General features: G+C 42.9%; 2 protein-coding genes across 3 annotated transcripts; one reads left to right on the top strand and one right to left on the bottom strand.

Annotated features, from left to right (window-relative positions):
* The first annotated feature begins 9,763 nt into the window (after positions 1–9,763).
* Positions 9,764–27,049, top strand: PDE1B (phosphodiesterase 1B). Of its 2 annotated transcripts, none has more exons than XM_015819416.1 (13): positions 9,764–9,879; positions 11,705–11,887; positions 12,555–12,621; positions 13,619–13,735; positions 16,048–16,188; positions 18,002–18,102; positions 18,409–18,534; positions 21,002–21,103; positions 22,360–22,480; positions 23,059–23,140; positions 23,373–23,490; positions 25,494–25,630; positions 26,952–27,049. In XM_015819416.1, exons 1-13 carry the CDS (start codon positions 9,776–9,778, stop codon positions 27,047–27,049), a joined length of 1,497 nt encoding a protein of 498 aa, XP_015674902.1. In that variant the 5' UTR covers positions 9,764–9,775. The 2 variants fall into 2 exon arrangements, with proteins under 2 accessions (XP_015674902.1, XP_029140600.1); XM_029284767.1 differs by having other exon boundaries at positions 25,488–25,630.
* A 12,679-nt stretch (positions 27,050–39,728) lies between these two features.
* On the bottom strand, positions 39,729–52,887 carry LOC107290530 (protein phosphatase 1 regulatory subunit 1A). The gene is made up of 5 exons (XM_015819415.1): positions 52,851–52,887; positions 51,917–51,980; positions 49,835–50,041; positions 43,284–43,410; positions 39,729–39,748 (listed from the first exon to the last, which is right to left on the bottom strand). Exons 2-5 carry the CDS (start codon positions 51,966–51,968, stop codon positions 39,745–39,747), a joined length of 390 nt encoding a protein of 129 aa, XP_015674901.1. The 5' UTR covers positions 51,969–51,980; positions 52,851–52,887; the 3' UTR covers positions 39,729–39,744.
* Between the last annotated feature and the right edge of the window lie 11,799 nt (positions 52,888–64,686).

The raw sequence follows: 64,686 nt of genomic DNA, 5'->3' as shown, positions 1-64,686 counted from the left end.
AATGAATGAATGAATGAATGAATGAATGAATGAATGTAGATTTAGATGAAAAAATTGTTGGATTGCAATACCCAGCTTGTTCATAATGGGCCATCCAATGAGAATTACAGTTTAACAACTACTACTGTGAAAGAGCCAAAGCTCCCTCCACCCTGGTTGTACATATTATTTGTATGCTACTATTTATATATTTGCCTTTATTGTATTTGGTAAATAACTCAGAAAACATGATCTCTAAACTAAGCATTTTATTGCTGGTCTTCATGCTGAAAAACACGTTTACGTAAAAGAAATGAATGGATGCTTCTATTGTCTTGCAAGATAATAGTTGGTCATTAACTCGGGGAAAATGTTCTTTTAAAAATAAACATCTCATGAATTGTCACCCTTCCTTCTTTTCATGGCTCAATAATGATTGTTCTTGTCCAAATTTGGCTAAATCAGTCCAACACAGATTGTGCTACAGTGATAGAGGTTGTGGTCTGAAGCAGGCCCTTCTTTGCAAATTTCGTAGCTATGGCAGCTTTCTTTTCAAAGCATAGTGTTTGTACATGTCAACTTAGGAAGTGGTGGCTTTGTCTGCAAAAAAAAAAAAAGCTTTCTTACAGACACCGACTTTTTACAGAAGACTATATCAGGATGTTATTTCAGTTGTCATTCTCTGAAAATGATAGGTGAGAACACTGACAATGGGTTGACCTGCTCTGCTAGCTCTAAGGACAGCAAGGTCCATTGAAAGTGGGGATGGAAATGCAGTGCAGGGCATATGATGCCCACTTATCTCCTTCAAGGTCTTGATGCCTTCAACATGGTGCCTTTCACTGCCTAAGCCAGGGGTGTCCAACTCATGGTCAATAGGCCACATGCAGCGCTTGACAGCTACTGTAATATTTTTAAAAATATTAAAAAATAAAGGAAGTTTGTTATTTAAATAAGTACTGGTATATATGTTTTATCTGTGGCCCAAGACAGTTCCTCCTCACTCAATGCGGCCCAGGCAAGCCAAAGGATTAGACAGCCATGGCCTAAGCCTTGGGCTTTTTCCCCTGACACAATCACATTGGTCCACATTGTCAGCAGAAATGTTGAACTTAGTTGCAGAATCTCAAATAATTGATTGTGTCTCTCATGTGGTTGCCAACCTAGACTTAGAAAAATATGGACAATCCCCTTTGAAATGAATTATTAGGAAAAAACTGATCATCTATTATCCAGTGCTATATATTTCATTCTGTGTGAGTAGTTTGCATGATAAATCAAGTTTGGGGATCTGGTTGCAATGAAGCATTTGGCTTACTTCCAGGCAAATAGGTGCAGGGCACATGGTAATACTTCTCCTTAGTAGTCATCCTTTCCCAAACGAGGCAGAAGATTGGTTGCATGGAAACATGTCTCTGGGAGATGAAGGGTATCTATGTGATTGCTCTTAATTGCCCAAGATGCAGAATCTTCAGTTTGCATCTAAAATCGGGGTCATTGACCTTATCTGTTTGCATCAGCTGTACAAAATCTATGCCCATATCAAATGTTTTTCAGCCAGACACTACTAGCATGAATTGGGAAGAAGGGATTTGTTAACTGCACAGAACAAAAACAAAAGCACTAAAGTCAACATTTGAACAGTTAAAGATTAAATTCATATGAAACTACCACTTTAAACCCTTTAAACCCTGATGCACACTTTAAACACTTTTAAACACTTTAAACTCTTTATACAGAGAGATAGAATCAAGATCACATGAAATGTTAGTACCACTTTACAATGCCTTGGTTAAGACCACCCTTGGAATATTTCACCCAGTTTTGGTTCCCATAATATAAAAAAGATGTTGAGATGCTAGATTCTTCTAATGTGAATAGATTAATAGGCACCACTTCAGTGGAAAGGCAATTGTGCTCCGTGCGCCTTTGGCATGTAGCCATGCTGGCCACATCACCATGGAAAATGTCTTTGGACAACAATAGCTCCCTCAGCCAAAAAACAGAGATGAACACCATGCTCTAGACTTGGATATGACCGGACAGGGAAATCTTTACCTTTATCTTTTATTTCTTGGCAAAGGGTCGAGAAGGTGCAGCCTCCAAGGCTACATGTGATCTGGCAAAGGGTTGGGTGCAGTTTGTCAAGCTTTCCTTTTTGTTTTTTGGTGCAATTGAAGCCCAACATCTATATATTAAGCCTTGCAGAAGCTTAAGATATTCACTGCATCTGTAAAATCCCATGCCCCTTGAAAAATGAATTTCCCTTCATTTTTCAATATTTTAGAGAGTGCAGTAGGAAGGAGGAGTGCTGTGTACATTGTCTTGATCTCCTGAATGAAAGGCTGGATATAAATCTAACAAATACATAATACAATAGACATTTTAAGCTTCTGTAATGCTTAAGCCTCTCATTTCTCCCCTTATATTCCCCCAAGCCCCCTTTGTCTCTACTGAATAGAATTCTTTATTGGCCAAGTGTGGTTGGACACACAAGGAATTTGTCTCCGGTGCATAAGCTCTTAGTGTTCACACAAGTAATAGTGATAATCATGATCATAAACAACATGAAAATACATTCATTATAAATCGTAAAATACAACACTTCATCATAAATCAAAAATACACTGCTTGGGAAGATGTTATTTTGGGAGCACCATTTAATGATCAAATGTATATCTTCACCCCATGGGTGCTGCTGTTGCTTAGAAGCTGGCCAGAAAGATGTACTGTTCTTAAACAATCAGCTTATCACCATCAGGGGAGGTTTTTCTGGTATTATTTGAAGGGAGAAAAACAAACACCATGTACAACATTATCTGATGATCTAGAAAGTTGAAAAGCAGCCATGCAGCCTTTATAGAACGTTAAAAAGTTTAACCATTTGCAGCACAATACAGAATATTTACCTTTAAATAAGTCTGCAACCAAAACAAAAATGTGTGTGTTTTGGCATAAATTTGTCCAGCTGGGTTGCATATCATTTTGCCTCCAAACAAAGTAATTGATTTGATTTAATTTGTTACCTACTTGTGTTGTTAAATGTAAAGGTCCTCCCATTTTTTTTTCCTACAACAGAAATAGCAACCAAGCAAGTTTGGACTAAGACAATATGACTGGCTCAAAGTTATCTCAATAAGCTTCCATGGCTGAGGATGGGCTTAAACTGGGTCTCTCCGGTGCCAGTCCAGTGCCTTAACCCTTCCTGAAACTGATGCATATATTTGAATACCCTTATCTGTGATGCAATATAGTAGGCTGAACACCCAGGATGGAGAGTGTACATTCCAGAGGAATAAGAGGCAGATCAACCCAAATATTTTGTGTGAGAGAAAGAGGTTGGAGACACTGCCTCTTTAATATCCCAAAGGTGCTTTTTCAAGAGGCAACTGGACTTTCTTGTTTTTCTTTGAAGACTTTTCGCTTCTCATCCAAGAAGCTTTTTCAGATCTGGGTGGATGGTGGAGAATGGACGGATTTAAATTCCTTGCAGACAGTTGGTCATTTTCATTCTTTTAGAGAGTCATTGAGGCCACTTGGAGGTTTGTCTGTGTCCTCGTGGTCACCTGAGTAGTGCAAATGGGTGTGGAGCCTTCTTGAAACTGCTGAAAGGACTGTGTTGCAGAGCTGTGCTTTCTGCAGGATGTTTTCTGCCCTGTGTGCCTTCACTGTTGAATATAGGCACAGGCTATTGTAGATGAGTTTGTGTAGTCTGCATCTCAAACTGAAGCACAAATGGTTCCTGTAGGCTGCAATTGTTTGGGAAATCTGTTCATAGTCCCACATCATTCGAAGGATGTTCATCCCAAAGTGCATAGTTAAATGTCCTTTGGGACAACTATGACCAGGATGACTGAGAATCTCCACAGACAACCTTAATAGTTAATAGTTCTCAGAGTCTATGGTAGCTGCAGATAGGAGACTGCTTCATTTTGGCAAGATTCTGTCTATAGGCACGGAACAATAAAGAACTCAAATGGGAAGAATCACCACATGTCTTCCTTGGGTTTTGGGCCTAACATTATCAGTGTTTACAGATGACAGGCTGATTAGGTATTCCTCAGAGTAGTATTCTCAACACCATGTGAAAGACACCTGTTTGGGAAAGGTGTCTTAATAGATGATGACATTTTTTTCTTGTTTCCCATTATCAGCACACAGCCCCTGCTACTTTTACATCTACTGATTTAATTCCTTTGGCATTTGAAGCTCAGTAGATGTTGAATAATTTGGTGACATGAGTGCTGTCTTTATGTTGTTATTTCATAGTAATTGAATTTTCAAAGACAGCACACTATACCACGCATATTTAAAGTAGGTTTGCACAATATACTCTTTCCATCAAACTTAATGCCATCCCACCTGGTGCCCCTGAGGTTTATAAGATGATAAGATAAGATAGATAAGATAAGATAAGATAAGATAAGATAAGGTAAGGTAAGGTAAGGTAAGGTAAGGTAAGGTAAGGTAAGGTAAGGTAAGGTAAGATAAGACCGCCTCCTACCAAACACCTCCCTTCGGCCAGTCCGCTCCCACAGAGAGGGCCTCCTTAGAGTGCCGTCGGCCAGACAATGCTGGCTGGCGACCCCCAGGGGGAGAGCCTTCTCTGTGGCAGCTCCTGCCCTCTGGAATGACCTACCCCCCGACCTACGTACAGTTGCGGACCTGCGCCTTTTTCGCTGAGCCCTGAAGGCCCATCTATTCCGTGCGGCCGGCCTGGCGTAGCTTGATTATGTTTCAGTGGGGGGTTTTTTACAGGTGTGTTTTTAGAACAGGCCCGTTATTTAATTCGATTTTAAAACAAACTATTTATTACCGTGGTTTTTAGTATCGCCTGTTCACCGCCCTGAGTCCCGCAAGGGAGATAGGGCGGTATATAAATGTAATAAATAAATAAATAAAAGATAAGATAAGATAAGATAAGATAAGATAAGATGAGATAAGATGAGATAAGATAACCTTTATTGTCATTTTTTATTGTGGGCACAGCAGCACACATCAAAAATGAAATTTAGTTGCCCACTCTCAAAGTGAAACACATACATGACACACACCAAACATACTATGAACAACATATGTATAGACCCACATCCCTACATAAACGTAGCAAATAAATATTAAATATTGTCCATCTTGAATATATAATGGAAGGAGGAAGCTTGAGAGTTCGCAAGATTAATGCTGTATGGAACGAAACTATGGCTGAATCTGGATGTTCTGCTACAGATACCACGAAGCTTCCTCCCAGAAGGTAGCAAGGAAAACAGGTCGTGAAGAGGCTGTGTAGTGTCAGTACTGTCAGTGCTGTTGTGTCAGCACAGCCTTTCTTTGTTATACACATGTCTTTTTTGCAGGTTCCTGCATGAGCCTGAGAAAAGATGCTCCTGCTTTTGTGTGTGCTGCTGTGTGTCAGTTACTTAAAGAGGCACTTAAGTGATTCATAGCGCAAAGGTAACTTCAGGTTCCCTGAAGGAAGGCCAGCTGCTTTCACGAAGAGCTCATATGAGGTCAGGAACATTTCTTCCAAATCATTTTTAAGGTCTGCCCGATCCTACTTTAGATCAACAAAATCTCTCTCAAGCCGAGCTTTACTCCTATGGACTATATGAAGACACCTTTGTGATTTTCTTGACAGCTGCATGCAAGTGACTAGCCACGGCCACCCTTCTAGGGTGTTTTTTTCAACTTCCCCTACAGGTCTAGGTTTTTCTGATAACCCCCCCCCCATCCCAATACTAACCAGATCTTAATCCAGATCCTGCTTAGTTTTTTTTTTTTACAGTCAAGGAAGGCTGGGTAAGTGCTGCCACCTTCTGTGACTTCCTTTACATAGCATTAAAAAAAAGCATGAAAGTCTCACTCACCCACACTGAAATCTAGAGGGAGAAAAACATGAAAATTCCTACTGCAGTCCTCAGCCCACTCAAAAAACATTAAGCTTAATCTCCCAGGCTCTCAAAGTTTGTCTCCTGTTGATTGGGTCATCCTTCATCGGCTTTGAGGGCCCTAGAGAGCATTTTTTCCCCGTATTCCCTGCCCCAACATCCCCTCCCCCCCATTCAGTCTATTACCAGCTAAACCTTACTTCTCTATCTGCTATTCTCCGCCTTTTTGTAATCCAGTCACAGCAAAGCTCCTGCGTGGATGCATTTTGCTTTCATTCTCCCTTCTGCTCTATGGTGCCACCCTTTCTCCAGCAAAGGGGTCCTCCGAAATGAGAGATTTTTTTCAAGTACGGGGAGATCCCATTGTCTATCTACAGTGGTGGCGAACCTATGGCACGGGTGCCAGAGGCGGCACTCGGAGCCCTCTCTGTTGGCACATGTGCCGTTGCCCCAGCCTTGCCTCCCCCGCGACCCCCTCCTCTCCAGCAGCCCCCCTGAAGGAGACTCGCCCTCGAGCGTGGCCCACACGGAGCAGCGCAGCCAAGGACATGGCAGCCAGGCAGTGTAGACAAGACTCTGCCCTCACACCCCATCATGCAGTTGATGCTGCAGGGCGCAGGCAGAGGGTGTGGCCACCATAGCGCTGCTGGGCTGCCTGGGCGATCTGCCGCGGGCCCTGGAGGTGGTGAGTGGTCCTGTGGGCAGGTGGGGCGGGGGATGGGGGAGGCAGAGCGGGGGCGGGCAGCGGGAGTGGAGTGGGAGTGGGGCCAGTTTTTGGGCACTCGGTCTCTAAAAGGTTCGCCATCACTGGCCTATCATTAGCTTCCCTTGTTGGTACATCATCAGACTGATTTAGGCAAGGAAAATTAGACAGAAGTCTTATTCCCCGCTGATGGTAGAAGGAAAGGTTGGGGAAGAGTTACGATTTCTCATTCAGCAGTTGCGGCCATGAAAAAATTCTTGGAGGGCCAGGCAGTGGATTATGAAACACACTGAGCTGTCACTGAAAATGGCAACCCAGTCACAAGATTTATCTTTCCTGTAACATGTAGCCCAGCTGATGCGATTGTTTTGTCATCATCCTGTTGTGCTTCCATTTCTCCAGCGTAGAAGAACATAGGCTTCCATATAAGAAATGCCCTGAATTGTTCTGTGTTTTTCAGCAGCAGCCCCTAAGCTGACTCTCCAGTAGTGTTGGGCCATGCTGGCTGGGGATCCTGGGAATTGTAATACTCATGCATCTGAAGGGTGCTGGATAAGGGAAGTTCTAAGTTCAAAAAGAGGACTCATCACAAAGCTCCTTGTTTTACAGCTTTCCTTGTGTTGTTGTTGACATGTTTTTTTGTCCCCAAGAAATGTGTGTGCACTTTCCATTTCCTTCAAAAGACACTCATGCGTTAATGATGTGCTCCTCTGGTTTCACTGAAAGACTAAGTGGTGTTTGTTGTTTTCCTGTCAGTGTCTTTCATGCATTACAATAGGACTGATTAATTGGAAGTGAAACATTACAGACGAAGCGCCTGGCTGAGCTTGATGGCCTGTTATTAACTAGCAGCACACGAAGAACTGGCCAGAACTGCATGACCTAACCTATCTTTTGCTTTGGCTAGGCTGTTGATATTAGCCCACTCTCTGCAGATCAGGTAGGGTCATTGTGTCACAAGAGAAATACAGTTGGTGAAACAAGTCACAGGAGGGGCATTCAGATGAGAATGGAACCCACTTTTGTTGTTCCCTTCTGAACAAAAGGGAAAAAGTTGAAAATTGGAAGAAATAAATTACGAGAAGAAAGGTGAATGAGAGTTTCTCCAGATGTATGAGTAAAGCAGATCCCAAAGTTGTCTATAGGAGCGAAAGAGCACTTGCAGATTAATCCTGTCCCATTTTTTTATAAGGGGTCTTGTTGACAGATAGAGTTGGCCCTTGGCAGGCCTTCTGCCTGCCTCACTTAGAAGCCATTTTCAAGACAAGCTGCAGGCTTATTAGAACTGGTTGAATAAGATAAATTCCCTCCTGTTATATAAATATACAGAACTGTCCATGTCAAAATGAAGAATTTGGGAAGAGTTTTGAAAGGCCATCTTGCCCAATCCCTGAAGATTAGTGCAGAATAGGGCTGTGCTTTGGGATCTAAAGGTGAGAGGATGATCCTGGGGAAAGATGTATTTAGTTTCAAAGAGTTGTGGACAAGGGCTAAAAGCGCTTACTCGTGTGTTCTGAAGTGCCTTTTATCTTTTGCACAGCACTTATACAGATCTTAAAAATTCCTTGTTTGCTGATATACAACCAGCCAGACTCTATTTAAAGACCTCCAGGAAAAGAGAGCATACCCCCTCCCAAGACAGTCTGTTTCATTGTCAAAGGGCTTTCCACAGTTTTTCTTTTCCTAGAGCTGAATTCTGCTCTCTGTCTTAACTTTCAGTTGAAATCACCTCTAATCTTTGCTTCCAGCTTTGCTGTATAGTGCAGCAGAAGACCGGCCTGTTCCATCTTCTGTATGGATTGTTCAGATCTTTTGCAATGTCTGCCAATGCCTTTGTGGGTCTGTTACATACATCCCTTGTGGGATGAAATCCATACGAGGAGGTGGGTGGGTGGGAGTTAGCATCCTTTTTACCATTTTCAATTGATTGATCTCAAACTCCCAGCATTGGATGAAAAAGACCCAACGGTCTTCTTGGTTGATGGCAGCTAGGGAGGAGAAAAGAAGACTTGTTTGTAGGCAAGCAACCTGGGAGCCATGGTGGCACAGTGGTTACAAGGCAGTATTGCAGGCTAACTCTGCTCACACTGCCAGGAGTTCGATTCCTTCAATCCTCATCTGCTCAAGGTTGACTCAGCCTTCCATCCTTCTGAGGTCAGTAAAATGAGGATCCAGATTGTTGGGGCAATAGTCTGACTCTGTAAACCGCTCAGAGAGGGCTGTAAAGCAGTGTGAAGGGGTATATACGTCTAAGTGCTATTGCTATTGCTCTTTGTTTTGTATCTATAATGCTAGGCTCAGGATCAAGAAGGGAATTACCTATATGTTTATTTATCTATATAAATAAAAATGTAAATGTTCGTTTGTTCAAAATCTTAAATCGCCGAAAGTTCTTCACCGATTGCTTTGAAATTTTGACACAACGTTGCATTCAAATATGCACGTGTTTTTATATACCTACTATTATATAGATATCACACCTGTGACAGGTAAAAACATTTAACCTGTCTGAGCCACAGCAACGCGTGGCTGGGTACAGCTATTTTGTTATATTTTCTTCCTGTTATCCCTTGAAGGAACTCTGCATGGGATTCTAAATCCCTTTTCCTGCCCCTTTATTATCACATCAACCCTGTGAGTAGGATAGGTTGAAAGGGAGATGAGAGTGACTGGCCAATGATCACCCAATAAGTTTCATGGCTGGACAGAGATGTGGACCTGGATTACTTTTGCCTTATTTCCATCTTCTAATGGAGTTTAACATATCCTCTTACAGTGAATGCTATTACCCTGTGTCCAGTGGTATATTAACCCCCCTCCAAATGTAGTGCTTTTCTATCAGAAACTGCCCTTCCCTCCATTCCCCTTGAGTGTGTTAGAAGGCAAAGCATTTTCCAAGAGAACACTGCATTTATTTATTTATTTATTTTAAGAGCCATTTTTGATGTAGTTGATCAAGCAGTTGATGGTTGAGGAAGTTGCAAGTTCTAGAAAGATGACCAGCCCTGTCCACTTTCCTTGATATTATCTTCTCACAGCAGTGGCAAACAACTGGAATATGATTTCTTTCTGGTTGGCTCTTTCTTGAGGAGGTGGGATTGTGATGTGGGATGCTCTATAGCAGGTGAGCCAAGGAAAGAAGTTTTCCCCAGTCTACTTTACTCCCTTCCTCTCATTTTTTCCCCCCTTGATTTGCAGGTTGCGGTATATGGTGAAACAGCTGGAGACAGGAGAGGTTAATATTGAGGAGCTGAAGAAGAACTTGGAATATACAGCTTCTTTGCTTGAAGCAGTTTACATTGATGAGACCAGGTGAGGGTGAAGGGTTGGGAAAGCCCTGTTGGGTGTCCATCTGGTCCAGTACTATTTCCCTCCCTCCCTCCCCAAAGTCAAAATGAGTGCCCCTGGATAGGCTGCCCATCCCCAAGTTAAGCAGACTCCAGACTCACATCCCATTGCTGAAAATTCTTCTGGAAGTCAGTCCATACACCTGGAGAGCACCCAGGTTGACGAAAGCTGGGATAAACTGAATTATGGGGAAGTCGTAAAGCAACCGACACCGTCAGGCAGAAATTTGACAGTGGTGGTTAGCATCCTGGCTTGGATGCTGGCAGAAGCTCTGCTGAGTTTTACCAGCTCTGAAAGCCTTTAATGGGTGGATCTTCCTCTGGTTTCCAATTCATATTGGCACTAAGAAGGGATGTGGTTCCCCCTAGTGGCAGACTGTCATATGAAGAACTCACCAACCTTGGATGCACTGAATCCAGAGAGTCAGTCAAATACTGTACACGCTGTTATCTAAATCACAAACTCATTCTTCAGTTTTCTATTAAGTTGTAGGAAATACTTTCTCAGAGACACTAAGAGAAACCCAAGTAAGAGCACATTAGAAGACACCTCATCTCTATCTAAAGTCCAGAGAAGCACTGATGACATTTCCCTATTGTTGAGTTGTCCTTCATCCATATTTAAGTTGCCAGAACAATACTATCTGTGAAATTTGTTGTGCCCATGATTGATCCAGTGGTGGGATTCAGCCGGTTCTCACCAGTTCAGCAGAACCGGTAGCTAATTTTTTGTTGCCCAGCCCCAGAATGGACTTCCGGAAGCGACATCGACACAGAGAACCTGTTGTTCACATATTTGAATCCCACCACTGGGCCAATCCCTATTGGACCTTTACTCTAGGTGTTTTTAGTTTCTATCAGTCATCTGACTTCCTTCCAAAGTAATGCTTGAAAACCTAACAGCTTTACTCACCTTGAAGCTGTTCTCGTACCTTCAGAATAATGGGAAAGATACTACTTTAGTAGTGAGGCACCTAAAATCCTCCCTTCAGAGATTAGAATGGCCCCAACCCTATTAGCCTTTTGTAAGACCTTAAAAACCTGGCTATGTTCCTGAGCTTGGGTTGTTGAATGCACCAAGCCTCCCCCTCCCACTTTTCCTGGCTTTATTGGTAACGGGCCAAATACCTTGCTCTTGTGTATTTTGAATTGGCTGTTTAATGTTTTCTACTGGTTTTATTGTTTTAAAATGTTTTTCACATTTTTTAATTGTAAGATACATTCTGAATTGTAAGCTGCCCAGAGTCATTTCCTGAGATGGATAGCTTTAGAAATTGATTGATGATGATTGAATGAATGAATGAACAAATGAATGAATGAACGAATGAACGAACGAACGAACGAACGAACGAGATAGTATGACTTAAGACCATCTTACTCATGGGCTAGTACAGGGGTCTTCAAACGTGGCCCTTTTATGTCTTGTGGACTTCAACTCCCAGAATTCCTCAGCCAGGCATGCTGGCTGAGGAATTCTGGGAGTTGAAGTCCACAAGTCATAAAAGGGCCACGTTTGAAGACCCCTGGGCTAGTATAAGCAATGTTATGTAGACTTGAGTTAAAACATCCCTTCATTTTATTTTTCAAAATTTCTTTTAACATTTAAAAGACGATCCATCATTGTTGAAAACCAGGCTAAGTGCCAGTGTTACTGTTGTTCTCTGGGCTTCTTTTTAATTTTGGGGAGGGGGCAATGTAATTGCAGCTTTTGTCTCCTATTGTGACGCACGTTGCCTCTAACTGCTTATCATCTGTCCTTCCTCTCCCCACTGGCACCATTCCTGTTTCAGGAAGATTCTGGACACAGAAGATGAACTCCAAGAGATCAAATCTGACGCTGTGCCCTCTGAAGTGCGAGACTGGCTGGCCTCCACTTTTACCCAGCAGACCCGGTCCAAGGGGCGCCGTTCGGAGGAGAAACCCAAGTTTCGCAGCATTGTGCATGCTGTTCAAGCTGGCATCTTTGTGGAAAGGTTTGGTTCGTCTTGCCTCTTCCCGGACTGCCTGGAATTAGAATGGAATAGGGGATGAGAGATGAGGGACAATGCTTGTGTGGTTGAATAAGAAATGATTCACATGAGATGACAGAGGAAAGAGAATACTTTGTCCTAAGATAGCTTTTCCCAGCTGAGAACCCCCATCTCTGATTTCTTGTTCTGCAGCTTACCAACCCTCCCCCCCACATTTGCATGGTTAGGCATGCTGGTTAGGGGTGAAAGATGGGAGGGCATCAAAGGGGGTCAAATGGACAACTCGGGTCTGACTTAGTTCTGGGGCATCTGTGCAGGGGACTGTCTCTTAGTTCTAGTTTAGGAAAGGGAACTGGGATAATGAAAAGGAGCGAATGGAAAGGAGGAAGTAGATAAAAATGCATATTGATAGTGATGAAAATTGAAACTGAAAATTATTATATATCCTCCTGTGCCTGGGGAATCTGTACATGGGTCTGGAACACTACTGGGCTATTGATTCTTAGTATCTCTGGAGAAGAGGTTCAAATTCGACGTGCCTGAAATTTATTTGCCCTGCCTGGAGAAAGCCGAATGCTCCTTGCATGCTTGATGGGATTTGGAAGCTGTTTCTAATTGCAAGTAAGCCAGATCTCCCAGGGACCGTCTGACTGTGTCTTCCACTGCACAGGATGTTCCGTCGAACGTACACAGCTGTGGGACCCAATTATTCCCAATCGGTCATCAACTGTCTGAAGGTAACAACTCTTTTGGGAGGGAGGATCCTGTTAACAGTGCTATGCTATCTGTGTAAGTGTCTGCTGGATGTAATGAGGCTTACACTCTGGTAATAATTCCTAATTTTTGCATCCCGTGGTTTCTCCTGCTGGAGAGGAGGCTTCTGTCATTCACCCCACCCCAATTCCCAAGGCTATTTTTGCCCATCACCTCAAGCCATCCATTGGGTCAATATTTATGAGTCACACACTTTTCTAGCTATTCCCTACTATCCGCTCTATAAAAAAGGATACTGGAGGCAAAGTTTCCCCAAAAGTCTTAGTTTTCACCAGTAATCAATAATCCGCACTGTAGGGGTTAATTAATCACTTCAAGAAGGAAGAGGCTTAGAGGAATGCTCTTTGATATGTATTATAAACCACCTGGAGTAATTTGGAATAGGATTTTGTGTGTGTGTGTGTGGTAGAATGTAGTCAGGATTCCCTGGAGGGAAGAGCTGCATTCCAGAGGATCCAAAGACTAGTTTATATAGTTTGTTTGGGAGGAAGAGGGTCAAGAGAGTTCTCCCCTAGAAGTTCTTAGAAATACCTTTAATGATTCAAGTAGTTGCTTTAGTTTGGCAAGATTTCTGCCTATAGGCAAAGAATAGTAAATTGCTTAGAAGTAACTCTTGTGTGTCTCTCTTGGTTTGTGGAGCCTGACAGTAGGTAAACGATAGATGAACACGTGTATTATGTGTGTACAATGTGCGTGTAGAGGTGAATGGATGGATGGACAGATAGACAGGCCTATTTATTAGAGGAATGATTAATACCTAGAAATGGATTTCTTGGTTCACATTAAGTTCCATCTAATAGCCCTCCCTTTTTTTTAAAAAAAACATCCTTTTCTTTTGGATCCTTGCCCCATTTTTCCTCCTGTCCTACACCAGAGGTAAGTCCTTTCCTTAGTAGGTATGGCAGATTTGACCCTCCTCTCTTGCTCCGTCTTTCACTCTGCCTCTGTTTCTCTTCCTAGAGTCTTGACCTCTGGTTTTTCGATGTCTTTGCACTGAACAAGGTGAGCGAAGACCATGCCTTGCGCACAATTGTCTTTGAACTGCTCACCCGCCACAATCTCAACAGCCGCTTCAAGGTAAGAAACGAAGGGGTCCAGGCACATCCAGGTAACCCTTCTGTGCCTGCAGATTAAATCATCTTTCCAAATTGTGAGAAGTTAGGGCAGCACTATAATGCTGCTTTTAAAGTAGAAGAGGGAGTGTATTTGTGTGTGTGTGTGTGTGTTTGTGAGGATCCTATTTTTATAGGAGTGATTAGTTGGGGAGGAGTTCTGCAGGCTAAGGGCTGAAGCCTGAGTGGTCTGTAATCACGTGAAGTATTAATACCACTTTACAATGCCTTAGTAAGGCCACACTTGGAATCCGGCATCCAGTTTTGGTCACCACGATGTAAAAAAGATGTTGAGACTCTAGAAAGAGTACAGAGAAGAGCAACAAAGATGATTAGGGGACTGGAGGCTAAAGCATATAAGGAACGGTTGCTGGAATTGGGTATGTCTAGTTTAATGAAGAGAAGGACAAGGGGGGACATGACAGCAGTGTTCCAATATCTCAGGGGCTGCCACAAAGAAGAGGGAGTCAAGCTATTCTCCAAAGCGCCTGAAGGCAGGACAAGAAGCAATGGATGGAAACTAATCAAGGAGAGAAGCAACCTAGAACTAAGGAGAAATTTCCTGACAGTGAGAACAATTAACCAGTGGAACTCCTTACCTCCAGAAGCTGTGAATGCTCCAACACTGGAGGTTTTTAAGAAGAGACTGGACAGCGATTTGTCTGAAATGGTATAGGGTTTCCTGCCTGAGCAGGGGGTTGGACTAGATGACCTCCAAGGTCCCTTCCAACTTTTTATTATTATTATTATTATTATTATTATTATTATTATTATTATTATTATTATTATTATTATTATTATTATTATTATTATTATTATTATTATTATTATTATCAGATCCAGAGTCAGAATTGGGTGGGGTCATTTCTCATCTTTCCCCTCTTTTCCCCCCAATCAAAGGATTGCCAGGGAAGGAGCTGAGCACTTTGGGTAAATGTTTTGAAAGCAGACTGAGGACTAGATAATGCCCATCCTTTTTTTTACTTTGCCAAATTTCCAAGAGTCAAAAAGGTAAAGACTCTCTTGAATCAAATATGGACCTTGCTGCTCTCCACAGAAGTGGTTTGTAAGAAGCAGATCTGATTCCATATAGCTTTTTTTTCTTTTTTCTTTTTGATAGCAGCCAAAGTTGGCTGGATGCTGCAACTTGGTAGGACATCAGCAAAATAGTTGTAGTAATTTCTTGCATTAAAACAGGTTTAATATGTTGCTTAAATTACCAGGGCTTTTTTTTTGAAGGCTACAATAATGGAAACCTGGTTGAAACTCCTGCAGTTTATATCTGAACGTTCATCATTCATCATGGGCATAGCCAGTGGCATGAAGTTATGGGAATGATAGTCCAAAACCTCAGCAGGAGACCAGCTGCTTCTCCTGAATCAAATAGTTCAACATTTTCCAGATGAGATGTTGCTTTGATGATAGAGGGTTCTGAATATTCATGATAAAGCTACAGTCATCTAGCTCTACCTTTAAAACTTCCATTTTTAACAAATGCTAAGCCATAATCTGACTTGCCAGTATGTACCACCTAAGTCACTCTGGCTTTTTCAACAAACCATTATGAGAACAAACTGTGGCTTATTGTGATTTCAATCATCAGTTGCTGGCTGGAGAATTCTGGGAGTCGAAGTCCACACATCGTAAAGTTGCCAAGCTGGAAAAACACAGCAGTAGATCATATATACTAAAAGGGGAATCCTACTCTGCATAAAAGCCAAGGTCTATAAGGGTTTTGTGCTCAGTCTCCAGCATCTCCAAATTGGACAGGGAAAAAACTTCTGTCTGAAATACTGGAGAGCCACCACTACTTAGGCAGATTACATTTCAGACCTTGTTGGATTGAAACCCCCAACCATCTCAAGTCAGACTTTCCATGCTGGCTGAGGAGTTATAATCCATCAAAACTGGAAGACATGCTTGGAAAGACTAATACAGGTAGCACCAAACTAGATAGCAATAGCACTTAGACTTATATACCGCTTCGTAGTGCTTTACAGCCCTCTCTAAGCAGATTACAGAGTCAGCCTATTGCCCCCCAACAATCTGGGACCTCATTTTACCGACCTCGGAAGAATGGAAGGCTGAGTCAACTTTAAGCCGTTCAGAATCGAACTGCTGACAGTCAGCAGAATTAGCCTGCAATACTGGATTCTAACCACTGTGTGCCACCATGGCTTTTCAGATGGATCAACTATCAGACTCAATAGAAGACATCTAAGCTTGCAGCTATTTTCAGATCTTGCCTAGGGTCACCTTGTCTTTGTTGTTTTGCAGATCCCCACGGTGTACCTCATGACTTTCCTGGATGCACTGGAGGCTGGTTATGGGAAATATAAGAACCCTTATCACAATCAGATTCATGCTGCTGATGTTACCCAGACTGTACATTGCTTCCTGCTTCGCACTGGCATGGTGGTAAGGCTATCCTGTGGACTGGGTGAATGTCCCATTTGTTCACCCTCAAGCATGTTAATATTGCATGCTTAGAAAATTAATTCTGCTTTTTGAGTCTGAAGAAACTTTCGAATCTTGGGTTTTAGTGCCTAACTTTCTGTTGGGATGACCTAAATTACTGTACCTGGGATAAATCTCAGGAATGAGACCTACAAGCTGTTTTGCTCCCAAATTATTCTTTATCAAAACTCACTGAAACGCTATACACATACAGAAAGCAACAGTGCCCTCTAGAGGTCTTCCCAGTTTAGCACCAAGCCGGGAAATGGAAAAACTGATCGCAGTCAGCAAATGTCTGCTGAGTGAGTTGTGTCCTCTCCCCCCGCCCCGTCTTTAAAAAAATAAGGTGATAAACAAAAAATTCTACAGGTTCTATTACAAGATGAATACACAGTTTTAATTAAAATATAAAATCATATCAAGTAAAAAACCCCAAACAAACCCTAAAATAAATCAGTGATCCGACCTGCTAAAATGCATTCTAGCAAATAAAATATCTTGAAAACCAATTCTCTCTCTGAAAAGGGGAGTTCCCATAGCAGGAGGCAACAAGTTCCGCCTAGGACAAGGCAGAAGGAAGGACTTTTCCCAATATTTTTTTAAACCAGGACCGACTTATTTGGGAAAGCACAGCCTTTAAGTTAGGCTGCTTCTCTTTGGGCTTTGAAGAACGTAGCCAGCAGCTGTCTCTTCATGGGAATGATGCCTGCTGAAAATGTTGGTCATATTCCCAGCACACCTGGAACTCATTAGCTTTGAGAGGTTGCTGGAATTGGGTATGTCTTGTTTAATGAAGAGAAGGACTAAGGGTGACATGATAGCAGTCTTCCAATATCTGAAGAGCTGCCATAAAGATGAGGGGATCAACCTGTTCTCCAAAATGCCCGAAGGCAGGAACAAGAAACAATGGATAGAAACTAATTGAGGAGAGAAGCAGCCTAGAACTAAGGAGAAATTTCCTGACAGTGAGAACAATTAATCAGTGGAACGACTAGCCTCCAGAAGTTGTGGGAGTTCCATCATTGAAGATTTTAAAGAAGAGATTGGATAGCCATTTGTCTGGAATTGTATAGAGTTTCCTGCTAGAGCAGGGATTGGAATAGAACAGGGCTCCCCAACTGCTGGTCCGTGGACCAGTACTGGGTTGTGGCATGCCAGCAACTGGTCCGCACAAACAAGCAAAGCCCCATCCGCGGGATGCAGGCAGCACACAAAACCACGCACTCTTCGGTCCGCGGAAAAACCTCTCTCCACAGAACCGGTCCCTGGTGCTCAAAAGGTTGGGGACCTCTGGAATAGAAGACCTTCAAGACTCTTCCAACAATTTTCTTTGGAATGACACAAAACCATATTTGTGGTAGGAATCCTAAGATGAGAAATGGTATATGTCCTGTGTGGGAGCAAATTTATATTTTATATCTGTATATCTTATTTTATATTGCACATACCCAGCCATACATATCTACCAAAGAACAGTAAGATAGGTATCTGTCTGTGCCTTGTTGCTGCTTTTCTTCTTGCCATGGGAAGTGCAATTGTTATAGTGTCTGTTTCCAAGAAAGTAGGCTTTAAGTCAGAATTTATGCCACAGATAGGACAACAACTGATCTAGAAAGGTTACGGAATCAGCGAGTTTTGGTCATAGGGATGACTCCCCCCCCATTGTAGAACATGTCCTCCATTTATGATGGCAAACGTCTGGAGTTATTTCCAGACCTCACCCTTTCATTCCCAAAGATGCTGATAATCTCCCTTGCTTCTTCTTTCTCCACAGCACTGCCTGACAGAGATTGAGGCCCTAGCCATTATCTTTGCAGCTGCAATCCATGACTATGAACACACGGGTACCACCAACAGCTTTCACATCCAGACCAAGTAAGTAAAAACGTCGTTATGTGGATGTTCCATTGCTAACCTTACAGTGTCACTTTAGAGGAAAGAAGAATTCTGAAAGACCTGTAGAATGCACAATAACAAATAGTAAGTGAACTGTATTGGTTACTTGAGGCCTCCGTGGCCTCTTTTTGTCACACAATTAAAGATAAGCCACTGTAGGCCATTGTATTAGGTATGTTTGGAGTTAACCAAAATGTTGAAATGTTCACCAGTTCCTCAAAAAAGCAAGATCATTCATCCCTGCCCTTGACATTGTGTTTGCTTTATGGTTTTCTTCTTTTTCAGGTCAGATACAGCCATTTTGTACAATGACCGGTCAGTTCTAGAGAACCACCACATCAGCGCCGTCTTCCGCATGATGCAGGAAGATGAGATGAACATACTTGTTAACCTGGCCAAGGATGAATTTGTGTGAGCCCTCATCCTCTCTTTCTCTACTGAACCATGTTCTCAGGAAAAAAACAGGGCATGCTTTCACTGAGAAATGCTCCAAAGGGGTCCAGGCATTGTGGGGTGGAGTAGGGCAGAAATCAGCAAATTGATAGTCAACTGTGGTTAACTGGAACACCATGGCCTCTTCCTGCAAAATGCTGTGCATTTATACATTGTTGTGAGAAAAGAGCAACAATTAAGTTGAGCTTCCTCCTCTAGTAAGTTGGCCTTGGGTTTATAATCTCGCTAACTGCTCAATTCCTCTTATGTGGGACTCCTTCTAAATATTTTTAATTAGTTCCATCTGATATTCATTTATTTTTGGATATCTCCACTTTGGGATGTCATGTCTTTCCTTAGGATGATTGATGGAATATTCTAGAGACCCCTGCATCTCAAAATCAGTGGGTTTGTACATAGAAGAGTTTGCTTAGATCAGTGGTTCTCAACCTGTGGGTCGGGACCCCATTTGGGGTCGATCGACCATTTCATGGGGGTCGCCAAGCAAGGTTGTCCACCATTTTTTTTGTCCGCCATTTTTTTTGTCCGCCATTTTTTTCCCCCTTTTCCGGCGGGTGCCTTACCTCCCTTGGGCTGGGCCAGCTGGTGGTCGGCCTGTTCCGTCTCTGCCGCTTGCCAGCTACGCCTCGGCCGGCGCAGGGGGCGGAACCACGCATGCATGGCGCTCCCTGGCAGGGAAAGTCCTCGACTTACGACCGGTTGGGTAGTCCTCAACTTGCGACCGGTTTAGTCCTTGACTTACGACCGGTTTAGTCCTCGACTTACGACCGGTTGGGGTCACGGCATTAAAAAGGTTGAGAACCACTGGCTTAGATGGTAGCAGAAATAATTTTATATTTTTTAGGCATTATGATTCTAGACATTTTGAAGCTGAAAGGACTCAAACATACAAAACCTTTCCAGGCAGTGCATTTGTTGTGTTTAGAAGTTTTCAGTTGTTGCTCAGACACTTTATGGTATGAGGATAAGAACTCTGATCACCTATCCTTGGTTTTTGGAACTAGCCTTCCAGACCTATAGCAAAAGGTAGCAAATTGTCCTCTTGCGTGATGCAAGGAACTCCCTAACAGGGTTGTGTATGTGCGTTTGTATGTACATAGCTGCTCAGAGAGTCTTGCAATGACTAATAAGCAGTGATGGCAAAGGTTCTGGGTTCTATCAGCATCTGTCCCAAAGTTGTTTGCAAGGCTTGTTCTGTGGATCTCCTACATACCTCTTTTCATTCTTGAGAGGTTGAACAAGAGCCTCATTATCATGCCAGCACCTTCCACTTGGCTTGATTGACAGCTTCAGCCTGCACCATATATTTCTGCCTGACACCCAGGTTTGAAACTATTTCCAAATTCAAGACAATTTACATACCAGATGTTCTCATCTTGGGCCCACATTTGTTGTTACAATATTCCCTCAGCCTAGCTGAAAGGGCCCATGGGGCTTTGTAAATAATTATTATGATAAATAGTCTAATTTTCTTGCCATCAGCTCCCCTTTCTCTTATCACTTTTGAGAATCCACTTCTTTGTGGCTTGAGCAATAAATCTTTAGATTTGTTGCAATCTGTGGTGGGAGGAGAAGGAGAGGGGAGGGGAGGCAGGAAACAGAGCACAAATATCCTCTCTCAGGTACATTTGGTACACTCATTGTGATGAACTTTACATAGGAATTTGTACAGATCTTTGAATTAGAATTTTCTGGGATCCATGTATTTGTGTGTGTGTGTGTGTGTGTGTGTGTGTGTGTGTGAGAGAGAGAGAGAGAGAGAGAGAGAGAGAGAGAGAGAGAGAGAGAGATTCTGGAGGCTTGGTGAAATTAAGCTTTGAAATTCTATTGCATTATTTTTAAGCTCAGCTGCTCAACCACAAAGATGATTATTTATTAAATCCATTCACAGGCAGGAAACAAAATGAAATAAAAGTTGGCAGACTCCTTCTGTTAAATGTATTACAACTGCAAAGGACTTGCTGGGAAGATAGGATTTCCAAAGACTTCCTGCAGCAAAGCAGTCAGCATGAAGATATATTATCTTTGGGAATAGACTGAATAGAAGGAAGGCATCTGTGTAGTCTCTAATGGTATTTGAGTCTTTCCAGCCACCCCCCTGCCCCCCCAGGGAAAAAAAAAGGTTAAAGACATGACTGTCATTATCAAAGACGATATCAAAAGCTAAACATGCCAACAATGTTATTTTGATGTTTGAGCATTTTTGATATTTGTGTCCTCTTGGGGCAGAAGTTTTCTTCTGGGATTGCAGAATATCAACTCAAATGTGATCACTCATGGTAACAGAATGGACAGATCCCCCCCCCCCCCCGTTTGTCACTAAAAATGGGGATTCCTCCTAGTGCATTTGTGTTGGAGGTTGAAACACATAAGGAAGAACGTTGTTTGATGGTTGGCTGTGTTTCTTTGATTTCATGGGGTGCAGGGAGCTCCGGTCCCTCGTGATTGAAATGGTTCTGGCGACAGACATGTCCTGTCACTTCCAGCAAGTGAAGTCCATGAAAACGTCCCTGCAGCAGCTGGAACGGTAAATGGCAAAAGGAGGGCTGTGTGCGTGTATGTGTGTGCATGTGCATGTGTTTAAAAAATTGCTGTGATAACCCCTGGATATGTAATAGAAAAAAAATGGATTTGAAAGCATAAAAAGCATGGAAGGTTTGCAGATACATATTAAATCTGCAGTACATTAGAAAACTCTTTATCTAGCCTGAGGCAGTTTTTTTTTAGTGATGATGATGCTGACAACTAAGTCAGTTCAGAGTGAGGGTGGACAATGCTTCCTTTACAGATATTTTGAGATGATAGCTAGATAGCTAGATAGATAGATAGATAGATAGATAGAGAGAGAGAGAGAGAGAGAGAGAGAGAGAGAGAGAGAGAGGGAGGGAGGGAGAGGGAGAGAGAGAGGGAGAGGGAGATACATACATACATAGTTAGGTAGATAGATACAGTAGATAGATAGATAGATAGATAGATAGATAGATAGATAGATAGATAGATAGATAGATAGATAGATAGATAGATAGATAGATAGATAGATAGATAGATAGATAGATAGATAGATAGATAGATAGATAGATATAGGCAGGCAGGCAGGCAGGCAGACAGACAGACAGACATAGAACTGTAGATGAAACAATGAGGGGAAGGGAAACAGGACTTTCTGAGCCACATCTGGAAGCACTATCAATCAATCAGAATAGAGCTGGAAGGGACCTTGGAGGCCTTCTAGTCCAACCCTGTGCTCAAGCAGGAGACCCTATACCATTTCAGGTAGGTGGCTATCCAGTCTTTTCTTAAAAACCTCCAGTGAAGAAGCACCTACAACTTCTGAACTAGTCGGAATAATAGTCAACAGTTCTTTGAGGTTGCCCAGGTTCCTTCCTGGCTGCTTCTGGCATGCACAGAGGGCATGGGGAAAAAGTCAAGGTCTTCACATATATGGGTGGAGCATAAAGTAAGAAGTGGCAGAAGTTCCTCCTGTTGCCTAAGGAGCATACCTGTTTTATTTTTTAAAAAAAATCAGCTATAAAACAGCAGTGGAAAAACAGGTCTCTGGAATAAGGATGTGCAGAGTAAGTGGTAATTCTGCTCCTTGATGGGTTGGGTGTTGATACTTGCTAAATCAGGCTTCTACACAACAGCAAAGGTGAGAGCCTGGAGCATGGCATAGCAAATGGGAGGCTGCCTGTCCCAATTGGGACACTGTGCCTTTGTGGGTCCGTTATGCCAGGGGCAAGATCTGACCCCATTCTTGCTATTCTTGTGCTGCTGCTTCCCCAGGATTGACAAATCAAAAGCCCTCTCCTTGTTGCTGCATGCAGCTGATATCAGCCACCCCACCAAACAGTGGCCGGTGCACTGCCGATGGACCAAAGCTCTCATGGAAGAGTTCTTCCGCCAGGTATGCCTGGGGTTCTGCCTCAGAGGGGTTATAATGTTGGGGCTCGGAGGCCGAATAGGACTGCTGAAATCATGCTCACCTTTCTTAGTAGTCACAAACACTTGCTTATTCAAACAAAGCCACAGTTTTCAGGTTTCACCAAGTCTCTAGAGCAGACATGTCAAACTCGGGATGTCATGTGATGTCGCGCAACGTATCAGGACGGTTTTGCCATTGCTGGCAATGGGGTGGGTGTGGCTTCTGGATGACGCATCCGGCCTGCGGTCTAGCAGTTTGACACCCCTGCTCTAGAGCATTTTCAGGGAAAGATTATATTCCATGCATGAACTGAGTTTGCACTGCATGTTACACCTGGTCAGCCAATTAGCCCATTTTCTGGGTTTATATCATACACTGAATTGTGAAGCATTCCACAGGCTGGGGTTGCATGACTTCTGTGCCACAGATCAAATTAAAACTAGCCCAGTTTAACACCTATCATGAATATAACCGATTGGTTTACTTATGCTGTGTCATTAAATGTCTGACTCAACCATTGCACTACAAGACTTGGTTCTTATCTACCTTGTTTTTTATAGGGAGACAAGGAAGCTGAGCTGGGATTGCCTTTCTCCCCATTATGTGATCGCACATCCACACTGGTGGCCCAGTCACAGATTGGTGAGTGGTAAAAAAATCCCAGACTGTAAGCCACAGCGGAGCTCTCCTTGACTGCCTCTTCCTTCCCTCCCTTGATGTAGTAGAGATGTTAATGTATCTTCCATACATTATTTTATTTATTTTGTCCTGCCACAGGGATAGTGAACTGTCCTCATTGCACTCTGTGGATAACCTTTCAGAGGAAAACAGAAAAGTCCACGGCCCTGTCCCTAACACGCTTTTCCTTCCACAGGTTTCATTGACTTTATTGTGGAACCCACTTTCCAAGTTCTGACAGATGTCGCGGAGAAAATGGTCATCCCATTAGTGGAAGAAGGTTCCAAGAATAAATCGTCCAGCCAGCAGAGCAGGTAGGCATTTACTGGTGGGGATGGAGAATTGTGGAAGAGAGGGAGGTGCAGCCGTGGGGGTGGAATGGAACCTCTTTGGCATTCTTTATTGCAGTGTTTCTCAGTCTCAGCTACTTCAAGATGGGTGGACTTCAACTCCCAGAATTCCTCAGCCAGCCATAGGAGTTGAAGTCCACACATCTTGAAGTGGCTCAGACATGAATTCTTCTCAGGGTTTTGTCCTACTTGCCCAATATTCCAACTCTTTGGTCTGACCTCCCTAATGTAGATCAGCAGGTGGAAGATTGCTTTTCAATGACCAAAGGTTTCCGGGATAAAGCGATGATTTGGCCTTCCATCTTGTTCACAATTCTGGGGGGGAAAATGTTACTGTCTCCTAAGAGAAACTGTTTTCTCTGAGTCCCTGATGGCATTCTGACTGGTCTAGCCTTTGAACATGATAATTGTTTTTATTATACTGTCTGGTATATTCTGATGTTTGCAGTTGGGCAGCATCAAATAAGATTCCTCTGTCTCAGCCTAGCTGTCTGGGGCAGTATTTTCTTTCACCTCTTCCAGTGGGAAGGATACCTTCACCCTCCAGTTGGGAGCTGATCCTGCCTGCAGACAAGTCATGCACGATCTTTTGCAAGCCCCTTCTTTCGGTGTCTGAAAAGAAGCAGAAAATAATAACAATAACCTTGGAAAGGATTCAATGGGTGGATAAAAATGCCAAATCCAGTCTAGACATCTGGCTGACTGTGTGATAAACCATAATAATAATAAACCATAATACGTCAATTGCATAATAATTCAACTGCAAAAGGCAGTTGTAATTGGAACAGCTCACATTCTGCAATGGCACCTTTGATTTTAGAAAACAACAACAGCCTATTCCAGGTCCTTGGGAAGGATTTGATAGTTGGATAAAAATGCCAAATGGAGTCTGAACATCTGGCTGACTATGATCAGCTATAGTAATAATACAGTTTGATGGTATGTAGTCATACATTCCTTCCCTCTTTCCTTCCTCTCTAAATGGATTGGAGAAGGCATGGATCCTTTGCAGCCACCCAGTTCCCTATCTATCTGGGGCTCTAGGACAACTCACTGCAGGACAATCCAAGCGGGATAACTCAATGCAATAAAGGTTATCCGCCACTGTTTTTTCTGCATGACTTCCATTTTTGCCAGTGGAAATAAGGTCGAAGAAACAGTGGTGTATAACTCTTATTGCATTGAGTTATCCCGTGTGGAATTGTCCAACAGCAAATTGTCCTGTGGCGAGTTGGCTGAGGTGAGCTGGCCATGGCGAGATGGCTGCAGAGAGTTGTCCCATTTTGCCTATTTGGAACTGGTTCAGCTACAGTGGCCAGACTTTGCTTCTGTGTATTTTTCTATTGCCAGGCTATGCCACATCAGGTGGAGGAAAGAAGCCACGGAACGCTTAAGCATATTTACCCCTATATTCTCGACTGGATATAAGGAAGTGGCTTTAAGGTGGACTGTCTGTCTAGCTTGGAATTTTTTACTGAGTGACAGAAGCTCCCCGAAGCCTGACATCTGAGATTTCTACATCTCTTTATAAGCAGCTCCTCTCCTAACTGGGAAGAGCAAGGTGTGATATTTGGCATGCACTACTGATGGTGGACCGCTGCAAAAAAATTCTCTCCCTGCAGGGGAAGGCAAAGCCTGCCCTATAATAATGATCTTGATTGCCCCAGATTTGACAGATGAAACTTGATGAGATGGGAATTGAAGGAGATGACGGATGGGATTTTGCTTGTTTGTACGGACTGGTTGCTGGCATGTCGCAGCCCAAGAGTGGTCCATGGACTGGGGATTGGGGACCCCTGTGCTAGAGAGCTGTAAGACAGAGCTATAGTGATGACAAGATGTGAAGTGGAAGAACTCGAGAGAAGCCAGCACAGGGAAGAGAGGAGAGGAAATGTCCACAATCTCTCCTTGCAATGACCACTCTGGGGATGTGCAACATGTTCTTGACTGTATCCCACTGCCCACAGTTCCACCTGGCGTCAGACTTCTGTAGATGAGCACGCTGAGCTGGGGGACATCAACGCTGACATCAACAGCTTCCGTTCCACCTGGAGCAAGTACATCCAAGAGAACAAGCAGAAGTGGAAGGAACGAGCTGCCAGTGGTATGGGAACACTGATGGAGTGAGGGAGCTTTGGAGAAATTCTCCCATTCAGGTCCCCTTAAAGGCTTTCTGTCCCTTCCTTAAGCTGTTAAGAAAAAAAAAAGAAAGAAAAGGATCATTTTTAGATGTTGACATGGTGATCAGCCCTGGTTTCTGATTTCTTGATGTCTATACACATCCCATAGGTCAGTGGTGGTAAACCTATGGCACGGGTGCCAGAGGCGGCACTCGGAGCCCTCTCTGTGGGCACACGTGCCATTGCCCCAGCCTCCCCCCGCGACCCCCTCCTCTCCAGCAGCCCCCCTGAAGGAGAGTCGCTCCTGAGCGTGGCCCATTCAGAGCAGTGCAGCCAAGGACATGGCAGCCAGGCAGCGTAGACAAGACTCTGCCCTCACACACCATTGTGCACAGCTGATTCTGCAGGGCGTGGGCAGAGGGCGTGACCGCCATAGCGCTGCTGGGCTGCCTGGGCGATCTGCAGCAGGCCCTGGAGGCAGTGAGTGGCCCTGCGGGCAGGCGGGGGGGTGATGGGCGGAGTGGGGACGGGGGCAGGGGGTGGAGCCAGGACGGGGCCAGTGTTTTGGCACTTGGTCTCTAAAAGGTTTGCCATCACTGCCATAGGTATAGGCTGCCTGTTCCTTCACATTTTCCCCCCAATTAAACTTAAAAATTTTCTCAGAGCATGGGACTTCAAAGTTCCATTTCAGAAGAGAGAGACCTCCAAGTTCTTCTTCCTGCCATACTCTTCAGTTTACTAAATCAGAAGGCTGGGCAGCTCAGGGCATAAAGCTTCCTGCCATCCCATTGGGGTGTGTGTGTTTGTGTGGCAGCCCTCAAATCCCCTCAAATCCCTGAAAAATCATTGGCACAGTTTCTCTCTGGTCTGAAGCAGAAAATACAGGACGTTGTTTTAAAATAAATAACAGTAATCCTAATCTAAAGGCTGGTCCATTTGGTACCATCATTGGCCCACTATAACCTCAAGTCTTCTCCCTCATTTTACCCAAGTGTTGTATATATGATTGCCAAATGGTTGCCTTTTCCTCTTTTTTCCTTGGGAATCTTTTCTGTGGCTGGCTTTCTTATAAGTTCCTACAGTCTCCCTTTGCCAGCCTCTTCACTGCCACCTGATCTTCCAAGGATTTCTCGGACCCAGGGCCTGGCTAGATCCCTCTAGATCCACGGATAGATAGATCTAAAGCTGGATCTGGGAATAGATGGATCTAGATCTTTGTGCATATAGATCTAGATCTATGAGTACATAGATCTAGTTCTCTCTACCTGTGATGCTATGCTTCTGATTGATCCCCTCTCGGTCTAGGAATCACCAACCAGACATCTATTGATGAGCTCTCACCTTGCGAGGAGAAGGCCAGCACACCTGAAAATCGGCACAATCAGAATGGCAATGTGGAATAGCGCTGCGTATGGGAGGAGCAAGGTAAGGGCTTCCCAGCTCTTGCTGGGAAGAGAGTGCTGATAATTTCAGCTGAAAAGCAGGGAATCGGGAAGATCCTATATTGAGTCTCTGACTATTATTCCCATTCAGATTTCCTTCTCCATAAGAGGCTTAATTATTATTATTATTATTTTACGGAGAAGGGTTATTTTGTATGTGGTGTATGTGTGATACAGGAGTCTTCATTATTTATTGATTTATTTAAAACACTTATATAGCTGTCCATTTTATACCAAACTCTGGGTAGCTGCCAATCAAAATTAAAACAATATTAACTTTCAGGCCCAAAGAACCAAGAATGACACAGGAAGTTACTTCTGAGTAGCTCCTTTATTGTTGTTCACCTACAAACAGAATCTTGCCAGACTAAAGCAGTAACTATAGATATACTTTCTGATTTGCTATGGGTCCAACCTTGCTCTTTTCTGCCCACTAAGCATTCTAAGTTCTGCTGTCATGGAAAGAGCCCCTCTCTCCTGTGACTCCAGACAACATTCCACCACAATAACATAACATAGCACAGCACAGCACAACACAACACAACACAACATAACACACAATACTTAACATTTCTTCCACCCAACCTTATCTAAGGCATTTACATAGCAGGCAGTTAATAGCAGGTAGCAAACCAGAAACTTGGCAGATAAAGTTTCATGCCACTGGGAAGACCATTCTCACTCCATCTCTGGTTGATGTCATTCTGCTTTTTCTTTGGGGCCACTCCCCCTCCCCTTAGCTAACTTTCAGTTCCACTGATGAACGTAGCATGGTTGCAAGTATCCCGGGATAGTGGGAGTTCACCAAAACTGGATTATCTGTGGGCAGAATACCCAATGCCAGTCAATGGCCCAGGGAAAGGTCTGAGGCTGCAACAAATCCTCAAATGCCTCAAAAATGAGACAAGAATATAAAGTTGCGTCTGTGTGCTGATCACATTATGAAAGCTATACGGTGTATGGAATCTAACTTGGAAACCTACGGTTATGACGATGACTAAGGTCTACAGTGACATAGTCTGGCCCCTGTTGTGGTTGTGGAGGATGAGAGGAACCTTCTATTTTGGGTTCATTGATCAAAAGACTCCCTTGCCTAATCTTCTCTTCCCTCAGCTTGTTCAGAAGGCTGCTCTAGAAAGGCACAGACATGAGACACAGATCTAAGGCTGCTTCTCACTTTGTTCCCCATATGTTATGTCGAATTGAGCATAGCAGGTGTTGTTCTTTACATAGCCCCTCTGCAGTCTGCTATGTAGATAAAAACTGGCCTGAGGTGACAAAAGCATCACCTCAAATGCCAAAAGGGAGAATTAAAATTGGCTTAACTTGCTGGATTTCTGATTTCCGGTCTTTGCTGTCAAGGCCTTCTGGGAGATGTAGTCCCAATACATCTGAAGGATACCTGGTTGAGGAAGCTGTTCTAAAGCAGGGGTCTTCAAACTTGGCCCTTTTATAACTTGTGGACTGGCTGAGGAATTCTGGGAGTTGACGTCCACAAGTAATAAAAGGGCCAAGTTTGAAGACCCGTGCTCTAAAGCAATCTGTAGCAACTAAATCCTGTGGCTATTCATTCCAAGTGAGAAGAGCAAATCATCTGCAATGACTTATCTTCTGGCAAGGATCCAGTTATTATTATTATTTTTTCTCCAAGTCCACCTTTAATTTTGTTTTTATTTTAACTGGCAGGTTTTCAACACAGTTTACTCCAAAGTCTTCGATACCATCGACTCAGCACCATCCGCACAGGGAGGGAGCCCCTCCCCAGCTCGAGAAGGGTGTGACATGAATGCGACCATCAATACTACTAGTAATAATATTAATACTGATAAATGCAAGTGTTACCGAGTCAACGATGTCGACATCACACAGTACACACTGCCTGCCCCATCCCTGAGTTGCAGAGAATGAAAGACTGAGACCCTCCCCCCCCGTATAGCTTCCTCCGATCCCTGAGTGCAAGTGGGCAAAAGGCCATGGTAACACTGCGACTGGTCACCCAATTCCCTTTCATGCCCAACAGCCCAGGTAAGGCTTTTCACTGCCAAACCAGCCAAACGACTGCCAAGGCAACTCTCACCACTTTCTGCCCCCCTTTTAAACAAAGAATGGCGGTGATTGTACTGTAGGTGAAGAGTATGAGGAGGGGTTTGTTTGTTTTTTTAACTGAGCATGGCAGGCATGTATGTGTCTGAGGGTGGGGACTCTCATCCCTGCATGATGGCCTCTGAAGTAGGCTTCAAGTGGCTGGATCCCAGCAATCCTTCACCCCTAATGAAATTCACCCCCATAGGGCAACATCCTGCTGTCTCTGTCATCCAGCCTCTTGCATGGGTAAAGGTCATCCTTGTCCTCTGTCTCCCGGTTTTGAAGACATCCAATTTTCAACTGCTGTGGCATTAACTCAGAGCGACTCAGATCTCAAATACATTACCTCTCCCTGCTTTCAGGCAAACAGCTTATACTGTGACCAAAGGCTGTAACCTCACCTGCTGTCCCCATCATCATTAAATGTTGCCCTGTCCCAGCCAGTCACTCCAGCATTTCAGAGAGATAAGCAAGTGAAGGTAATCTTCTCTTTTGAAGCAGAAGCTCTTCAGTCCTGATCTTGAAAATTCAGTTGTGTTTTCTTTACCTATTCATAGACTCAGTCCCTGCTATTATGAATTTGCAGTATGGAGGCCAGGACACTTTGGACCAGCAAGAGATTTCACAACTGCTAGGAACATCTGAGGAGCAGAAAGTTCACAGTGTCTCAGTTCAGCCTTCCCCAACCTGGTGCTCTCCGTTTGTGTTGCTCTACAACTTTGACCATCTTTATTGGGCACGGCCATCTAGAATTGACAGGGATGGCAAGGGATGGAGAGGTGGGTGGGAGACAGAGGAGGCTGGCTGGGCATTGAAGTGAATTGTAGTCCAACTCATTTAGAAAGCACTCATTTGGGGACCACTGTCCTTTGAGCCATCACTCTGATCTGTGGGCATCAGGATTTCAGCATCTGTTTTTTCATTGAGATTGTGGGCTTAGATGCTCTTTTGATAGAAAGCCTGTCTTTCTTGTGTCTATGGAGATTCTCAACCATCCAGGTCATGGTTGTCCCAAAGGTGCTTTTTCAAAAGGCAACTGTATTTTCTTGCGTTTTTTCCTTAAAAACATTTCGCTTCTCATCCAAGAAGTTTCTTCAGTTCTGGCTGAATGGTGGGGAGCGGAAGGATTTATATTCCTTAGTGGTCATCTGGTTGCTAGCAATCTGAAGGTCTTTTGTGTGGTGTCCTGAAAACATGGATGTTACTCTGCCTAGTTGACATCAGGATGAAAAAGAGAGACCTCCTGCAGTCAAAGGGAGTTCTGAGAAGGGCATCCCACCAGCAGAAGAGAACAAAAGACCAGGGTTTATTTAACCTGAATCAGGAGTACAGAGTAACATTAGGGTTCTGCTAAGTAATAACATCATACTTGTCACCAAGGGCATATGGTCTTTGTCTCAAGCTGCAGATCATTCCATATACCTGAAATGTGAAGATATGTCTTCCAGATCTAATGACTGGTTGCTACTTAAGTCCTGACACCTCTTTCACATTTAGCAGCAAATTATAACAGAAGCATGGTTCTGACTTGTTGAGGATCCTTATTAGATGGATGTGGCTCTAGGACTGTGGAGCATTGTCAGACTCATAGCAGAAACATCTTTGGAGTTCTTCTACAAGATTGAGATATCTTTATTACATTACTATTGAACAGCGAGGTTGGCTAATTCCCATTTTGGGCACACTCTCTTTCACTTACACTGACGTTTGCTAAATTACAGTAGTCTGAACTGCCAATAATGCTACACAACTACAAGCATACACAGCAGGAAATGCTACAGTCAGGATAAGGGCATTGGGTGCACTGGTAGATGTCAAGAAGCTTGAGAAATGGCTTGGGAGATGTAATTTGAAAAGCAAATTGGGCATATGGGAAAGCAATTGTGTGATTCTACAGCATTTGCTAATCTGTGGCAGGAACTTGGTTACTCCATGTACATCTTAGGGCATAATTAACACAGGGCAACTTTGAGAAATCTTAGGGAGAGCTAAGGAATATGAAAACATGTACAGAGCAGCTCAAGAGCACACTGAGGAATTCACAAAATGAAATCTCCCCAAATCAAACTCTCAATCTGTTAAAAACAACAACAACACTAGGATACCAGTGGAGAGTATGTATTCTTTTTAAAAAATATATGTTTTATTAATTTTTTAACATAATCACCTTAATATTCGGTAAACTGTGTGTTGTCTGGGTTTACATTTAAGAAACATCCACTAACAGTTGATTTCTATAATCTTCTACAAGATTGAGATATCTTTATTATATTACTATTGAACAGCGATAATCCACATAATAACTTTACTTGATTTCCTCTTTTTCCCATAATGTTCTCTTTTACCAACCTTAAGTTAATACAATTCTTGTTATTTTAGTGAATGACGATTGAGTATAAAAGTTTTCTAATATTTCTACAGATAATAATCACATCACCTTTTCTATCTAGTTGTTCTGGTTGTCTCATCCTAGATCCTGTTTACAGTTCTTGTTTACATTTGTTTTTCCCACAATGTTCAAAACATTCTTACTGGTTAAGATTTTCTCAAAGTTAATTACATTTAAATATTTAAGTCTATTTTTCTCATGTAAGCCAACCCAATACTTTTATCTTTCTTAAGGAATAAATAAGACTAAAAAAAAGAAAAAAGAATAAGAATACATTTTTGTAATCCATTGTAACTTTCTTAAAGTCAATCACCTTTAAATATCTAAAACATTTCCTTTATATAAGCCATTCCAACTCTTTTATATTACTCATATCAAGAAATAAAATAAAAAGAAAGAAAGAAGGAAAAGAAAGTACTGTGTTACTTGAGGGGCTCTTCCCTCTTAAAATCAAATTCATATCCAAAATTTTTCTATTTCTTTAACCATATTCGAACAGGTGTTTCTTTTTTAAATATTGTCTCTGATAGGCCCCATCATCTATTTTCTTAATTTTCACTTTAGCCTTTTTCTTTTGCCCAGTATCTTTCTTACTCAATATGTTCTTCTGAGTCAAAGAATCTTTCCATATTCTTGTAGGTGTTACTGTAGATATAAAAGGTAAGTCAAGTATAATATCTTTGTGAGAGGCATTTGCCCATTCATTTTTGTTGAAAATATTTTTCTTTCTTTTTCTCTCTGCTTCTCTTATCATTTTTTGTCTCTCCAGTTCTAGTGTTTTTCCTGGCATCTCTGCAGTCCATTTTGTCCAATCTTTTTTCTTATCCTCAAATTTGTTTTGTGGAGTTAAAGTATAAGTTGTCTTTTCGAAGTCCAATATTTCTTGTAAAAAAATTTCCACTTGGGTTAAAGCATGCTTCTTTGTTTTGTTAGCTTCCATCTTTAAGTCTTTGTCCTCAAATTAGTATTCAGTTGTCTGTTTTATCTGTTCCTTCTCTGTTGTTGTTTCCTGGGATTTTTTGTTGTTGTAAAGTTAAATTGAAGATGAATTGGTTTATATTTTCAAAGTTATTTTGGATTCCTTTGTGGTTTGAAATCGTTATTTGAATTAGTTGCAACATATCACATGTCTCCTCTTGAAAAGTATTTATTTTTTCTTGATAGGTTCTTTCTATAAATCTCTGATTTTCCATGATGACCAAGAATCTAAATTTTCTTTTCTCTGCAAATAGCTTTGGGTCAGAGTTAAATAGATACTTGTAATCCAGAAAGTTCAAAAAAGTATTTTTTGTTCCCTGAAGTTTGTAAGTCTCACCTTGTCTGCAGCCCAGATTGTTTTCTTTTTTGTCACAGCTGTTCTCTATTGTTAGAGCTTTGAAGGTCACAAGTAGAGATTAGTTTTTTCCAGATTTTGCCCAATCCTGCATGAAAGCCATAGCTGTTGTAGTCTTCATCCACCATTAGATGTCAGTACTGGTTTATTTTTCAAATTTTCAAAATGAACAAATTGCCTTTGAAATGAGAATCTTAACCATTCAGTAATTTCAAACATCCAAATTTAGGTTTTATAGTCATTTCATTTCATTTCAATACATTTTGGTCCTCCATAAAAGGTTTAATTTGCCGCTTCCATTAGTAAAAGGGTGGGGCAAAAATCCCCCTCCTTCACTTTCGAAGGTTTTTTGCTTCTTGGGATTTTTTTTTCTTCAGGAAAGTTGATAAATAGGATAGAGAAAATTGATGTTCTTACCCAGATTCAAATGCACTGTTTACAATCAGCTTAAAATAGTGCTTTTGACTTCGGTTGCTTGCAGCTTGGGCTAGACTCTGAAATTAGGCTAGCCTTTCTCCTGTTGCTTTCTGGAAGGCTTCTCCTGGACTGATCTGGCTGACTGCTGTCTCTCTGAGGTCCCCGGGACTTCCTTCCTTCTTTGCCGCCTCTTTGGGGCAGCTTGTGGCCCATTTAGGGTCCCCTAACAGGAAAAAACTCAACCGAACGTCACGGAGTCCCGAACCCCTCGGCTGCTGCGCTGCTGCGCAGGACCGGAAGTCCAGAGAGTATGTATTCTATGTACAGGGATTTTTATCTTCTTAACTGGGGAGAATAGGAGTGGTGTGATTGGCTTCTAAGGGCAGGCACAAGTGGTTAGTTGTAGCTGTGTTGTCCCAGATGGTTTTATTGAACGCAGAGGTTGATTTTAGATGGTCCTTCCCAAATGTTGGTTTTTTCATTCTGAACAGTGGAAGAAAAAAAAAGGCGAACCGGTTATCCTCTATGAAAAATCAATTGGTTTGGCCAACATTGCCGATGCTCTCTTTACGTTTCTTTAGCTACAGAATAATTATCTTCTTGCAGGCATTGCAAGAAGAAAGGAAAAGATAGGATAAGTTGGTTTTATTTTTTCAGATTAGCCTCAGGGTGGGAATAAGCTTCAGAGGAAGAAGTTCTATACAGAGATGGCTGAATAACCGGAAAAGCCACCATTTAAGTACAATATACATAAGTAAAAGTAGAGTATCACAGTGACTGTGGTGGGAATGGATATCTTGTCCATTTCTTCACAATGAATGTCACTCTCCCTGACTCTGCAGTTAGGCCAACAACACAACTAATAGATTCAGGCCTCAGTCCCCCCTCCCCCGCCTTTCATCCAAGTCGATTCTTCTTTTAAAATGGAGATGTAGCTGAAAATTTGCCCTTTATTTCTACTTTGGCTGTGCCACCTAATCTAACATTCTGAACGTTTTCCCGGAGACCAACATGGTTGAACAAGGATCATAGTGGATTGGAGCTATCTTCGTCCTGATTTGGCTCGTTCTCCAAGAGTTCAACTCGGGCAAAACTTCCTGTCTGCATTTCCAATTTCCTTGTCCTCTCCCCTCAGTCCCACAACTTTGTAAATAATCTGTCAACACATTTGGTCCTTGGAACTCTGTATGTATTTGTACCTCGGACATAATTTTTTCTACCATGCAGTAACTTTTTTTTGTTGTTGTTCTGTTTCTTGAAGTCAGATTCTTATTATAACAGCTCCATATTCCAATGCAAATTCCAAATTATGCGCATGTAAAAGCAACTTTAAAAAGAAGAAACCTATAAACAGCAAAATAAAATAAAAGGAGGGGGAAAACCAAACAAGCATTTTGACTCCTGGTTTGTTTATCAGAAATTTCGTAGAAAAGGGAGGTGGGGTCAACTTTTTTTTTTTTTAGCTCTTGTCAGTACAATTCCATTTTTAGCTCTTTTCCAAATACTCATGCAAGTTTGAACACCTACATTCATTTTCTAATTTTTGCTTTAAAATCTGCACAAGGATTCTCATTTATATGCATAGTTTCTCTTAATGTTTTTAAAAATATGCTTGAGCATAGAATTCAATTCAAACATTTAAGAATTTAGTGGGAAAGTATCTGAGTTGCTACAGACATTTAATAATTTCATACAATTGTAGAGATTAAGAGAGATGTTAGCCAGTTTTCTGGGGTAGATATGCAGGTGAAAAGAGAGCTTATACTAGTAATTAATATGCTAATTTGGTGTGGAGCAGCAAAGTCAGGATCTTTAGATCAATTGCTGAAATAATATTCCATTCTTAGCAATAATAGTTATCAATGTTGCTGTGATATTATATGCTATGCAACAGGCTTTGAAAACAGAACTGTCAGGGCAGTGCAAAATGAGCAGGGAATAAACAATAAAGTAATACGCTAAGCAAAACCTTTCACAAAATTTGACATTAATAAAAGATGGAATTTTCTTTTTTTCTCCCTTGCAAAGTGAACTGCTTGAAAAGTAAAGGATTTCAAGAATGTAGGCAGGCATACCATGAGGAAAATAGAAAGGAATATGGCGACACTAGTGAGCATATCAGGCCCAGCCCAAGAATGGCATAGAACAATCCAGTCAAACTTCACTTTTTTATGTGCTTACACCATACAACCTTGCCAAACTAAACTATATTACTATAATCCTAATGAATACACCTTTGGAGATTCCAGGGAGTGGCTATGTTAACTCTCTTTTTCTGCTTACAGTCCAGCTCCAGGCTATGTTGTCTCGATCTCTTTCTTGGAATGTACTCCCTCTTTTTTGGGATACTGAGGTTTCACTGTAGTCTATCATACCACTTCCCCCTTCATAGACATAATTTATCATAGCATGCTGTGCAAGCAGCCCAGTGTGTTCTCTGTTGTATACCTGCTGATCCTCATGTAATCCTTTCCTCTCCAATCTTTCTTTTTTGTGAGAGAAGGGGGAGAAAAATAAACACATCAGATACAGGAGAGATTACCTAGATAAATCACTTGTGTTTTTTCTCCCCCTCCCTTGCAGTGGAGAGATTGGAGAGGAAGGGATTACAAGAGAGTAGGCAGGCACACAATGGGAAATACACTGGACTGTTTGTGAAATATGCTCAGAGCTGTTGGAACCACAGCATTGGCTTCATTGTGTGTTCCCCATTCTGTGCCTGCTTACTCTTTTGTAATTCCTTGCTCTCCGATGAATGTAAATACAAACATTAAATCCCTTCTTGGAAATTCTTCTCTAATTTTTAAGGGAAGTTGCAGTGAAATTGTGAGGCAGCAGTTGCACTGGCTATCCTGGCACTGTGCCAAATTGAGCATTCTAAAGGGTGGGGAATGGGGGTAAAAAAAAGCAGTTGTAGTCTCCTGGTTTCCCACTTAGTGAGATCTTTGCTTAATGATAGAACATAGAACTGAGTTGGAAAGGACCATGGGGGTCCTAGTCCAACCCCCTGCTCAAACAGGAGACCCCCATATCATTCCAGGCAAATGGCTGTTCAGTCTCTTCTTGAAAACCTCCAGTGATGAAGCACTCACAACTTCCAGAGATAAGCCATTTCACTGCTTTAATTGTTCTTACATAGCGCTGCTGGTCCCAATTGTTGCTAAATGAGGATTACCTGTAAATTTTCTGTGAATGGATTACACATTTTTAATACCACCTCCACAAAATTACAAGGCTCTTTTGGCTAAGATGTGTGTGTGTGTGTGTGTGTGTGTGTGTGTGTGTGTGTGTATAATCCCTGACCCTCCAGATGCTACAAGTCCCATCTGTCCCACCCATCATAATCAGAGCTGTAAGTTGAAAGTTCAGCAATATGTGACCTGCAACTGTGATTACCTAGGTTTAGATCTTTCTAGAAGCCATTGGGTGACTTCACCCTGCTTTATTTGAGAGTAAAGGAGAGGGCTGTATTAATTATATTGCCTTGAAAAAGTGAACTCTTCTCACCCTCTTCCTGTTCCATGATCCAGAACACCACACCCAGCTCTGCCCTTATAGCTTTTATAGCCTAATCCTATACATGTTTTTCAGGAAGCATTTGAAAATGCACTGAATATGTAGATTTCTTTTACAGGAAAGTATACTCAGCTGATCTTGGACTTGTGTGACCAAATCAATGGGGAATGCTAAACAACTTTTGAAATCATTCAGGAGACAGCTGCTATGTGCACTGGTTGAGCTTCAAGATGGCAATAAGGAATTTTGCATTTCCAATAGCTGCATATAAAATAGGGGAATCATGAGCAGACAACTCTGGGCAATGATCACTAGATAGATTCCCTCAGATGAAGCTTTCAAATGCTTTTTGTTGCACGTTTTTCATTTCTCGCAGCCCGAGTTTAGCATAAGCTTCCTCTTGGAAGTGTATGCTCTTTGTAGGGAATCTTCTGATCACAGAAGGATTTATAATCAGGGCAGAATCAGTAGTATCAATGTTTGGGACCAAGACCCAGTCTTGTAAGTCAAGAGAAAGGGTTATTAAATGTATTCTGAATGTTGATGCCGAATGACTGCGTCCATGTGGGTTTAAACATTACACAAAACACATTGGCAAAGCCAGCGATTAAGGACTCGCAAAGCAAGCAAAGATGACCCATTTAATAAAGAAGCAGGATTCACAGGTGGGGGAGTCAGGATGCAGAGTCCAGCATTGTAGTCCAGATACGTAAAACCAATTCAGAGATACAGCAACGTAGGACTAAGGACACTCCCAAACAGGCAGTTTGCTTGGAACTTTCATACGGTTCCTGATTGCAGCCACCTCATCATCCGGGATGGGATTATTTTGCGAACAATAATATAAGAAAAGCCCCCTCCCCAAACGCCATCGACCAAGTACATGTAGTCTATTTCTCATCTAAGCTACGTTCAACTAGTTCCTTTATTAAGACATGACAGCCTTGAATGTATTTCATATTGAATGGATTAGGTGGGCCTTCCGATGCTGTCAAACTTCCATTTCTAGCAACCCAGTCAAAGGGGAAGGCTGCAAAGTGTAATTCAACATCATTGGAAGGGCTGCTGGTTTTCCACTTTTAAAATTTTAAAACACTGATCGTACATCTAAAACGAGAAAGGGAAAATGAGCAGCTATTGCAAACACTTCTTATCATATTTTTTTTTAAAAAAATTATATCCCAGCACTCATGATCTTGTAATACTTGCATGGCAACTCTTGGGAGGGTTTTTGCACATACGTGCAACGGAGGCCTGCAGGTGTGACAGCAGAAATGCTGGTTTGTTCTCGGAAGGCACTGCTGGATGGTACTGTTGGGTGTACCTCCACTAGAAGGGGAATGGAGAGGCTTCAGAAAGGACCACAGCTGCCCAGTTTTCCTTAACCAATAAGGAGGCAGGATTCCGCAGAATAGAACTGGAACCAAGAGATGGGCCTGAAGACAGCTAAAGGGGCCCTGCCCCACAACACAAGAAGAGGAAATTCTCTTATTCAGGTCCAGGTTGGTAACTGGGTGGCCCACTTGTGAGTATACTGGGGCCATACTGAGAGCTTCCCAGATGAGCTTGGCTCTTTTCAATGAAGGTTTTACACCATGCACCCTGAAGCAACATGTCCCATCTCCAAATCCTTTGCTTCCCATTGCTTTGATGACAGTTCCAGGAGCCAGAAGTGTATTCTGCCCACACGAACACACACATGCGGAAACTCCCAGACTCTTCTACTCATCTTCCAGCTGTTGGAGTGGCCAGATGAGGCTTTGAGGTGAGGCACAGTGCCATGACAAGAATCACCTTGTCTCTTCACTCGAACAGAGGAAAAGTGTTACTTTTGTGGTGCGAAGCACAGCTGCACAAGGTCTTGGGCTTACGAGCATGCAGTCCATCTTGTTATCACCCTAAATCTGCTGTATGCATCCTTGCTGCCTTGCGATGCATGCTCGGAGGGAGCTATAAGAGGCCCCAGCATACATAAAAGTTATGCTAGATCAGAAAGCAAATACAAGGTTCAGAAAACAGTAGACAGCTATCAAAATATCATACAGTGTAGAAAACAAGGCCTAGAGAAACCTTCCTCTGACCAGATTTTTGGCCACATAGACTGCAAACCTGGGGAGATGAAACCTCAAGCAACTTTGGAGGGCGATAGCTTTGGACAAAAAAAACTGGCCAAAGGAGTAAAATATTACAGAAAATTCTCTCCGTTCTATTCAACAGCAGAGGGGAGAATAGGTAAACTGTATCATGTTGGCAAGGAGAAACTTCTAATGATTGTCTAGGGAACAACACAAAGAGTGGCACACCAGGAGGTAGAATTCCTGTTTCTTTTTTCACACGTAACACAGAGTGGGCCAAAGGTAGGGGAATGCACAGCAGGAAATTCAGTCAGGGCCTCACCCTTGGAATCTACAGTAGTCTAGCTTTAGGCTTAGGCTCACCTTCCCAGCTTGTCTGCCTTCACATATGCTAGATTACCATTCTCATCACCTCTGTCCAGCGTGGCTGGGAGTGACAGAGATCACAATCCAACCAGGCAGATAATTGCCTGAAGGCCTTTATCAGCCTCACAGCTGCTGCTTGTGAGATCTAGGCCGCCATTCAGAGCTGAGTGCAGAGGCTTTTCCATCTCTGATTAAAATCTGCCTAGTGCTCTAAGCCAAATCCCTACTACTGTCTGAGCACAAAACCCAAAAGGGTGAAAGTGTTTTTTCACTTAAAAAATAAGATGGGACCATTACAGCTATATGACCAAGTTATTGAAATCTTTTAAAAAACACAATCGTTTAAAAAAAAGGAAGGAAGGAAGGAAGGAAGGAAGGAAGGAAGGAAGGAAGGAAGGAAGGAAGGGCTGTGTGATATTTCTCAGGTATGCATGAGCCCTGTGTCCAGCTGTAACTCTGTGCCTCCAGCAGAGAATCACCTATAGAGGAAATGACGACAACAAAAGAGAGAGAAAAAGTTACAGACACACTCTTTGCAACAAAACCATGGGAATTTACTGAAAAGGGAGGGGGCATTTTCAGGATGACACATTCCAAACCAAGCCATGTTTTTAGGTAGACTTCTGCTTGTTCCCTGGGCTGACTAAAAGGTATGACCAAAGTCTCCCTTGGCTTGTGCGATCTGCATAGAATCTGTTCCCCCATTGGTAGAATGCCAAACAGAAAGGATGGCTGGATGATGGACAGCGAACAGGTAGAAGCTCCCGCTGCTCCAACAAACAGGTACGGGGAGGAAACTCTTCTTCTGCCTGCAACCCACCCTCTCCACTGACCCACTCTCAATAGTCAACCTTATGTGTATATTTAAAATTGTCAGTTGCTGCCTAGAATGATGAATCAATCCCCTTCCTCAGAGAGGAGCCCACTGATTATATCTAAGGCAGACATGTCAAACACAAGGCCCGGGGGCCGGATGCGGCCTGAGAAGTGGTTCCATGTGGCCCGCGAAGTCATCCTGGAAACAGTGAGGGAATGGCCCCCGCTGCCTTGGGCCTGGCCCAGGCCGGCCGGGAGCCAATGTACAATTTTGTGGTGGCCATCTATGCTGAAATGCATTCAGTCTTAGCTCCAAAGGCCGTCTGGAAACAGCGAGGAACCAGCCCCTGCCGCATCGGCCCCACACCCTGGGTGCATGCTGGGGAGGTGTCACCCTTTGTGAGGAATGAAGAAATGCACCATCGCCTGGAAGTGGCCAGCAAATGGCCCTCACCTACTTCACATATCCGGCTTGATGGGTTCTGCCCTGGTCCCACCCCTTTCTGCCAGAGACCCTCAGATCTGTCTCACTCCTGCCCAGGCCCCAACAGGCACCCTTGATGCGAATGTAGAGCTGGCCACGCCCACCCAGTAGGCCACACCCACTCCAACCATGCCCACCCAGTAGGTCGCACCCACCCTGGCCACACACCCCCAGCCCCCCCCCGAGGGCAACCGCAATGCTGATGTGGCCCTCAATGAAATTGAGTTTGACACCCCTGGTCTAAGGTGTATCCAATAAGACTGCCATCTCTTGTTCCTTTCCCTCAAGACAGGGGTCTTCAAACTTGGCCCTTTTATGACTTGTGGACTTCAACTCCCAGAATTCCTCAGCCAGGCACGGCTGGCTGAGGAATTCTGGGAGTTGAAGTCCACAAGTCATAAAAGGACCAAGTTTGAAGACCATTGCCTCAAGAGGTCAGAGGGTTGCCCTGAATTTCACTGGCATCTTGGAGCCAGCTTTATTGCTGCTCCAAGGATTTGGGGAGAGTTTTATGAGATGTATGCAGCTTTAGGTCGGGTATCAGGTTCGAAGGGCCCCATGAAAGGCCTCCTATGAAGCCCGCTTCTCTAACCCCCTCCCTGCATTTGAGAAATAAGCAAGTTTCAGTTCGGATTAGGCTCAGCTCTGAGCCCAGCAGTAGGATGTTCTCTTTCACTGGCTTGATTGGAGTTGAACTAACCCAAGCTGAAAGGAGAATTGACTGCCACAATCATGGGTGTTCCCCAAAGGAAAGGGATGCATCTTTTGCTGGCTGACACATAGCAAGTTCAGGGTTTTATTCTTTCCAAGCTTGCAGATGTCAGTTTCCTCACCCTGCATCCAAGGAATGCAGAAGCCCTGGTATCTCCAGTGCTAGTTTAGAATTAACAAGCAGGAGATAATACTGTAATTATTATGAAGAGCCGGGACTGTTTCAGTTCAACTCGCTGCCCAGCGAGACACAATGTTGGACTTATTCAATCGCGGGGGCCATTTTGTTGCAACTCGATTTCTGAAAATGTATCAAGAACTTATCTTGGTGGGGTATTGCCCTATGGTCTGACTCCTTTGTGCACGACTGAACACAATTTTGTCGCACTGCTGGTTGCCCAACCTATGCATAAACTGAAGCATCATAGAGCCAGCAAAAGTTTATTGAAGCCTTTTGGGTGTTAGTTACCAAAACGCCTTCCATAAAAGGGGAGAGTGTGAAACTGGGAGGGTTGGTAGATTAACATTTTTCCAAGAAAAGTGATTGATTGCCGGGAGGGAAATATTTTCTATTTCTTTAAGCTCTGTTATATTCATTTATTCCTGTAAGATGTAGTCAGTCACTGTAGGATAAAAGAGTGGCTACACAATATAACTCTTCTACCAGTATCCTGGTAGAAGAGTATCCTAACATGATTGCAATATAATTGTCACTCTCCATTAGCCATCATACAGACTTTCCCTGCTGTGGGTGCCAAGGAGTCTGTCAAAACTTTTGCTCCTCCCCCCCCCCCCTGAGTTCTCATGAGCATGCCAGGTTCAGAAGTTAACATCGTGAATTACTGGTACTAGATGGCAAAGAGAATGGATTTTACTACTCCTCCTGAGTAAATGGGTGCTGCTACAGCTAAAGTCGGTACTATCTGGGGCAGGAAGAGGATTGATATACTAAGCCAAAGAGAAATTGCAAAGAATCTGTACAGCAGTGAACAGTCCATCCCATCATTTTAAGATGACTTTCCAAGAAAAAAAATATGAAGACCAATTTGAATAGCTAAACATGGTAGGAGGTTGTCATTGGCTGGCATAAAAGAAAGTAGGGAGGTTTAGCTCAAGAAGAGCCCACAGAAGCCACCAAATATCTGAAAAGCCACAGTCACGAGTCGGCACTAAAAAGGTGAATTTTCTCAAAGTGGGATTTTCATCTCTGTGTTTCTGTGGAATAAGATGCTCAGCCTATTTTCATCTCCAAAGACAAAAGAGCTGCTATTTTCAAGGTTTCAAGGAACACGTTGGGAAAATAGGTAGAATAGTTTTAGAAAAGACCAAATACTTTCTTTTTGGCCCATTCAATTCGGAACTAAGGCTGAATTGAGCCACGATGCATTTTGTTTTTAATTTAATGTGCTGGGTGAATCAGGGAGGATGGTCAATGAGTAAACTATGGTTAGTTTTAAGATAGTAAACCACAGTTCCAGACTGAACTCTTGTTGGCTTACTACGTGGCACTTTGGCTTTGTGGGATATGTACATGAGAATGCTTTGTTTGTCATTCCCTGGCTTATTCCTGCTTGCTTTTGTGTCCTGTATCTCTAATCAGAGATACAAGTCAAGACTGATTGATTATTAATTATGTGATTACATGCCATGAAGTAATTTTTGACTCTTGGCCACCACATGGATTTTCTCCATGATCAAGTCAAAAGTTAGGGATGTCCCGTTCCTCAGAGTTTGGCAAATCAACTTGCAATTATTTTGTTCATGTAGAATAGTTTGTTCAACAAAAAAACCCAAGTATAGTTTAGTGCAGGGGTAGGCAAGCTTGGCTCTTTTATGACTCGTGGACTTCAACTCCCAGAATTCCTGAGCCAGCTGGCCCAGGAATTCTGGGAGTTGAAGTCCACGAGTCATAAAAGAGCCAAGCTTGCCTACCCCTGGTTTAGTGAAATGTCTGAATGTAACCACCCTTACCCACCGCCACTCTGATACGTGGTTATACCTACTCCTTGGGCAGCTTGTCCTTTTCCACGGAGTTCTCCAGTGATATATGAATCCCTTGCTTTTCTGAGCACAAGTAAGACCTTGTTTTGTCAGAGCTCTCTGCACCGCAAGCTTCTGTGACTCTTCCCTCTGTTCAAAACAAAAAAAATGCTCCAAAAAATCCATGGGGAGATCAGCAGAAAAGGGCAGGGGGGGAAGGATTTTTCTTTCATTTGCAAGGGATCAGGAGGAGCGGAGAAACCGGAAAATGGCAATCTTGGTAGATAACACGAAAGGATATAAAATTCAAAGGGGAAAAAAACACACAAGACAAGACAAAACAAGACAAGACCAGAAGGCTGTCAAGACAGGAGTTCCTGGGGAATCTCTCCAAAACTAGGTCACTGAGAAAAGAAATGCCAAATGAGATGTACTGTTAATAAGCAGGCACTGTTATGCATAACATCCTGGGTAGGTATGTATAGATGGATTCCAGACGGCTTGTAGCTGTTGAAAGGGGTTTGGCTCGACAGCAATTAAAACCCGTCACTAGTGGGCCGTGACCATCAACCCCCATCCCTAAACTGATTGAGGAGGCAGCCCTACAAGTAACTGGAAATAAACCCAAAGAAATCAATCCACACCAGCTCACAGATGCTCAGACTTTGAGCGGGACGCACCGTCTTCATTTATGTCAATGGGCCGAGGCAATTTCAGGCGTGTACACCTTTGTGAGGCTGCCCCCTTCCCCCAAAAAAGAGCAAAAAGAATCTGGGAGCACTTCAAGAGTGCAAATGCTAACAAAACAAATCAGAAAAGCATCCTCATATGTAACATTATATATTAAAAGTATCTAGATCAGGGGTTCCCAACCAGGGGTGCTTGCACCCCATGGGTGTGCAAGACGATATTCCAGGGTGTGTGAAAACTTGGGTTTTCAAAATTATAGTGTATATGCATAATTTGTTGCCATTATTTTGAACTTTTGTAAGGGGTGCGAGAATATATCAGAAGCGTTCTAGGGGTGCGGAGTATAGAAAAGTTTGGGAACCACTGATCTAGATGCTGCCTTTCAGAACAAAGGTGGCTTACAACAGATAGGTCTGTATACATTAGCAGAATAATTGACTTCCCATACTCAGCAGAGAGATCAGAGTTCCAAATAATTCAGCATTACAGTTTCTTTAGGGAGAAATGCTTCAGTGGGTAGAGCTTTCCAACTTTGAAAAGGAAGAGCAGAGAGTAAAACTGGTGGGGTTTTTTTTAAATTAAATTGTGCATGAAAGGAGTCACTTTTTAGAATAAAGTTTTTGATCTGAGCTTTCTTTCTTTCTTTGTAGATATGTATAGTACTAGTATACTAGTAGTACTGGTGGTGATAATTATATTTCAACCTAAGCATTTATACACTCATTTGTGCGTCTTTCCGCCTATCAGCTGCAGAGCTGCAATTTATCAAGGACTTCTCTGTTCCTTCCTAGTTTGCCAAATCCTTGGATGGGGAAAAGAAACAGAGGGAAGAGTTGGGGGAGGAATCGAGGCTAAATGTTCTTTAAGTATACCTGCTTTGGGGATGACTTTACATTTTTGGTGGCTGCAAATACCAGGGAGAGAGTTTTTATACTTTATCAGGACTCCTGTGCCAAAGTAGCAATGGTGCCAATCAGTTTGGGAAAAGAAAACAAAAAACTAAGACACGTTTCTGTAAGCAACATAAATGGCTGCAGCTTGCATTTTTATACCATTAATAGTATTTGAGAAACAAGAGGACGTTCCCGTTTTGTGCCTCTCTTGCGCCTGTGCCAGTGCAACAGAAAAATCTTGCTAAGAGCACGTAAGCTGTAAAATTGCTTGCCTTCTTTCCCTCTGGGCTCCTTGTACTACGAGCTGTTTTTTTAATTAGCCCTTTTCTTAAAACTACTTCTCCTTAGGTACTGCTGCAGGTGTCACTTTTCCCTGACAGTTCTCTGGGATTAGCAAGTGGGACCTGAAGAACAAGTGAGAGCTCTTCAGGACCCCGTCATCAGGCCTGCCCATCATCTTCCTCCCAATCCAACTTGTATCTATGTCCTTGGGGCTCTCTGATCTTGCTCGCTGAGCACTGATGACGTCACCTAGTTAGGGTAATGAAACGTCTGCAAGAAAACAAGCAAGCTCAGAGAGAGCCAAGGACCCCTCATTTCAACCCTGAGCTACAAATATCCTCCTTCATTGGTATTTATGCCAATCGTTATTGGAGGTGAGAATATGCCAGGTTAGTCTTGCAGGAGAATCCTCACAAACATTCTAGTCTCAGAAGGGGGAAAGTCCACCTATGGATGCCCCCATATGAGTGAAACTACTTTGAAGGAAAATTGTCGTGATTTGTTTTGGGAAAGCCATGCAGCGTGCTTTCTGTTTGTGAAAATTTGGGATAGGAGCTGTAGATGAAAGGATGATGTATAAAGTTTGGAGCTCTGAATAAAAAAGAGTGCACTGATCTGGATCAGTGGAACGAGTAATGGGCAATAGACCTAGAAGCTATGGGAGAGCTGAACTATGAGGGTTTGTTTTTTTTTAAACCACGTTAAGAGGGAGAGGGAAAAATAAGAAAGGTAATGATAGACAAGGTGCAACTATTAAGGTATCTGCAGTAAATCTCTCCACTTATTTCCTGGAGTTGCTCTGCAAGCAACACCATAAGGCACAAATGTCAGTCTTTTTATTTTTAGCTGAATGGCAACATCTCTGAACTTCTTTCATCCTATTGCAAAAAAGCAATGTGCTAATCTTTATAGGAGACTTTATTTTTGTGTTTTCTTTTACTGTATGCAGCCAACAGTTTCTGACCCAGGTTGTGTTCTGCAGAGCCAGCCCAATTTTTTTCCTGCCTCAAGCAAATCAACATTTTACACTCTCTGCCTTATGTCTCGTAGCCTAACTGCAGAATGCTGTCACATTAAATTATAAGAATCAACATGATTACGAGTTTCTTATTTGCATTTCTGACCTTATAATGGATTTGTACAGTCTTGTGCTGCAGGCTTTTTAATCTAGATTAAATCTTTCTGCTTAATTTTTTGGCAACCATCATTCATATCAATTAGATTCCCCATGTTGCTCATTCATCCACATGGCAGTGTAAAAAAAAATAATCCATCTTTCCTACCACTCCTTAAAGTCTCTTCATTTGCAATTCAGTCATCCAGAATTTGTTGAGTTCTAAATTAAAATGGTCTGCCTAAGCCTTTGAAAAGAGCCAGCTTAGTGTAGCGGTTAAGGCGCCAGGCTAGAAACCGAAAGACTGTAAGTTCTAGTCCTGCCTTAGGCATGAAGCCAGCTGGGTGACCTTGGGCCAGTCACTCCCTCTCAGCCCTGGAAAGCAGGCAAGGGCAAACAATGTTTGAAAAACCTGGTGAGGAAAACTGCAGAGACCTGTCCAGGCACTGACCAGGAGTCAAGACTAATTCAAAGGGACATTTTTTAAAAAAAGTTTTCGATTTATCTGGAGGTGCAGAGGCAAGACACATAGACTACAGGAAAAATGCATTTGCCTCAGTATGCACAGCAACCTACTCACCCACCTGCTCATCCACTGTAATGACATTGCATCAATCACCTACTCATCCATTGTAATGACATTGCATCAATCTGGTGTGATCAAAGTGCTGGATGGATCCAGGCTCAAATGCCCACTTAGTCATGAATCCCATTTAATGACTAATCCACCTCACAGGGTCATTTTTGACAATAAAACTGAATGGGAAGGAAGTGCCATATATATTTCCTGGAGAAAAGGAGAACACAAATGCAAGCCCTAATCACTGAATGAATGAATGAATGAATAAAACAAACATACTCTCTCCTTTTCTCATGCACACATCACTTTTCGATGCTGAAAGTCCATTTAATCATTTCAAAAAGTCAAATGATCACACACCCCGATCAATTCTTTTTGTTTGAGTAGGTGTTTCTATATATGAATTGTGGGTGACTGAAAGAAATACAGTGGCGCCTGATTACATCCTGTGAAATGCAAGAAAGTATTGCGTGTCTGCAAACTGCTGACATTCCCGCCAATGATGTGCTTTCTTCAAAGATGTGGGTCTCTTACAAGATGCGTGAATAGCTGGGGCACAGACACCCCTAGGTTACCGATGCACCAGAAAGTTACTTAGCCTACCTCTATGACTGGATAAGCCCAGACTGTATTCTTTCAGTGACTGATATTTCTCCCTGAACTTTCCCCTTTGAAAGGTCAAAGGATGTGCTGCTCTGGTGGTGCAATGGCTAAAGTGCAGTATTGCAGGCAAACTCTGCCCATAGTCTGGAGGTTGATCCTGATGGAGCTCAAGGTTGGCTCAGCCTTCCATCCTTCCAAGGTTGATACAAAGAGGACCCAGATTGTTGGGGACAATATGCAAATAATGCTTACATTGTTTAACCACTGTGGGATGGTATATAAATCTAGAAGCTATTGGTATGCTATTGCTATTGCTGCTGCTGCGATTGTTTGATGCTCATCATCCAGGGACACCACATCGTAAAGCAATCTCACGCTGTGAGAATTTGGTAAGGGATTCCAGGCTGATTAAAAAAAAAAATCTTAATGCATTATTTATTGGGATAGCAACGGATCAAAATTTTCCCCTCTTGGGGGCAAACACCTGGGGTGATGGATGAGCTTAGAATAGCTTGAATTTTACCCACAAATGTATACTATAGCCAAGTGGTGGTGAACCTATGGCACGGGTGCCAGAGGCGGCACTCGGGAGCCCTCTCTGTGGGCACACGTGCCGTTGCCCCAGTCTTGCCTCCCCCATGACCCCCTCCTCTCCAGCAGTCCCACTGAAGGAGAGTCGCCCTTGAGCGTCCCACATGGAGCAGCGCAGCCAAGGACATGGCAGCCAGGCAGCGTAAACAAGACTCTGCCCTCACACCCCATTATGCAGTTGATGCTGCAGGACGTGGGTAGAGGGTGTGGCCGCCATAGCGCTGCTGGACTGCCTGGGCGATCTGCGGCGGGCCCTTGAGGCGGTGAGTGATCCTGTGGGCAGGTGGGGTGGGGAATGGGGGGGGCAGAGTGGGGGCAGGGCAGGGGGTGGAGCGTGGGTGGGGCCAGGTTTTGGGCACTAGGTCTCTAAAAGGTCCGCCATCACTGCTATAGCCAAAAACAACCTAGTTATCACATTAGCCTTTGGCCACTAGAGGCCGCTGTTTCCCTGACTTATTAAGCAAAAATAGCAGGAAGGATTTTGTGCTCTGCCACCTGCACAGTTGATCAAAGGAATCTGCAGCAACACTTTTAACATGCATCTTGATGAAACACTGGCTTATATTGGTGATGGAGAACTTGTGGCTCTCCCAGGCTGCTAAACTAAAATGTGCAGCAACTACACCTGCCTGGCCATTAGGGAAAGAAGCCAGAAGTTCAAGTTGGAACCCACAAATCCTTATTGTAGAATTGTGTCAATATGCAGAGCTAAGGTTATATTTCTTGAATGATAAGAGTTGGATTCTACAGGTAGGAAAGGCCTATTTCTCAGCTGTTCCTCTTCAATTTGAGGGGATAAAGGACATATAATAATTTAGGTCACCACTGGAAATTGAAGAAATCTGGACACTGCGACCTCCTAAAATGAGTTTGGGACAGATCAATTATTTTCTGGGCCTGCGCTAACTTGCCATGTATATAATAGTTCTAGTGTGTCCTGCCTTGGATTGGCAATTTTTTAAAATGTGCATAAAATCTCTATTTAGACACACAGATATGCACCATATACAAGCACAGACAAGTACATATGCATTTAAAAATCTAGCACAGCTTTCATTTCCTTTGAAATAGGTACAGCTTTGAAGAGCATTTTCTCCTTTGAGTCAAATTGGGCAGGGTCATATTCAAAGAAGTGCAAATTCTGAAGAATGTGTTTGGTCTAATGTGTGTGTCAGCCTGGACGGCACGGATTAGGGCATGAAATTAGCCCAGATCAAATCCTGCTCTGCATTCCTATTGTCCCGTTGGTGTTGCTGAGTCCATTTTTTTTTGTTACTGCTCTCGATCATGATCCTTTGTTTCTGAGGGGGAAAAAAAAATATCAAAGCTTGAACTTGGGTCCCTGATCCTCCCTCACCAGAGCTAATGGCTTGGGAAGGCCTTATAAGGTTAGGATATTAATGAAAAGAGAATGTACTGGATAAACAAAAAAAAAACATATTTTCCAAAAGCAGCATGCTTCGGGGACTGTTTTATTAAGTATTTTCCTGTTCCATGGAAAATGAAATTCCGTCATGAAAGAAAGGTGAATTTAAGGGAATCTTTTTCTACATTTTGGTAGAAGTAGAGAATCTGTGGCCCTCAGATGTCACCACGCAGGCCAGGCCTGTTGGGAACTGTGATCCAGTAACATCTGGAGAGCTTCAGGTTCCTGATTAGGTTTGGACTATCATTTTCTTCAAAGAAAGCACACATGTGGTCAGGTGGGGGGGGTCAAGTCTTGAAGCAATCTAGACAGGCTTCCTTCTTCATTGGAAGTGGGTACAAGTGAGATGCTCCAAGGAAACCTGGCTTGACCTACACTGATAGGATCATACTCACGTTCTTCAAGGCCAGGGTGTGGTTCTTCCTGGGACTCCAGCTGGACGTGGGCTTGGGCCAAAGGGCAACTCTCGGGACTGTGGGCAGGTTCTGTGCTGGCATGAGGGCAGCAACTTGGACTGTGTGACTCCTGTGCCTCAGCGCCATCTTCTTCTTCTTCACCTCCCTGCTGCTTGCAAAGATGGTGTTCAACCATCAGCTGGAGCTCTGAAAAGTAGGGATGGGCAGAACTCATGAAAACTGTGATCTCGGGATGAACTGATTCTTATGGAAATGTTTCCTTTTTTAAAGTCTCTGTTGGAAACGGCAAATTGTTCTCATGCATTAAGGAACATGTCTACTGGTTAGTCTTACACAGTTTAAGTGGCCTGCAGTTTTAACAGAATAACAGAGTTGAAAGGGACCTTGGAAATCTTCTAGACCAGGGGTAGGCAACCTTGGCTCTTTTATGACTCGTGGACTTCAACTCCCAGAATTCCTGAGCCAGCCATGCTGGCTCAGGAATTCTGGGAGTTGAAGTCCACGAGTCATAAAAGAGCCAAGGTTGCCTACCCCTGGCCTAGACCAACCTGCTGTTCGAGCAGGAAACCCTATACCATTTCAAATAAATGATTGTCCAACCTCTTCTTAGAAACCTCCAGTGTTGGAGCACCCACAACTTCTAGAGGCAAACAATTCCACTGATTAATTGTTCTCATTGTCAGGAAATTTCTCCTTAGTTCTAGGTTGCTTCTCTCCTTGCTTAGTTTCCATCCATTGCTTTTTGTTCTGCTTTCAGACCCTTTGGAGAATTGATTGATCCCCCTTCTTTGTGGCAGTCACTTAGATATTGGGATATGTGAACTTCGGCTTCACAAATACTTTTAATGGCCAGAGAATTTGGGAAATTGGGCCACACTTATGGTTAACAGGTTTCCGAAGACAATGATGTGGAAACCACTGTAGGTGGAATGCATCACTAGGAGAGGATTATTTCATTGTAAGAAACTCTTTGCTCCTCTCCACACTCCTATTACCTAGGCTTCGGACTAATAATATCCCTAATAGGCATTCACTTGTTGACCTTGAAACTTGAAGGTCAATGGTAATTCTTGTATCTATTTCCTGGACTGTGAAATTTCCCCTTTTCTTGAATTCACATGTTCTAATTTAGAAACTTCTGACAGGTTTTTAATGCTGATCTCTGCGCTCCTCTGCAGTGGCTGCTGCAGTCCCATCCCAGCCTGACAGTGGCATCCTGCATTATGTGAGGCACTGCAACACTTCAGAGGCAAAGACCAAGGAGAAGGTTGGTAATTGGAGAGAATGCAGAGGACCGATACAAAGAGATAAAACGCTTTAATGCAAAATTAATGAAAAATGATCCTGGCAGGGATTAGGCAGGATGTATGAAAAGCTACAGGGAGGTGGGGGAGAGGCAACGGAGGTGGGTGGGGAAGAGGAGGAGGAAAGAACTTACAAAACCATGGAAAGGCTAAAGGAATCTTAGCACTGACTGACAAGTTCTGAATACTGCAAGCTAATGGGGAGTATATTATACACAAGGTGGTGACACTCATCCGGAAAGAAATCTTATGCTCTTTTAATGAGTATCACAGGATGCAATGTCTGCTATAGCACACATAGCAAGAAAAAAGATAGGTGTATTCTTCCAAAAACCCACAACCAGCCTGTGGGACCTTCCATTTTAGGAACAAGATATTATTTCAAGCTCTGTTCTACAGAGAGCTGGCAAGCATTTGACTTACTACTCACCTCACCATCACTTCATGTTTGGAGAACAGGATAGGGGATTGGGATGAGGTCAGATTGTGATTTGGACATACAAGAAAGCTGAGCGTGTCTCATTTAGAGTGGGAAGAAAACCCAAAGTGCATCACCTTGTGGGACAAACTTTCCAAACTTACCCCCCCCCTTCCTCCCTATCATCTCAAGAGGGGCTAAGAAACTGCTGGATCTAGCAGTGAGTCCTTCTGAGGGTTAGAAAGCAGCCAACTACCTTGCTGGCTGCTTCTTAGGCATCGCAGTTGCCACGATGGATTCCATCCTTCAATACAGCCACATGGCTTCTAGACCAGTTACCTTTCATGGTGGGAGTAGTGCGAGAGACTTTCTTCCTCTGCCTTGGGGACATTGACAATCCTGGCTGCAAAGAGAAGAAAGAGAAAGAAAGTCCTAAGAGACATAAAATGCCGAAATTCGGGTGCAATGTATAATCTTCTAGCTATATGCTGCATCTAGCTCTTGCTACTTACAGAATGAAACAAGAATAAATCAAGAAAGTCCTTGAAGATCTGGAATTCCAGCTTCTTCTTTGTGATGGGCACATTATCATCTGGTGCATAGAAGGCTACCATTTTCTGGGCTCATGCTTTTGGTTTGACAAACTAGATAGAACCAGCCCAAGCCTCTTTGCTTGCCTTCTCTTTTTTTCAAATTTACGACCTGCAGAGGTCTATAATTCTCCCCATTTCCATGGAGCAATGGGGGAAAACATAGGGTGAAGAGCATAAGGTTTTTGTCTGGTTTGGCCTCCCGTACCTTCAGAATCAGAAACGCACATCATTTCAGAAATACAATTGAGGCTCCAAGATCAGGGCTGGGAGAATCTAGACAACCACAAGAGGGCAGCAAAGGGCTGGATTTCTTGTATTTCTTTGCTGCCAGCTAGTGTTTATCTGGAGACTTCAAGTAGCCCTAAAACTAACGCTTTTCCCATTATTAAAGCTTATTAATTAGAGCATCGACAGTAAAACTCATCCCAGTCTAATGAAGGCTCTGTGTATGGCACTCTAGGAACTAGTTCATGCTTTGGTCTTTCTGGCATTCTGAAATTTCTTCTTTCACTTTCAGTTCTTAGTAAGCATTTTTTTTTATGGGAAGTGTATACATTCATACACGAACTCTGTTCCCCCATCATCATCCCAAAAGGCTTTCGTGTATCACAATATTATTCTGCTAAATGCATAAATTGACTCGGTTGTTCAAGTCTGAGAACAGCAGGGGTGTTATATACCTTTAGAAGCGGGTTGGGGATCCGGTCTTCATCAATTTCTAGGGGAAAAAAATAGGGACCGAGAAGGAAGAGACAGGAAGAACAGTAAGTTAAAGCCAATAAGGTAAAGCCAACACACCAAATCCTAGAACTCTGGGTTATTTTTGCAATGGAAATACCTTTTCACTGTCTCCCTGAATTTATTTATCACAATTTCTCGGTTTCTAGACCGATGTGCAGCGCACTTGTTGTAATAGTACAGACAGAGGCTGTTCCCATGTGTGACTCAAGGAGTGCCTAAGATGGCTAACTCCAACTACTGCACTTCCCTTTGTGTTTATCTCTGCATTACCTGGTGTACTTCAATGTGTGCTGGACCACCCATCCCACTGATTATCATTAAGCAACATTGCTAAGATTCAGTCTTGCTGGAGAGTTCACTGATTAACTTAGGTAGTTGTATTTTTTTTTTGTAGTTTTCATATATTTCTATTATTATTAGGGCTGGTTATCCAGTCAGCCAAATGTTTAGACTGGATCTGGCATTTTTGTCACCTATTGAGTCCGTCTTATTAGTTCTTTCTGCGCAATTATTACAATAAATAAGAAAATGAAGATAAGTGAGAAATATCATGGGGAAAAAATACCTCTGGAATGGTGTAAGGGTAAAGGGTAAGGCTATGCTATATCCTGAATCTGGCTACAGTAAGCAAGGATGGACAATCTGCAGTCTCAAGGCCATCACCAGCCAAAGACTGTTTCTATAGCCCAGTGATGGTGAATCTTTTAGAGACTGAGTGCCCCAAAACTAGCCCCTCTCTGCTCCCCCACCTGCCCCTGCTTCGCCCTTGTCCTGCCAGCTCTGCCCCCTCACCCCCTGACCCGCCCACTGCCCCCCCACCCGCAGGGCCACTCACTGCCTCCATGGCCCACCGATCGCCCAGGTGGCCCAGCAGTGCCATGGCAGCCATGCCTTCCACCCGTGCCCTGCAGCATCAACTGCGCATAATGGGGCGCGAGGGCAGAGTCTTGTCCCCACTGCCTGGCTGCCATGTCCTTGGCTGCGCTGCTCCGTGTGGGCCACGCTTTGGGGCAATTCTCCTCCGGGGGGCTGCTGGTGAGGAAGGGGCCGCAGGGGGAAGCAGGGCTGGGGCAATGGCACATGTGCCCACAGAGAGGGCTCTGAGTGCCGCCTCTGGCACGCGTGCCATAGGTTCGCCACCACTGCTATAGCCTGTAAGGCCCCTCCTGACCAGGACAGTTAAAAGCTGATGGCCGTTCTTCCTGCCACTTGGAGACAGATGTCAGCTGTTCTGTAATCCCTAAAATAGGCACCCACCACCTTTAAGACAACTCCAAGAATCTTCCCCTAACCCTAGCCTTGTCTATATATTTGATGTCGTTCCTCTTTGCAGCCCTCTTCCACCTTGAAATGCCAGCTGTGCCACCCCAACTTAGCAATAACAAAATAACCCTACAATCTTGATGTTTGCCCCATCGCAGTCGACTGTGGCCCAAAAGCTAGAGTAAGATTAGCAGGTTTTCCAAATGCTTCAAGTATTAAAACCGGACAAAACTTCAATTCTGGCTCACTGATGGCTTCTCCTATCCACCTGCTCAATTGTAGCCCGTGATCCTTTTCCCAGGGATCGCAAAGGTGGCTTGGCTCACAAAGGGGCTGAATAGGACAGCAGGTGTAGAGTTGCACATTCAGCCAGCCCTGGTCAGATGCTGCCTGGAAAAACACCTGAGGCTTTTTCCACAATTTTACCGCTTAAGCACCGGCCCCTGCAATTTGCTGAATCCCTGTCGGGATTTTATTTGTCAAAGTGCCTGTTGTGCTCAATTACGCTGTACTTTGAGATTTTTAGGCTGACTTAGGCTGACTGTGGAGTAGCTTTACTGGCAGCACCTCCACGTTTCTGTCATTTATTACATTATGATAGAGTTTTATTATTGCTTTATTAGTTGTCAGCTCTGTTATGGGTAGGGTTGCCAACTGGTCCTACAGAAATTGAGCATGTGAAGCTTTCCATGGCGATAAAGCCTTTTTATTGCCAGTAGAACAAAATGGCAGTTTGATGTACAGCAGTAAAGATCCTTGGCTAAATTGTTAGCTCTTCCCAGAAGGAGACCTCAGGAACAATTGTGTAATCCAGTTTCTGCAGGTAGCTGAACGCTGTGGGTTTTTTTTTATTTTATTTTAACTAGCCAATCACCCTTTCCCTCCCCTCTTTTTACAACCAAGCTGGTTGTTTCATCCAGCATGGCAGAGGAACTAGAAGTATAGCATGAATGTTACCTCAGAAGACAAACGAGCACTGAGTGAAGTTGAGGGGGGTAAAAGGAGAGGCATACTCAAAGGTTAAGAGGGGACGGGAACAAATCAAGTTATTTATTATTTGTTTGATTTACAGCCTGCCTTTCTTCCAGGAGTGACATATAAATCTCTTATCCCATTTTGCCTCTTAACAACAACCCTGTAAGGGAGGCTGGGTGGAGCAAAACTGACTTGCCTAAAGTTGTCCCCTGGCAGAGGATGGACTTGAACCAGGATCTCTCAAGCTTGAGGTCAGCACTTGAGAATAACTACAACAGTCTGCTTCTCTTTACAGGTAGTCCTGGAGCACGCTGGCTCTTGTGGTGAGGATGCTAGGTTGGAGGTTAGCGTTCAAGAGCCGTGTGCTGCCATGGGGTGGGGTGAGCTTCCGTCCTTCGCTACAGCTCCTGCTGGGGACATGAAAGGAGATCCCCAACTGGGTGTCCCCTGGGAAGCAGTGATGTCACCAGCTAATTCTCTCAATCCGGAAGCATCTCAGGGCTTCTGATGTGAGTGTGATGCAATACAGGTAGTCCTAAAGTTATGACCTGCAATTGTCACAATTAGTGGCAGTTGTTAAGTGGGGCACCGTGTGATTGGACCGGATTTTATAACTTTCTGCAGTGGTCATAAATATTCACTCTGGGGTGGTTTTTGCCAGAAACTTGAAGCGCTGGCAAAATGGTCCTAAGTCATGGCCATGTGACTTGGGGTGCTGCAGATAGCTGTAAATGTGGGCTGGTTGCCAAGCACCCAAAATGCAGTCAGGTGACTGTGGGTGGGGAAGATGTTGGATCTTCAAAGGTGGGTCAAAAATAGTTTTTGGGAGAGGGGTTGTCTGTCATAATGTTGAATGGTTGCTAATGACCCGATTCATGGCTGAGAGATTATTTGAAATTTCAAAAACCTATCCAGAACTCTTCACAAAATGGGCGTTTCCAAGGCCTTCCTCCACGGGGACTCCTTTGGACTGGCACCATGCCTCAGCATTAAAACCTTGCTGGCCTCAAGCAGCCAAGCCAACCGTTGCTCAAATTGGCAGCTGAACTAAAGCTAAGTGGGTCTTGGAGGTGGATCAGGCGATAATTGGCAGGATGTCTGGCCAATCTCCACCTCCCAACTGTGATATCCTTGGAGCTCCTCGGTCTCCTTCTACCAGGCTCTTTGCAGGCAGACCAGCTTTTTTCTTTTCTTTTTTTCTTCACTGCAAGACCAAATGTGGGGGTGAGGCAAGGACAGAGGTTTCGCACTTGGAGAGTAACCTTTTCACTCCTCTCTTTTGGGAAGCTGGAGAAAGTGCTGATTAGCTCAGGAATCGTTCTCCAACTTTGCCAGAACAGAAGGGAGGGACATTTGTGTCGATGTGGAAATCTGTTCTGGAAGTTTCAAGGAGGGAGCTGGTAGCTAGGCGGAAGTGCTCCAAATTGTGAAAAAGAAACAGAGGTTAATGTTTACCAGAACTCAGGTTTAAATCCCAGGGTTCAATAATCCTTGTAAACAAGCAACAGATATTTGTGAACCTTTCTCATGTCCATGCAACTGAATGAACCTGATCTGGGCAGTCAAAATCTGGATGACCGTCATAGTACAGCAGGGGCTTATTGTCTGTATCTCTTTGTGATTATCTGGTGGTCTTTGCAATCCAGATCTGGAAACCCCAGCCTGGACCAAGTTCTCAAGACATTGGAGAAAAATTAAGCCTCTTGTATTAGAGTTAGTTTGACAGTTAGTAGGAGTTTGCATAATTCCCTCTCCCACGTTTTATAATCAGGTTTCGATTTGAGCAGGCAACCCCTGACCCCTTGGAACATCGCTTCAGAGATATTCCCTTATCTAAACAGAGGAACAGATTAACCACCATTGGTTTTTTTAAAAAAGCAGCGAGAGCAGGAGCGAGTTCTGATCTCCTGCCAATTTCCCTATTGAATTCACTTGTGGGAAGTTGGCAGGGAGCTTCGAAAATTATGATCATGTGACGCTGCTAAAAAAAGGCAGTATCACAGGGTGGCAGGGTGGCACTGCAGTGGCCACAACTTTGCCAAAGCAACTGATCTAAAGATCCTTGAAATTTCAATCTTGTGGGATTAATGGTTTTTGGACACATTTGTTAACGTATTTGAGGTACCTGGATTCAAAAATTGTCACCTTCACTCACTTGAAGGTTACTAAGAGACAAGAGAGTTCCAGTAGTACATAAAGAGTATTCAGCAGTCCTCTTTTTTTGTTGCATTATTCATTTGTTTCTTTAAAAAAAAATGCTCGTTTCTTCTTCTTTTGTTTTTTTCCAAACCACTGCAGGAAGAAGCAGAGTTACTTGATAAACTAGGCAGCTACAATTTTATTTACCCAGAATACTTGAAAACAGACATTATCTAATTGCAGCTGCCACAGAATAGTATCTCTCCAGGGAAAGATTGTTATAATTTATAATTGTGCTCCCAGTTAAATAATGTAAAACAGCCTGAAATCATAGGAACTTCAGAGGCATCTGCAGTGGTGTGTGTGTGTGTGTGTGTGTGTGTGTGTGAGAGAGAGAGAGAGAAAGAGGGTGTGTGTGTGTGTCAAAAAGTTTCTGACTGTATGATCAAAATCTCACCCGTTTTTATGTGAATGTCTTTGATCTTATGTGCTTTGTGCATGGACTCAGAAAACAGGTAGAACTTTTAAGTTTGCAATCATGGTTGCTAAATTGATTTTGACTCCCTCCCCCCACAAATACCCCGAAGGACATTGAAGGAATTATAGGTACATAAAATAATGGTTGCTGAAAAGATCTCTATAACTGTCCATATATTTATTTGCTACATCAACAGCAAAAAAAATGACTATATTTCATATTCCAACAAACTCTCTTAAACCTCAATGTTAAGATAAATACCATACTTGTACAGTGAGAAGTAGAACACAGCTTCTGAAAGCTATTTCACTCATCCTTGGTGATTTCAACTTGTACAGACAACTTGACTGATTATGAATCACCATGATGTCATTATGTTAACATCATGAGCTGATGTTAACATAATGACATCTGATATGACTTTTCCCTGGAAAAGAATGACCCAGGTTATTTTCTTTTCTTTTCTTTTTTTAAAAAAATGGAGCCAAAGAAGCAGACCAAGGTCCAAACAATATCTGAAATGCCTTAAAACAAAAATGGACTTTTGTTTAAAGGGGTGTGGTGTGGTGGTGTGTGAGAAGTGTTTCTCCTAAAAAGTCTTCCTTCTGCTCCAAAAAGCTAAACAGCAAGTACTGAAACACAACCTGACATATTCTACACTCTCTAAAAGGTACGTAATTTGGAGCATCTCTGTCACCCAGGAAACATACCAGGATGTTACCATGGGAACTAGAATTTTGCTGGACTGCCAGGCTCTCTCCCTTTTTGACTCTTCCCAAAACAGTCAGTAGTTCCTAGCTCCAAATGCCACTTTTTAAGTAAACCAGTCTGGTGGACAATATGCTAAATTAATAGAAAGGTTGGAACTTGGGGCAAAAAGAATCACTGGGAAGACTACCTTCAAATGGAATCTTTGGGAGTTGTGATCACCCATTTAACAATAAGCTGTACACATTTAACAACCCAGCCTTGTTAAGATTTCAGAATCAGGTCAAAAGTCAGCAGCAGCTTCAGTATATTGTGATATTGTGTCCCCTTGACTACATTCTTCTGTGACCTTCAACCAAACATGGTAGAACATCAGTTTTGCCTGTTGGCAACTTACATGGATGCATCATCCGTGGAGTGTTTTTGGAACAAGGTGGAAATAATCTTCCATTTCTTTCTTCCAAGGGATTTGTTTTGACTTCCCAATCTAGTCTACTGTTTTTGAGTCTCCTGGTGTTCTGCTTAGATTTTTTTTTTTTAAAAAAAAGCAGTCAAGGTTGGCTAGATGCTGCCACCTGCTATGACCAAAACAGCTTTAAAAAGTCTTCTAAAACATGCCAAGGGTAATAGAAGAAACACTTGAAGGGGCATGGTGGGCCAAATTGAAAAAAATCAACGGGAAATGCAGTTCACACACCTGTCTTTAAAAAATGTCTGTGGAGATTCTTAGTCATCCAGGTTGTCTCAAAAGTGTCTTTTCAAAAGCCAACTGGACTGGAGGTTTTTTTCCCCCTGAGGAAGTAGAAAATGACATTTGCTTCTCATCCAAGAAGCTTCATCCATTCTGGCAGGATGGTTGGGGCGATAGAAGGATTAATTCTGACAGGATGGGGGCGGAAGTTGGAAGGATCATATTTCTTTGCAGTCATCTGTTCATTAGCCAGAACTGATGAAGCTTCTTGGATGAGAAGAGAAACATCTTCTTATTCCTCAAGGGGGGGGGGACGACAGTCCAGTTGCCTTTTGAAAGAGCACCTTCTTTTAAAAAGTAAAGAGCAGGCAAAGATCAGAGTATACTAGTCCTTTCCCAAAGATTTATAGACAACTCTATCCAGAGGGAAGACTTTTCCTGTGTCCTGCCTGCTCATTTATAGATTTAGAATTAGAACAAAAAAGGGTGTGGGGGGTAATCTTTTAAGGACTGAGAGATTCCAACAGGTTTTATCCTGCTTCTTTGGACAATCCATATCTTTTCTCATTGCCTCTTCTTTTGAACACCAGATCCTCAAATCGTGTTTAGTTGAACAGTAACAATGATGACAAGTGTGTAAAAAGATATATGTGCTTGGGTTGGGGGTGGATGCTCCTGTATGTTTTAATATTTCAACATTATAAAAAAAATCATTGTTGTTTTTAAATTGTAAATCTGCTCTGAGAAGGGCAAGGGGGAGAGAAGACATTTGCTGACATCACAAGAAGCAGTCATTTTAATTTTTTTAACGTATTTTTATCCTGCCTTTACTAATAACTCAAGGTGGCAAACGTAACTACTACTCCTTCCTCCTCCTATTTTCCCCACAACAAAAAGCCTATGAGGTGAGCTGGGCTGAGAGAGACGGACTGGCTCAAAATCACCCAGCAAAATCACCTCAGGTAGGACTAGGATGAACTTCTGCAGATTTGTCGCCCCCTCCCTCTTTTTCTTTTAATACAACTCCTCTGCCACTCCCTGGGCAAAGGAGGAGAAAATGATACCTATGTGTGTGACTACATACATACACACACAGACACATATGCATGGCAATGACAATGGGAGCTCTCCAACAGTCTTGAAAATAGTTCCGCCTTGCCTTGACATTTATTTTTCCCAGTAATAATCAGGAATCTGACTTCAGCTTTAGGTTACTGCTTGCTGAAAAAGAGACCTTTTGCTCTTCCGCCTCCCCTGTCTGAGATCCACTTTTAAATCGTGGCAATGTGATGGGGGCGAAGGCAGGAGGGGCCTGGAGCAATGGAAGAGAAGGTCTGGAATGGCTCTCACATAATCTTTGCTCCATTTAAAGATCAAACAAAGGTGCCTGCTGGCAGAAGGAGGTGTGTGTGTCTGTGTGTGAGGCGGTAAGTTAAAAAAAGAAAAGGGGGGGGGAGAAAAAGCTCACTTGCTGAAACTGTAATCGGAGTATGATACCGCTGCCTGCGTTGTTTCCAGGTGGGAGGCACAATATTTTTTTCTTCCCTCTGGCAGCCTGTGGTGTGCAGCATAAAGACTTTGACTTCGGATGCATTACAGATAAGATTGCCCAGCAGGTATAACCTAAATGGTAGTTGCGCTTTGGATACAGCCTCAGTCAACCCTCGGGATTTTGTTCTCAAAAGGGCAGTTCTTCCAGGATGAATATAAACATGAAAAATACTGCTTGTAACAGTTTGTGAGGCAACCCTACATTTAAATGATTAAAATAAGGACAATATAACTTTCAAAATGCGCATACAAGATTTTCTCGGCTCCCTTCAATGCTGTCGCCAGTGCCACGCTCTGGAGATGAATGGCTCAGAATCAGCCCTTTGTATTTCCTCTTTTGAGTTTTGGGGTAGCTGGTTTTGGTAGTTGATGAGTCACAACCAGGAGGAATCAAAATAAAAGTTGTTCTGACCAGACCCATGGCCTCGTGAAGCTTACAGGTGGTCCTCGACTTAACAACAGTCCATTTGGCGATCGTTCGAAGTTACAACGGCACTGGAAAAAGTGACTTATGACCGTTTGTTCACCCTTATGACTGTTGTATGTCACCATGGTCACGTGATCAAGATTCAGATGCTTGGCAACTGACTCACATTTATGACGGTTGCAGTGTCCCGGGGGTCATGTGATCCCTTTTTCTGACCTTCTGATAAGCAAAGTCAGTGAGGGAGGCCAGATTCACTTAACAACCGTGTTATTAACTTAACATATAATAACAACAACAACAACAACAAAGTTGGAAGGGACATTGGAGGTCATCTAGTCCAACCCCCTGCTCAGGCAGGAAACCCTATACCATTTCAGACAAATGGCTGTCCAGTCTCTTCTTAAAAACTTCCAGTGTTGGAGCATTCACCGCTTCTGGAGGCAGATTGTTCCACTGGTTAATTGTTCTAACAGTCAGGAAATTTCTCCTTAGTTCTAGGTTGCTTCTCTCTTTGGTTAGTTTCCATCCGTTGCTTCTTGTTCTGCAATGATTCACTTAACAACTGTGGCAAGAAGGGTCGTAAAATGGGGCAAAACTCATTTAACAAATGTTTTGTTTATCGACAGAAGTTTTGGGCTCAATTGTGGTCGTACGTCGAGGACTGCCTGACTAGGACTAGCCATGAGAAAAATATGGAATACTTGTCTAGTCCACTAACAATGACCTCTTCTCAGCTAATCCAAGCTGGAACAGAAGTTACAAAAAAAGGACAGCGACCAAGGAGTTTGAAAATCTTGGAAGGATGCTCAAGGCTCTAGAAGTTTATATGGTGTTTTTGTCCAACCTTCCACTACATAATAGAGGACCAGGATGTAGAATATCTCAGGTCAGTGCCTGGCTGAGTAGTACAGGTAGTCCTTGACCTATAACAGTTCATTTAGTGACTGTTCAAAGTTACAATGGCACTGAAAAAAGTGATTTGTGGCCATTTTTCACACTTACGACCTTTGTCGCAGACCCCACAATCATGTAATCAAAATTCAGATGCTTGACAACTGACCCATTTTTAACACGATTGCAGTGTCCCGGGGTCATGGGATCACCTTTTCCAACTTTTTGATAAACAAAAATCAATGCGGAAGCCAGATTCACTTAACAATCGTGTTACAAACTTAACAACTGCAGTGAGTCACTTAACAACTGTGGCAAGAAAGGTCATAAAATGAGGCAAAACTCACTTAGCAAATGTCTCATTGAATGACAGAAATTTTGGGCTCAACTGTGTTCATAAGCTGAGGATTCTCTGTACCAGGGTGTTGATGAGAGGAAACTGGTTTCTGGGACCATGGCTGGACCTATCTAGATGATGGACTGCTGACATAAAATGTCCAAGAACAGATAAAAACATGTTGGCACAATTATGGCAAGCTTAATTAGGAGGGCTCTAGTCTGAATCCTGGTAGGCACTTGTGAATGAAAACTCTGAGCCAAGGACTTCAGATCAAGATTTGTGCCCTGTAAAAAGTGGGAGATGTTGCTGATATGGGACATCTTAAATCACTGGATGAAAAATCAGAAATGGCTTATGAGGTTCATGGCCTTGTTAATAATATTAAAATTATGGGAAATAGGTATGAGTTTCAGCCTTTTGTACAGGAAGACAAATATGATTCAATGGTTATAATAAGGACCTGGTGGGATGACTTCATATTCCCCTAACTGGAATATGACAATTAAAGATATGGTTTCTTCCAAAGGAGCAAGGGCAATAGAAAATTAGAAGGATCATGTGTTACCGCATGTTAAAGATATCTCTTCCTGCTCAGAAATTCAGATGAATGAAACTTGCAATGTTGTAAATAGTTTCTGTACTAAAATCATTGGAAAAGCAAACAAAAGCACTCCTCTTACTAGAGTGAGCTCTCACCCAGCCAGCCAAGAAAATGGAACTATGCCTTCCAAACACAAAATCCAGATCTTTCAAAGAGACATAAAGGTATAGTGGAGGAAAATTTCACCCCACCATTTTTGGAGAAACAGCCTCTACCAAGCATGATCCTTCCAGGGAAGCCATGATTTGCCTTGCTAACAACTTTCTCTAGTTGGATGGAGAAAGGCAGATTACCTTTATCTCATCATTTCATCAGCTAGCATCACTAATAGACATAATTCAAAAGTCATAGTCAAATGATGTGCATTACAGATAATACTCAACTTACGACTGATCACTTAGCAACTGTTCAAAGTTACAATGGACCCTGAAAAAGGTATGTACGACCCAGATTTAATGGCTGCCCCCCCGAAGTCACATGACCTCATTTTGTGTGCTTGGCAACCAGCCAAATTTATGGTCATTTGCAGCATCCCGTGATCATGCCACTACAATTTATGATTGTTTTGCCGGAAATTGGCATTTACTTCCAATTTCTGGCAAAAAAACCACACCCCATAATGAAAATTGGTTCGCTTAACAACCACAGGGTTCATATAAAGACCATTACAAAAAAAAGGTCATAAAATCAGTCACAGTCATGTGATTACCGACACGACGACCTTCACAATTTACTATTGTAATTGCGGGCTCAATCACAGCTCCTCCACTATACCTTTATGTAATTAAGGACCGCCTGTAATGTTTTCCCATTTCGTATATCAAGCTATACTGTTGAGTGCTGAGTCCTTTGCTTTTCAATATGTTCCTTAATGATTTGGATGAAAAGGTAAAGGTGAATACTTACCAAGATATCAGGTGACATAACATTGGGAAATATAAATTAATACTCTAAAAGAGTTCTAGGCCCTTCACTTGAGCAAGGACTAACAGAAATTAGAACAGATTCAGAGAAAGGATGATCAGGGGAGTAGTAACTATATCCCATGAGGGTGGACAGAAGGAGCTGGATATAACAGAATAACAGAGTTGTAAGGGACCTTGAAGGTCTTGAACGCCCTGCTCAAGCAGGAAGCCATATATGTTTATCCTTGATTGAAGATGACCAAAAGCAACATGAAAGCACTCTCCAAAATATGTCTAAAAAAAAAAGAAAACTAAAACTTGTTCTCTCAGGTGGCAGGACACCAAATAACAGATTTAAAATCAGATAACTCCCCAATGGATACTTGGCTATGACACTAAAAAATATTGCTGTTAAGACATTGGGGCATCTAATATGAACTGGAGATTGCTAACTCAGCAACCTTAATCACTATGCTATATTTAGATCACCTTTAACCATTAAATTGAGTTTAGATGTACAAGATGCAAACTCCCCCCTCCCAATCTCTAGATATACTGTAGCTCGCAAGATGAGAAACTTAAGGTGACTTAGAAACAGATTTTTAGAAGTACCTTCTTATCATCTGACAGGTTGACAGAAGTGTGACTTCAGGTATCTTAGCACACACACTCTGATGCTAAAGTTAGAAATTTCCTGTCATTTAACAATTTCAGATTTCTTGGACATCATAGGTTCTTCAACCAAAAGCCATCCTCTTTCAGCCTTTTCAGCCACTATCATTTCTCCTCAATGTGGGTTCCCACTC

The sequence above is a fragment of the Protobothrops mucrosquamatus genome, unplaced genomic scaffold, assembly GCF_001527695.2.
Source record: "Protobothrops mucrosquamatus isolate PMUCROS unplaced genomic scaffold, P.Mucros_1.0 scaffold917, whole genome shotgun sequence".
In the NCBI taxonomy this organism is placed as follows: Eukaryota; Metazoa; Chordata; class Lepidosauria; order Squamata; family Viperidae; genus Protobothrops; species Protobothrops mucrosquamatus.
Note: the sequence above shows the minus strand (reverse complement) of the source record. Positions and strands in the feature narration are given on the sequence as shown.

Excerpts from the sequence above, each read along its gene's own strand:
- PDE1B (XM_029284767.1), top strand. The coding sequence starts at position 9,776 with ATGGTGAAACAGCTGGAGACAGGAGAGGTTAATATTGAGGAGCTGAAG. Across the intron at positions 12,622-13,618 it reads CGGTCATCAACTGTCTGAAG|AGTCTTGACCTCTGGTTTTT; the intron begins GTAACAACTCTT and ends TTCTCTTCCTAG. Across the intron at positions 18,103-18,408 it reads AGCTTTCACATCCAGACCAA|GTCAGATACAGCCATTTTGT; the intron begins GTAAGTAAAAAC and ends CTTCTTTTTCAG.
- LOC107290530 (XM_015819415.1), bottom strand. The coding sequence starts at position 51,968 with ATGTCCCCAAGGCAGAGGAAGAAAGTCTCTCGCACTACTCCCACCATG. Across the intron at positions 50,042-51,916 it reads CACTACTCCCACCATGAAAG|AGCTCCAGCTGATGGTTGAA; the intron begins GTAACTGGTCTA and ends CCTACTTTTCAG. Across the intron at positions 43,411-49,834 it reads ACACCCTGGCCTTGAAGAAC|AGGGAAGAGTCACAGAAGCT; the intron begins GTGAGTATGATC and ends TGTTTTGAACAG.